Source organism: Bubalus kerabau, chromosome X (genome assembly GCF_029407905.1).
Source record: "Bubalus kerabau isolate K-KA32 ecotype Philippines breed swamp buffalo chromosome X, PCC_UOA_SB_1v2, whole genome shotgun sequence".
Taxonomy (NCBI): Eukaryota; Metazoa; Chordata; class Mammalia; order Artiodactyla; family Bovidae; genus Bubalus; species Bubalus kerabau.
Window position 1 is genome coordinate 120,096,609 of NC_073647.1, and position 70,312 is coordinate 120,166,920.

The 70,312-nt window shown below is 51.0% G+C and overlaps 1 protein-coding gene across 6 annotated transcripts; it reads left to right on the plus strand.

Annotated features, from left to right (window-relative positions):
• Window positions 1-7,294: 7,294 nt before the first annotated feature.
• BCOR (BCL6 corepressor) lies at window positions 7,295-51,966 on the plus strand. 6 transcript variants are annotated; one of them, XM_055563640.1, is made up of 15 exons: window positions 7,295-7,559; window positions 26,042-26,167; window positions 27,488-27,566; window positions 28,490-31,333; window positions 31,982-32,035; window positions 32,510-32,696; window positions 38,238-38,498; window positions 38,804-39,148; window positions 39,765-40,087; window positions 40,361-40,615; window positions 45,219-45,385; window positions 46,489-46,634; window positions 47,026-47,127; window positions 47,328-47,484; window positions 51,827-51,966. In XM_055563640.1, the coding sequence occupies exons 2-15, from the start codon at window positions 26,082-26,084 to the stop codon at window positions 51,888-51,890; spliced, it is 5,070 nt and encodes a 1,689-aa protein (XP_055419615.1). In that variant the 5' UTR covers window positions 7,295-7,559; window positions 26,042-26,081; the 3' UTR covers window positions 51,891-51,966. The 6 variants fall into 6 exon arrangements, with proteins under 6 accessions (XP_055419615.1, XP_055419610.1, XP_055419612.1 ...); XM_055563635.1 differs by lacking the exon at window positions 51,827-51,966 and adding an exon at window positions 48,689-49,864 and having other exon boundaries at window positions 7,306-7,559; XM_055563638.1 differs by lacking the exon at window positions 51,827-51,966 and adding an exon at window positions 48,689-49,864 and having other exon boundaries at window positions 7,307-7,559; window positions 38,906-39,148.
• Window positions 51,967-70,312: the final 18,346 nt, after the last annotated feature.

A 70,312-nucleotide genomic window follows, 5' to 3' on the forward strand; every position in this document is an offset into this window, starting at 1 on the left:
CGCGCCAGACGGCTCGCCCGAGGGGAACTCAGGCTGACTAATGGGACGCGTGTGGGCCTTACGTGAGGCCCGGCTGTCAGCGGATGCCCGCTCGCTCGGCGCCTACGCCGCGGCCAGGCTTTTCGGGGAAGGACGAGAGGAGGGGTTTCCCCGCCCGGCGGTTTCGACTCCCCGGGGACTATCCGGCCGCGGCTAGCCCCGGGCTTTAGGTCGCGCCCGGAGAGGGCCGACTCAGTGTGCGCCCGGCGCCGAGGTGCGAACCCGGGATGAGGGGTGAAGAGGTGGGATCTCGGGAGCTCTAAGCCGGAGGTGGGCGCAGAGGCTCATCAACTCGGCCTGGGGTGCCTGCCTGGATGTTCGCGATCTGGCCAGCGGCTGGGCTGGGGGAAATTTACAGGCCGCTCTGCAGGCCTGGAGTTCAATACCGAAACCTCGCTTAACAAAGTCTTCCGGAAACCCCTTGGTGAGATTTTTGTGCGAGAAAAGGATTTTATAAGGCTCCTCGAGAGTCCGGTTCGGCTGAGGGTTCTCAGGTTCCGGGGCTCATGACGCCTTTTCCTTCCTTTACAGGGGCCTGTAAAAATCAGCAGAGTTTCTTATTATTTCGCATTAACAACCACTTCGTGTTGACATAGTTATATGACCCTCCCAAATATAACTACCTGTTTAGTTTCAACACACGAGCGAGACGATGAAACACAAACACCGATCAGGAACTCAGAGAAGGAAAGCCCGGCTGCGAGCTTGGGGTTGGAGGCAGGATAATTCCTGATCACGCATCCCTGGTTTTATTCAGCCTAATTACACTAGTAATCCTGCCCCCCACGAGAAAGCCTGAAACCCTGTAGTCGAGGTGCGACTTTTCCTGGGGAGTCCCGCGGATGAGGAGGGGGTTGCTGGTGTAGAGGAGGTGGGTTTTAAATGTCACTTCCAAATGAAAATGCTTTCCTTCAGCCTTTTTCTTTTTTTGATGCAGTTTTCGAAAGGAGCATTTTTGCGAGATAAGAAGTGACCGATCAAAATCGCTGAGGGGAGGTTGTAAGCAGCCGCTTTGCCTCAGCTTAGCCTTATCTTATCTTTCACACTTGCATGGCGGAAAAAAAAATTGGCTTATCTTTATCCCCACCCCCTTCTCGCCTTAATTGCTAAAAAACACTGGTGTGTTAAACGGGGAGGAAGGAGGTCTCAGGATTGTCAGTGGAAAGGGAAGATTCAAAAATGTGGACACTTTGGGGGAAGCCAGGGTAGCAGGGTTTATTCTTTCCCCCAGGCCTTTCTAGTACGACGCAGAAAAGGTCCAGTCCGGGGTGGAAGGCTGGATGGCCAGATTAAAAAAAAAAAAATCTGGGTATGGCCTTGGGTCATGTGGCTTCCCTAGGCCTCGCTTTCTCCGCCCTGCGTTTACCAACCTCACCTTCCCTTCATCTCTCAAAAGCTAGCAGTGGGTCTCTGGTTGAGGCCTCTCATTCTGCCTTCGTTCCCCCCCTGCCTTTTCCTCCCCTCCACCCCGCACTCATCCCCGTTTGGGGGAGGGGGATGCAAGGCTGGGACGCATGGCCTGCTGGAAATCATTAAAATATATGCGAGTGTCTGCAAACACACACTTTTAAATCATGGCGTTTCCCCTCCACGCTGGTATATTTAAACTCCAGAGCGAGCTAGATCTCCTCCCTCTCAGTCGTTTGTCTGTGTCACCGACAGGCCGCTAATGGCCGGGCTTCCAGGCGCTGTGCATTATGCATTAGCCTCCTCCGAGCGCCGCACACAGAAGGTTCTGTCAGGCCTCGCAACACAAACCACCCAGCGCCCCCCACCCCGCACTCGCGACCGGGGGCTGTGCGATGGCCAAAGTGCTGGAGACCCTGGGATGCGGGGGTGGGGGGGCGCGCATCGAGAGCGAAGGCCGAGCCGAGTGGACCCGGAGGGGGAATCGGGGAGGGGTGGGGGAAGTGCTCCGGATTAGGCCGTTTGGAATCTCCCTCCCTGCGCTAGCCCCAAGTTTTGTTCCTGGCTGACCTTCCCTAGGCAGCTGCCCCGCTCCACTCACCTCGGTGCCCGACTTTGTGGGGGCCCAGAGGTACTTAGGGACAGGCCAGCGCCGCGTTTCCATCTGCTGGGCCGTACTCCCTTCTGGCCCCGAGCGAGGGGCTGGCGGAGCCTTCCGGATCCCTCCAGTCCCCGGGGTGCTGTCCGCGAAAGGGTTCGGGGTGGTGCGTGTCAGCGGAGTCCCGCGGCCGCCGTGGAGGGAAGCTGCCGAGAAAATGTCTCGGGCCGAAAGCCGCCTTGCAGGGTCTGCGAGCGAAGAGTTGGTGTTCTCCGCCCCTTCTCTCCGTGGTTCCCACTCACTGCCCCTGGCTGGGTAAAATATGAGCTGGAGGGACCGCGCTAAATAAGCAGCCAGGACGGGACGTGGCGTCCGAATTTATCTACAGGAGCATCTAGCCCAGCTCGACGGCTTTCAGGTCTCTTAAGCCCGAACCAGGTGGGACGCAAGAGGAGGCCTCCCCAAGCCGCCAACACCCATCTACTAAGAAAGCCCCCCTCAGTGTCAACGGTAGTTCACCCACCCATGCCTGGTCAGAGCCTGAAATCGAGCCCAGACCAGAAATTTTGAGAGGCAGTTGCTGCTACCATGTTGGGCCTGCCTTCTGGACCCTCCTCCAGAGGAGGCCCAATAACCCTTCAAAGAATAGAGCAGCCATCTTCAACCTGGAGACTCCTAAGTCTAGCAGACTCCTACCAGGGAAGGCAGCTACCTTTAGATGTTTCCAGTTAACTGAAATCCCTGGGACAAAGATGCCTTTTGCTTGAGGGATGGACCAGTGGATCTTCTAAGTGGCACCCGTGTTAAGCCCAGAGTTCTTTTACAAAGTGACCGGGAAAGACTGTTCCTGGGGGTGTTTGTGTATTTTTAAAAATACTTAAAGTAGCTCACAGTATATAAAATAAAAATACAGTCTCTGTAATCACCCCAATCCCACCCATTTCAGTACCCAGCATCATAGAAGAGAACAGCTGCTGAAGAGCCCCATTGGGGCCTATAAAGCTTTATAATTTAGTCCCCACATGCATGTTACAAACAAACCCCACACATCATGCTGGGATCCCAGGGTCCCCCAAACTCCAGGTAGGACCCTCACTATGGGATGCATGGCCTTTCCCCTAGGGCTTGGGCAGTGAATGAAGGTGTGGAAGAGGACTTGGCCTGCCTTACACAATTAATCTGTCAGGAAAAGGGCGACCAGGCTCCAGGCCTGCTCCTCGAAGCGCCAACCTGCTTGTCCATTTGCAGACGCTGGATAACATGGGCAGCAGGAGAGTGCCTGAGAGCCATAGGTTCTAACTGGGAGGCCCTTCCCAGGGAACCAGCGGCAGGTGGGAGGGGGTGGCCCCTGCAGCTCGGTTGGAAGCACCTCGCCTTTCTGTGCCTATTTCTTTATTTCTCCGCTGCCTTTGCGGCCTCCCCTCCCTTGCGCTCACTCGCTGGCTCTCTCCCGCCACCGCCTCCTCCTCTGCTTTCATTGAAATCCTCCCCTTGCTGAGTGCCGAGTGTAGCAGCCTGACCCCCAGGTCAGCTCCCAAGGGACTCCTGGGAGGGCAGAGGAGGGAGGGAGCAGGAGGAGGCCCGCACACGCTGCAGGCTCCGCAGTGTCCCCAGCTCCCAGAGCCCCTTCTTGAGTGGGGGTGCAAGATGGGACTGCTTCTCCTCCCTGGAACAATGCCAATGAATCGGGCCAATAGGTGTAAGCTCCCTACTCCTCCTCCACCTTAGAGCACCTCAGGAAAAATCTCACCTTTTAATTCCCAGTGAGTCATGAATCCCCTCTCCCTCACACATACATTCATACCTCTTAGGGCTCCCTTAATAAGATATTTTAAAAATCCCAGAGTTGGAAATGTATCCCTCAGAGATGGAAGAGAAACCCTTTAATCCCACCAACTTGCACAAAGATACCATGGAGGCAATACTCCTTAAAAAGGGTGTGTGTGTGTGTGTGTGTGTGTGTGTGTGTGTGTGTGTGTGTGAATGCTGCAAATTACGTCAAAGGCAAATTTACTGGTCTGTTTGTCTCCAGCATCAAATTTCTCCCACAGTCAGCCCTTCTCTGGCCCCTTCGCATTTACAGCACCGCCCCCCTCCCCAATTCATTTTTAACTCTAGGACTTTTAAAGGTAGACAAACAGGCCCCTTTGTCAGCAGCCCCGGGAGGCCACAGGACTCAAAGAGGCTGCAGGCTCTGGGTTTTCACTTGGTTCCTGGATTTTCCAAAAGTTCTGGATGGTTACATGCAACTTTTAACTCTGGGAAAGGCCCCTGCCTGGGGGGGAGAGTTGGGGAGGCATGGGAAGGGGAGAGAAGGTGGCCGGGCAAGGGGCCAGGGTCTCTGCGGCAGCCTAACTGAGCCGGAAGAGGCTGGCACGGCTCCGAACTCGCCCAGGCCAGCTCTCCCGCGAGGCCCACAGTGGCGCAGCAGCCTCCTTGCCTCCTTGTGGCCTCTGAACCGCATTCAGAGAGTTTCCCCACAAATACCCAACTTCAGCCTTCCTGGTTATTTTAGACTTGTTTTGAATAAAAGGAGTCGCTTCAAAAAGAAATGCTGCTACAACACACAACCAGAGGCCTTTTCTCCAGCTGTGTCTGTAACTTGCATGCGTTCAGTCTAATAACTTTTAATGTCTGGCCCTAAAATGTCTTTATAAAAAATAGCTTTACAGCATAATAGTCCAGGTGTCTTTCTGCTTGTTACCAGAGATTAAAAAAATGTGTGGGTTCGCTTTCAGAGACATCCACCTCCAGAAAGACGGGGAAGAAAAAGGCATACGTTCTATTATGCAGGCGCGAGTCCTGGAAGCGGTGGCAGCCCCGTAGGGCCGGGGACTGCTCACTGGGGCACTTGCCTGCCCGTCTTTTGCATCAGTTGTTTTAAGCAGCTCTGGAGCATGAAGATTTAATTCTGCCCGAAGTTTCAGGTTTCAAACGGTAGAGATGTTTCACTTCTGCTTTGAAAAGAGCTGTTTTTATAACTATGTACTGAGAACTAAAACAGAATAAATAAAATCGCACCTAACACCAATCCTACAGTCAGGATTAAGTCTAATTTTTTTTAAGGGATCTACTAGCTAGAGCTGATTTTGGCCTTGACCTTGACTTAGTAATCAACTTGAGATGCTTTTGATTATTTTTGGTATGGAGACACTCCAGGATATTTTAAAACTTTCCGTGTGGATTTACAAGCCACCTCCATTTCAGATTGATCTTCTCATCGAGCTTGCACCATCTTGTCCTTAGGCGGAAAGAGACTCCCCCACCTTCAGCATAAAAAGACCCTATCCATTAACCGAGTGGGGTCACCTATTGCGGTGACGTCCCGGCCCGCGGTCTGGGTGCGGTTAGGCCGGAACACCCCTCCCCCCACTCCCATCCCTTCCCGCCTGCTTCTTGAACTGGGGCTTCTCAGCTCGCCTTAGAGGCTCTGAGCTCCGGGGAGGCCGGAACCTCGCCTCTCCGCTTCCCCCTCTCGCCTGCCTGCCCCCACCCTACCCACCACCCCCGCCCGCGCGCCCAGCGCCGCTCCGGGTGCGCTGGAGAAGCTCAATACGTGTCAATTGAATTGAACTGCTGCGGGCGCAGGCTGTACGCCGCCGCCGAGCTCCGATCAGCACGACGTTACCGAGTGGAAATTTATGGAGCGAACGGTGTAAGCCAAAAGTTGCTCCCTGCCAAGGAAAATAAAACGCGGGAGATAATCTCCCGAGGCAGGGGTGAGGGGCCAGGACAGACCCTCCAATCATCTGAGATGCAGACTGTGAAATGCACGAGAACGGGGATAAATTCTAGCGAATCTCCGCTCCCCTACCGCCCCCACCCCCGCCTCCTAGTGCCCCACGGGCTGCCTCCTCCGTCCCCCGCCTCTCCAGACAATTCCCACACAATCGAAACGTCCGGGGAACTCGGGCGCAGAGTTCGGGCGGAACGGCCACCGTTGCTCAGGGTGGTGTCTAAAGGTAGTTCTTGACATCGAAATGGGGAGGGGCTCCTCCGGGAGGAAGGGGCGACCCAAGGTGGGGATGGGCACCGACGCGCACCCGCCAGGCTCCACTGGGTCTCGGAGGGGACGCGCGACCGGGAGAGCGCAGAGCTGGTGGCGAGAGGAGGCAGCGGCGGCTGCCGCTGGGGTTTGACAGCTTTGGCTGAGCGGAGTGCGAGGCGCTTTATGGTAATTGCGGTCCTCCACTGGCCTTCTGGGTAGCGAGGGGAGTCTCGGCGCGCGGCTGGGAGAGCCGCCCCCGCCGCCCCCATCCCCTCGGCTTAGGATCAGCCGGCCGCCCGCGCCGCCGCCGCCGCCGCCGCCGCCGCCCGAGTCGGTCTCTGGTTCGCCCAGGACGCGCGCCCGGGCGGGGTGTGCGCAGCCAACTCGGTCCGAGCGGCGGAGGGGAGGGCAAGGGGCGGGGGGCGGGCGCCACCCAAGTGGTCTGGGGTTCGGACCCAGGGAAGAGAAACGCTCCGAGGATCGATGACGGCTGGGGAAACTCGGGCAAACCTTTACTGGGGAATCACCCCTCCAAAACCCCACCGCCGAGGCGCCGCAGCGGAGGGTGAGCTGAGGCTGGGGGAGCTCAAACTTGCGAGAGCTGGAGGCGGCGGCGGGCGGGCGGGCGGCTGTCGCCCGAGCGCTGCGCCTGCGGGGGGAGGGGAGGCGGCTGCTGGGAGGGAGGGAGGGAGGGAGGGAGGGCGAGAGGGCGGAGGGAGGGGGAGGAGGAAGAGGAGGGAACCAGGGAGGGGGGACGCGTTGGGATCGCGGCGTGCGGCGGCAGACGGAGCCCAGGCTCCCAGCGGCAAGGTGAGCAGAGCTACGCTCCTCGCTGAACGTGGACCGAGCTCGGCGGCTGCGGGGGAGACGCGCCGGAGCCGCGACCGAGAGCGGGAACGAGGCGGCGGCAGAGGGGGAGCCCGTGAGCCGCCGGGCGGGGAGCCCAAGCCGCGCTGTCGCCGCGCAGGGACGACTTGGCCAACACACTCACACACTCACACACACCCAGCCCGAGCGGGCGCTCGCGGCGAACCGTCAACATGGCGCTGGGGCTCCTGCCCGAGCGCGGGCGGCAGCAGCGGCGGCGCGGGAGCTGCTGAGCCCGACCGAGCCCGGCCCAGCCGCCGGAGCCCAGAGGATCGCGCGGGGTTGTCGCCACCTGCCCAGAGGCTTTGAGGCCGCCCCGCCCCGCCCCGCCCCCACCCGGCCCAGAGCCCACCCCTCGGCAGGGCCGACCCCGAGGGCAGCCGGCTGGCAGCAGAAGGCGAGGGAGGCGAGCGAGCGCGGCGCCGCGAGCGGGCTGCGGGCAGCCGGGGACGGCAAACTTTGCTGCTCGCCGCGCTTGCCCGGCCCGGCTCCTTCTTCCGTCGCCAACGTCGCCACCCCACTTTCCTCCAACCCCGCACACCAGTTCCCATCCACCCCGTCGCCCCTTGCTCCTCCTCGCCGCCTCGACTCTGCTCCGGGGAAAAACTTCAAAGCGCCGGATCGCAGGCTCTCTGCTTACTCCCCGGCTGGGGATTTCAGGTCAGTGCCCGGAACACCTTTCCCCGGGGGAGGCGGCGGGCTGCAGTCGGCCCCCTCCCTCGGGGCCCCCGCTCGCGGCGGGTGGTTTCTTTTGACTCTCGCGTACCCCCTCGAAGCTTGTGCCTCGCGCTTCACTTTGGCTGTTTTGCTCGCTTTCATTTTTATTTCCTAGCTATAAGTTATTAAAAATGCAGCCAACCTAAGCGGCCCCAAGTGGGCTCCGGGGAGGGAGGGGCGCGGCGGGGGGGGGGGTGCTGCCGCCTCCCGGGGGGCTGGGAGGAGAGCGGGGAGTTCACGGAGTGGAAGTTTGCAGCTAGTGTGTGCCTGTGTGCGCGGGAGCGCGGTCGTCGCTGAGCGCCGCGAGTCGGGCGCGGGGGGGGCGGGCAGCGGGGGGGAGCTGGGCTGGAAGCTGGGAAGCTCGGCTCGGCGTTAGCTCGCTAGCAGGAAGGGGAGGGCGGCGGGTTCCCGTCTGCTTTCTTTTTCGACTCGGGAAAGAACTGTAAAAACCCCCAGTCGCCGCTGCTTCGTCTCGCCTCTCCGGGGGCCGCTCGTTCCTGCTCGTGGAACGACAGCGTGTGCGTGCGCAGGGTGTGTGTGGCGGGCGCCCCGGGCCGAGCCGAGCTCGACCTGCTGCCGCCGCCGCGGCACAACTCGGGAGGGGAGTCCCGGGTTTTTTTTTTGTTTTTTTTTTTTTGGCTTGCTCCAAAGCGCGAATCACGTGGATTAAAAAAAAAAATACTAGGAAATCGAGCAGAGCGAGGGGTTCCGACTCGGCCCGTCCACCCGCCCGCCAGGTCAGACGCTTTGTTTTGTAAATGTTCTTTTAAAATTTTAATCTGCGACCCCGGTCCACCCCCACCCTCCCCGCGAAGTCGTAGGGTTGGTTTCAAGTTGTGAGTCCCCAGGGGCGGGGGTAGATCGTGCGGGGGCGGCGGCGGGAAGGGAGGGCGAGGAGGTGGGGGCTAGACCTGGGCAGCTACGAGTCTGGTGGGAAGCCCTGTAGGGCGTGTGCAAGTCTGTGGCCGGAGGAAGTTGGTCCCGCTCGGAGGGCGTGCGGCGCGGAGGCTGAGGGCGAAGAGGAACTTGCGCACACGGCGCGATCCTCCGCCGAGGCGGGGAGGGCGAGGCGCCTCCGCGCCGCGGGGCCCGCGCTCGGAGCAGGCGGGCGGCTGCGCTGCAGAGCCTCCGCCAACTCGGGGGCTCGGGGCGGCGGCGACGTGCGCCGGCTGTTTACCAAGCAAGCCCTGGGGCGCCGTGTGCGGAGTAGGGCGGCTCGAGGCACGCGTGGTCCCGGTGGGCTTCTCGCCGCCTGCACTCTCGAGTGGGCACGTCCTCCAGTCCCTGAGACGGCTGAGCCTGGCCTCGTGTAGGCCGAGGCCGGGCGAGGCTTAATTTGCTGTTAATGAATCTTTCCCAGAAAGTCCGCGATCTTCAGCTAGTGAGTGCCCGCGCGCGAGGACGCGCGCCGCAGGCGTCTGAAGGGTGGGGGTTGGGGGAATGGAAGAGCGAAGGAGGGGGGAGGGTTATGTGTATTTAAAAACAAACCTTAAAAAGAAACCGGCGCGCTTCAAATAGGTATCCGTAGAGCCTCCTGTGTCTAGACTAGACTGCTGTGGGTTTTAGCTGTTTTTTTTTTTTTTCTTTTTCTTTTTTTGAGATTAGGCCAGAGATGGGGTAAGTGTTGTTTGGTTCTAGGGGTAGCCTCCTGGAGAAAAATCTTTTAAATGACTTGGGAATAAAAAAGCGGAGGAAATGGCCCACCCCAGAAGGTGGTGGGTGGTGAACGCAGACAGACTTGAGTATTTCTAGCCATCTGACACTTCCTGTGGCACTGGAAACGGACACCGCGGGCTGAAATCAATCCTTACGAGGTGTTGGATTCGGTTTTGCCAACAGAATTGCTTGTGTGGAAGGCATTTTAAGTGTCGGCCTCCGAGACTCCTGTACGTGGACACTTGGAGAATACGTTTGCATAGCGACCCTTCCCACTCCACCCCCGATTTGTTATCTGCTCTGGGCTTTGCAGTGGTGGTTCTCGTGTTTATCTGGGCCATGATTTCACCGCGTGGAGGAAGGGTGGAGATGGTGGTGATTAATATGCCGTCCAGGTTTAATCTGAGGCCGGCCTTAAGTATGCGGGTTGACGCCGCCACTCACCGGGATTGGCCTGAGGTAGTGAGGGGAGCGCGCGGGGTTCGGGCGCCAGGCGCTCGGCGGGCAGGTCGGGGCTGGGGCTTGGATGGCCCCAGCGCTGTCCTTTGAGGCGCTGTCACCAGTAGGTGACTGAGAGTTAATTAGGAAGTGTTCTCCGGATCAATGGGCCGCACAGCTCATTAGCGATTCTCTCCAGCTCTTTGCAGGGCCGGCCGGGCCTCTGCCTCCCACACAGGCCGGGGCCCCGCGGCCGGGGCTGCGGGGAGCGCCGCTGGGAAGTGGGGAAGGACTGGCGGCGAGGGGCGGCGGGGAGGCGAGTGTAACTTCGCCGGCGGCGTGTTGCGTGCTGAGCCCCGAGGCCCCGCGCAGCCCGCTTTTTCTTCCTGCTCTCGATCGCCTCGACTGTGTCTTTAACTCGCTCCCGCTCGCGTCGCTGCCTGGCTGCTCCTCCCCGCCTCCCTCGCCTATCTCTTGTTCTCTAAGCACGACGCCTGTGCTCCCCGCCCAGTTTGGGATTAGACAAGATAAAAATAGGACTGCCCAGCGCGCAGAGCTGTGACTGTGTCCCGGCAGCCGGGCTGGCGGGAGCGCTGGGGGCCGGGGCGGCCGCGCGGTGCGCTCGGGGCAGCCCGCGCCCGAAGGCTCCTACCCCCACCCCGCCGCCGGTGCGGTCACGCTCCAGGGTTCGGTCCGCCGGGAAGCCGTGCGGGCAGGGGGAACCCGGGCAGGGTCTCGGCGCTCTCGCGGGTGTTGTTGGTGTGCCTGTGATAGATCGGTCTAGACAGGCATGCAGGCTCCCTCCCGGCTGAAGGACGGAAGGGGGAGCGGGCCGCGGAGGCGGCGGCAGACTCCCGTGAGCCGCGAGTGAGCGAGCCACCCTGCGGGCCCAGCGACCAAGGGTGAAGGGAAGGCTTCGAGGATTTCTCTTAACCCTTTAAAGGCGAAGGGAAGAGTGGGGGTGGGGAGTCTAGTAGAAATTCCTGGAGGCAAAGTAGCCTCCAGGTTGGAGGGGGCGGGAGTCTGGACCCAGGGTTTGTCTTTTTCTGTTCTGTGTTTGCACGCTGACATCCTGGTGCATCCGGCTCGATTCTTCGACGAACCAGACGCAGCTGCTAGGTGATCTAATTTGACCCGGTACTTCTTAATGGGGGAGATGTGAACACACACAATGGGCACCCCTCACTTAAGGAAGTGAGTTTGGGAGATGCAGAGGTTAGATCTCAATGTTCCCAGCGGCCCGGTGTGGAAAGGTCTGCTCAGAGCTTTAGTGGGGTGGGGCCTCTGACGGAAACTGCTGCCGACCCAAGCCTGAAATGCTCGGCCCATGTGTGCAGGTATACATGGGAGAGAGCAAAAGGGTTCTTGAGTTGTCTGTGTAGAGACACTTTTAACCATTAACTTGTGGAGAGTTCAGATCAGATATGTTCAGGGAGACAGCGTCCAAACAGGAATTGGACAGTGATGTGTACAATGTATGTATGGACACATACAGGGGACTCAACATTGAGTTGGTCTAAAATTTTTATACAACTCTTGAAGGCATTGGTCTAGCTTTTGCAGAGGTGGACAATTGGCGGGTAGGTTACTCTATATAAAAATGAATCATTAGTCATGCTCCTCTCCTTCCCCCTTCCTCTCCCTTTTAGGGATTGTAATCTTAGGGGAATCCTCTAGCTACATTTAAACTACAAACCAACATTGGTCTGGTCTGAGAATGAACCACATTATAGGCAAAGCAAGAATGTAAGTCGTGGGGAGGTGTACTGTTAGACAGGAATGCACAGATTAAGATGTGTGCCTGAATGACATGTGCTGAGACAAATCAAGACACTTGGGCTCCGATGCCCACACGGAACAAGAGATACAGAAGAGATAAAGAACTGCCCAAGAGGAATGTAAACATGGATATGCAAATACTGAGACCTAGAGCGAGATTCTAGGAGAGAAAATCCCAGACTTGGTTGAGCTGGAAACTGGGGCAGAATTTCTGTAAGTTCGTTCCAGAGACAAAAGCCCATTTAAAGGTGTGAAGAGGGTCACTTGGAAACACAAAAAGCATTCATATGCACACATCCACGCTTAGATACACAGGCTGAATGACAAAAACTCCTCAATGCCTGATGGAGACTTTCCTGCCCAGGGAGACCGACCAGGGCACGGAAATGTGCGCCACACAACCACATTCACACACTCGTTTACCGAGAAATAACGTGTCTTTGGCTAGAGGGAAACTGAGGGCAGAGGCGCCTAGCTAAGGGTAGATGGTCCTCAGTCACTAAGATTGCTTCTTGGTTATAGTTTCTTCCAAGCTAGAGTGGGGGAGAAGGTATGTCTTGACCAGGTTGGAGGATTTCTGAAAGATTTTTGAGTTCTTGACCTTGAGAGGATGGATGGTGGAGGAAGACGAGGAGTAAGCGTTACACTCCTGGCTGGGAGGAAGGGATGCTGGGCTGCTCTAAGTCCTGTTTGCTAAGGTTGGTGCACAGGGTCTAGTGAACAGAAATAAGTGCGAAGTTCGGCCTCTGGGTAAAATCAAGGGGAGGTATGCTTTTTTTTTTCTTTTCCTCGAGGAGACCGTGCGGGGACGGCCTGCTCGGTAGGGAGGATTAGCAGGCGCCTCTGTGACCCCAGACGTGCACATAAACTAGGCTTGGGTTTGGTTTGCCCGCGGCGTCGATTTGCCGCGGTCCCTCTTTGTCTGAGCCCAGCCGGGAATTCCAGCTTTTATTGGGAAGACCGCACTCGGGTGGAGCCCGCGCTGGGTCGGGCGGGGCAGGGCTGGGCCGCGGGGCTGGGAGGGAGGCTCGCAGGCCGCCGAGCCGCCCGAACCCCTGAATGGTCCTGGGGAGTGCCCAGCGGCCTCGATCAAGCTACCTCGGTGGTTTCCTCGAGGGCGCCGGGCTCGGCTGACTCGGCACGGCGGGACAGGGGGCGTGCGGGTACACTTGGGCCGCCGCGCCGCCCCCCTCCCCGCGGGCCCCACCCCTCCCCTGCCACTCCGAGGCCGAAAGGAGCTCTGAAGGCCCTTTGTTAGGCTCCAGGGTCACACCCGTGGCCCGGGGGCCGCACCGGGGCGGGAGGGCCTTGCTCTCCGCGAGAAGGGACGTTCTCCTGGCTCGGAGGTCTCCAGCCGTCTGCTCACACGGTTCGGGCCTGGCGGTGCCTCGCCCAGTTTGGGGAGGGGAGGCCGAGGCCCGCCCCAGCCCGCCTGGGCTGCTTCACCCAAAAGTCCGGCCGGCAAGATTCCGTCTGTTGGCAAGGCTGGCTGCGCTGCCGGGGCCTAGGTGGTGGCGCCCGCTTGAGTAACAGCCGGGCTAGGAGTGGAAGGTCTCCTCACGCCGCCCCCGGGGCGGCCCAGCCTCCTGTGTCTCGAGCACTTGGCCCAGGACCGACGGCTTAGGCTGGTTTCCCCCCATGTGTTTCTCCGCAAGGGGTAGCTGACTTTTTGTTGGATGAGACTTAAAGAACGACCTTTTCCGCAACGTTTTGGTAGAAGGTCCTCTTTCCCCATTACAGGCTCATTTCCACCTGCCCCCAGTAGAGGATCTTGGAAATGGGGTGGGGGGGGAGCCCCTGCACTTAGTTATTCCTTAGAGCCATGTCTCCCCGCCAACCATTGCCCCTCAGCACCCACGGGCTCCGGCGCCCCGTGATTAGCGGGGAAGTCCGCTAGGAGAAGATCCTGACAGCATAAAATATAATTTGTGATCTAAAAGACAGTTTCCAGTATAATCTCATTATGCACCACAGACTCCCGGTGTTATTTTGTGGAAGGCGGACAATGATCAATTTACATTGACCCGGGGCTGGGCGAGCTTTTAGATGGTAATTGCCATATTGATTTGCATGCAAAAAGGAGACCTGCTAAAATTAAAGACCGGAAGCTAAATTAAACTAAATTTATTGTCTAGGTGCAAACCGGAGAAACTACTGGGGGGATGAGGGTGAGTCAGGTCAGGGTGCCAGGAGCAGACCAGGTGAGAAGCTTTGGAACCTCAGAGGGTTGGGAGCTGTCTTTGCTCTGGTGATTTAAAAATGTGAGGAGGGGGCTTGTTTAGGGTATGGGGACCCAGCGGGGAAAAAGTTATAAACTGGCACTACTGCATTGAAGGCACTAGGGTCTTTTAATGCTAATAGTAATTGCTAGTGGGGGAGAGGTTTATAGGGCTATAGAGGGATCTTCCTGAACCGTTTCCGGCACCCCTCATTTCTATTGTTCTACCTGAGCGCTCACAGCCATGCCCAAGGACACGCAAAATTCTTGGATCTGAAGAGTTAAAAATTTTTGTAAAGGCAGGCCTTTAACCTACCCCCCGCCCCCCAGCCGTCAGGTCTTTCTGAGAGAACTAGAGTAGGGGGCCGCTCTGCACCCGCGCGCCACGCCGCGAGCAGGCTCGGACCGTTGGAGGCTGCGGGACTTCCTCCCTGGACCAGCCCCAGACTCGGCCCGACGCCGTTGTCTTCCGGAAGCTCTCTCCAGGTGGCCCAAAAGGTGGGGGTCGGGGATGGTCTGCCGGGGCTGGGGGTCGTCTCCCTGGAGGCTGGAAGGGCCTGCACGGAGAAGGTGGAGGAGGGAAGGCGGGGGCTGGAAATCCTGCCCCAATTGGCAGTTATCGCCAAGGCCGGAAAGTTTAAAAAAGAAAGCCACTGGCCGGGAGCCAGGGCCGGCCGGGCCGCCGGGGCGTGTTCGGCTGGCTACAGGGGTGAGGACCCGGCGCCGCCATCGCCTCGATCCCTCCCGTGGCCGAGGCTCTGGCCCGCCCCAGGGGCTCCTGGAGTCATTTCGCACATCCGGAGCCTCGGCCTCTGGAACAGACACCCGCCCGTGGCCTCTATCCCGCCCGTGGCCGGAAAGCCACAGGGTCGGCTGAGTGTCCGGCGCTCCTGCCTGTTCACCTTCCCACCGAGCCGAGCTGGAGACGGCTCTTGGTCCTGAAGCCGACCGCATCTGTGGCAACGGGTGTGGAGAGTTCCTGGAGCATCTGAAAGCCCGGTACAGACCCAGAAATTGAGGATGGGGTGGGAAGGGGATGCTTAACGCTGACACTGCGCTTCTTGGATGAGAAGTTGGGCAAGGAAAAGATAAACCCAGCTGCCAGCTGGGACTTGGGACTTGGGACTTGGCCACTTCCCCCTCAGTTCCCTCCCCAGCTCACTTTGGTCCTCAGGTCCCTAGGAAAGGTAGGTGTAGGCACTCTTTCCAAAGGGCTTTTGCTCTACCTAGATAACTTGATTTATTGCTCCATGTGGCAAAACTAGGGTGGCAAGCCTAGTTCTAGTTCCAGGTGTCAGCACTTTAGCGCCCACTTTCTGCTACCTGTTCTGGTCTCCTGGAGGAGGAGAGTGTGGAGCCTTGTGGGGATCCCTGGCCTCACACTGGGGTGTTCCAGTTCAGGGCAATGTGTAGGATGTCAGTGGAAAGACTTCATATGGACCGAGTGATTTCTCGGTGTAGGAGAAACTAGGGTGCAGGCTCCTGGTAGACCGAGTTTCCTAGGTGCTGAGTGCTATCCTTTTACCCTGTGTTGGAGTAAAAGGGCCGAGAAAGCTTCCCGAACTTCTTGGTAATTCCAAATGGCACAGTTTGACCAATACTTGGCTCCTCTCCGCAACTCCAGGACTGAGTTTGACCGTGGCCCATTTTTACTAGCTGTGTGACCTTGGGGGCAAGTTATTTATGGCCTCTGAGCCTCAGTAAGTTTCTTCATTTGTAAGACTGGGAATAATTATCCACCTTTAGGATCAAAGAAGACTACTGGGCACATAGTAGGCCCTGAGGATTAGTAATTGCTTTGAATGACTGGTCAGGTTCCTATAGGTTGCTTCTCCATTTCCTCCTTCCCCTGAGGACACACCCCCCTCCCCCCCACCTGCTTAGGCTCAACCTTGGAGGGGACCAACCTGCAGGTTAAGCTCCCCTCCAAGGGTGTTCCCGAGGCTTTTTCTCCAGGTCTGTCTTGGTGGGTTCCTCTTTCCCTTTGTTACAGTTCTTTACATTCTGGGCTTTAAAGGATTCCATATGAAAAGGCTGGGTTTTTTTTTTCTCTCCCCCCGCCGGAGTGGGATCATTTTTATGGTTAGGAATTGATTCCAGAACCAGTATCTAGGTGCTCTTTGGCTGGTCCTCCCCTCATTCTTTTGGGGGAGGGAACAGCAGCAGCTGGATGAGAGACCTGGTGGGAAGAGGTGAGAGGGTCTGGCCCGCTGTAGAGGCCAGAGGTGCTGTGGTTTGTTTGATAGGGATTAAGTCCGGATGTTATGAGGTCTCAGTGTGGTTTTCAATAAAGTCTGCCAGGGATTGCTTCTTTTATATCGATATGTATTTAAAAAAATTACTAGCATGAGAAGAAAACCAGACCTGTATGGATCCAGGCCGGTAGTAAGCTACTGTGATCAGGTTTCTTACTCGACTCCCAGAGGGGAAGTCAGCGTTTGATTGAAGCTACACTTGGTTCTTGACTCTCTGGGGATGCCTGCTCTGAAACAGGAGCCCTCCCTTTCTCTCCCCCAACCCCCCTTCCCTTCTTCCCCTAAAAGCCTTTGTGCTGAAAGAGCTTCAGTAGGCATGAATCCCTGGTTCCTCTCTAAAGAATGCCTCCCAGCCTTTGCTGACATTGTTTTGCGAACAGTGGGTTTTACCAGGCCAGCAGTTTTCCCCCCATCTTAGCTCACTATTTTAGAGGTTAGAGTATGGCCAGGATGTGCCCAACTGCAGTGCTTTCCAGAGTGTGTAGCCAGGACCTTGCCTGTAATTCTGAAGACACCTTAACCTTTACCCTTTGGTGCGCCACCCCCCACCCTCCGTGGAGGGGGTAGGTGGTGAAGGTGGGGAGAGCGAGGCCAGGAGATTGTTGTGGAGGGTCTGTTTGTTTTCTCCAGCCTCGGGCTGAGGGGTGGAGTGGGGCGAGTCAGTCCGTTCCAGCCTTGGGTCTGATTTAAAACTTGGTTTAATTGGAGAAACTCTTAGGCATTTAACAGTTCTGTACAAAGGCAAACTTGAAATAGCTCTAGGCCTACGTCATTTAAGAAAGAATAAATGAAGTACAGAAATGTCCAAACTATGTAAATCCTAGAGTTGTCTGCCCTCCCATAAACACATGACAAGTGCCAAGGCATTTCCAGTCAAAACACCCATGGAACCAGCAGCCTCCATCCTTTGTATTTATTATTTTATTAACAGCATTTTACACAGCATTTAACAAGCACAGCCTGCCTGCTTTCCACCGCGGCTCTCAGCGGACTGAGGGGTGGAAAACAGATGAGGGTGGTGAGAAGTGGGCTCTAGACGGGCAGGGACAAGAGGAGCATTGGGGGTTCCTTTCGTCTGGCCCCAAAGAGAAGACAAAGTCCTGCTTTGGAGGAGGAAAGTTGGGCAGATGTGGTGTGTCTAGTCTGCACTTTGATTCCAGGTGTGAGGCTGGGTCTGCCCTCCCAGTACGCTGCCCATCAGTTATTGGTGCTTTTCAGAGACTAAGTATTTGTCTGCTATCCTTATTCTATATCCTGGTAGAAAGTTTATAACGAAAAGTAATGCCTTTCTTAAGTCATAAAATGAGCCTTGTATGATTATTTAATTAAAATCTATTTAAGGACCGATTAGGCGTGTAATTTGCGCTAATAATGACGATTATGGAAATGTTCGACTTAACCAAAAATCATAAAGGAGACATTCTGATCAGTGGGGCGACCAGTCAGGATTCAGGGGCTTGGACAGTTTTCCAGAAACACAAGGGGGCTGTGAGCTGCAGATGGGGCCAAGCTGCGTTTCCTCTGGGACACGGTAGAGAGGGCTGCAGGACCCCAGGCTGGCCCACGCTTTGCTGAGCAGAGTCTGGGAGTCTGAACAACCTTTATTCCCTGCGGAGGAGATGGGGGAGGGGGGGCTGCCCCGAGCCACTAGCTGGAGGAGGAAACTCGAGAGAGAGCCGGTGAACCCCACCGAACTCTGCTCGAAATGGCTGTGTTCTCTTGCTTTAACAATCAGCAGCGACACACGCAGCACTGCCTTGGCCAGCCTGGGCTGGAGCCCGGAGGGGTTGGGGGGAGGGGGGGGTCCCTTGTTCCGGAGAAACCTGCCAGCTGCTGGGCTTGGTGCGAAGGCAGCAAAGGCAGACACAATACTGCTGTTGTTGGTTTGATCTCTAACTGTGGATTGTTAGTCTGGCTTTAACTATGTGGTAAGGGGGGAATGTGAAGGCTGTTTACAGCGAGTGCAAATAATGTGACAGCTGTTGGTGCACGGGCAGCGCTGTGCCTCCCCGGCGCTCACACAAAGCGCGCACTATGCAGGCCCACGGAAAGCCGCAGAGGTGGCCGCCACTTGCTGGCCGGGGCGTCCTCGGACGCAAGGCGAGACAACCCTTGGCAGCGGCGCCCCATCCCCACCCCGTGGACACATGGCCCTCTGGCTCCCGGGACCTGGGTGGACGGGCGCGCTGGTTGGCGTTTTGTGGTTTAGGGAACTTGTTAGGCAGAGGTGGCAGGAGAAGGCCCGCAGGGTCATGAGTGTCAGCTGTCTGGAGGGGTTGCCTGCGGCCTGGGGCCTCAGCGGCTTGTGACAGGGTTGTTAAGATTTGGGAAAATAACTTTCCGCCCTAAAGCAAGCCTGTTGGAAAGAATGTATTATTAACTGAAGGCTTTCTGGAAATTGTAGAGGCTCTGAAGGCCGTTGTTCTTCCTCTGAAATGGCCCTGTTATTCAGACAAGTTCGAGGGACAGGCGGCTGCTGTATTCTATGCACTGGGCCCTGTTTCCTGGATTGGCAACACCAGTGTGTAGGTTCAGGACCTAAAGCTTTGGATTACCTACGTTCCTTTGCCTTGCTGTGTTTTTTTAAGAGTGCACTTGCCTCTAAGCTGCAGGACGCCACTGTCTTCAGGTCTGCCCACAGCGCCACCCACTCTGTGACTTAATCAACTAGATAGATGCCCACAGCCACAGGCCTTCCCTGGTCCTCTGCCAGGCAATGCAGGGAGGCGCCAGGGTGGGAGGCAGAACAGTTGGTGGGTGGCAGCCATATCCCCGCCCCCCCCCCCCGCACCAACCCCCCACCCCCCCTCCAGGGGCCGGTCCTGGAGCCCAAGCTGGCAAGGGGCATGGATGGTCAGGAGGCTGGGCCTGCCCCTGGGCTGTCCTGGGGCCAGCTCCCCCCCACCCCAGCCTCAAGTTTGAAGCCTTTGGGGCTCTGGAGGATCATTCAGAGCTGACTTAAATCTATATCCTGCCCTTCTGTGTGACTTGGCCCCCTGGGTGTACAGCTTTCGGGATATCTGCAAATGATGATTTCATCCCCACTCCCACCTCAAACCTTACCCCCCCACCCCCCCCCGCCTGGAGTTATAATGTGGACTTCTACATCTAGTTGGGTTCCCTAGTGGGGAGCTGGGAGATACTTCTGGAATGATACATGAACTTCGGTGCCAGTTCTATAAATTGGTCTCTTTTTATGACGTGTGCCATTTTCTGTAGGAATGTTGCTTGCAAAACGAGTTTCGCCTTGGAGGAAAGGCGGAAAGATAAACAAGCCTGCAACGCCAAAACACTGGCAGTCTTTCCCTCCTTCCAGCTCTCTTAAAGCAGCCGGGCTGTATTTCCAGGATTAGACTCGTGCTTGTGAGGAGGGACTCTGGTTGGCTTTTTTTTTTCCCCCAAGCAAATGCAAATTAGAGAAAAATAATTTTCTTTCAACGATATGCAATGTATTAGTCACTTGTTATCGTGCTCCGAGGCAGGCCTCATTTGCGCGTCTGCCAGCTCGCTCACATCTGCTCGGCGCTGTTCGGGGCATTTTAACCTTGGCGGTGTCGTGTCTAGTCCCACGGATCAAGGAGGAGTAATTAAGCTCTGAACAGCTACAAAAATTCACGGGCCCCCACGTCTACTGCAGTTTTCCCACAGCTTTGTTTGGGGTGTTCTGGTTCCAAGATTGAGTAGCAGACATGGGGTTCCTATTGTTCCTTGTTAAGAAAGTGGGAGCCCCTGTCCTCCCCTGGCCCTCATCCCCAGTCTTCCCAGGACTCTCAGGCGGCACACAATCAGCAGGGAATCAGGGTGCAGACTGCGGGACCCTGTGTTTTCTGCATCTTTTATTTGTAAAAAGTTCCTTTGTGCTTTCTGTGTGTACTAATGATAGCTGCTGTTAATAGCCTTATGGCTCGGTTCTTCTGCATTTGCCTCCAGGTTGGGGGAGACTCCAGCTGGGAACCCAGCCCTGTAGGGACCCCACTGGAGGGGGTGTGGGGCGGGGGAGGGGTGTGGGTTGGCAGAAGGAGAGGAATAAGGATGATTGATTGTGTTCAACCTAGGTTTCCTGTCCTGGGCTGCTGCCTCCTGTGGGGGGACACCCGCTTCCAGGTGGGGCCCCCTCTTGCATACACACATGGTGGTTGTGTGTGGCACCACCGTGAAAGAAAGTGAAAGGGACAAAAAGCCAAGGCATGGCGTCAGGGCAGAAGGGGAAGTTCCGCAAGCCGACCGGGGTGGGGGGGGGGGTGCCCCATGGCTCTGCTGTGTGGGAAAAAGAGTGTGGCGGGCAGCACTCCTGGTTTGGCAGCAGCTCTCCAGGTTGATCCTTGCTGGTGCCCTCCCCCCTCCTCAAGCCCCCAGCCCCCTTTTACAGTTGGCTACACTTGGCTTGCGTCTTTCAATCAGGGGAGATGGGGGGAAGCATCCATGGAGAGCAACACTCCAGACTGGCCAAAGGGAGCCCAGGACGATGGCCGCTGGGGTCTCCAGTGCCCAGTCCCCTGGTGAGTTCCACCGCACATTCTGGGTTCTCCGTGTGCCCACCCAAAGTTGCTTTTTGTCGAGATTCAGTGGCAGGCGCCTGGGAAAGGGAGAGCCCAGAGATGCGCACAGGCGAGGTGTGAAGCGGGGTCTTGGAGGGCTAGTGGAGAGAGCTGGAGTTCCTGGAAGGTTGGGCGGGGGCCGTGGGCGGGGATGTGTGCTGGCCACTGCCCGACGCAGGGACCTGGCAGAGGAGCTGAGAGGAGCCCGCAGCCGCACGGGGTGTGTGCGCGGTGGGAGAGAAAATCCCTTTGTTGCCGACCGATCCGGCCAAGACGTGGGAGGGGGCGCCCCTCCCCCACTACCCGCCGCCACCGCCGCCGCTGCTGCTGCAGGCCAAGTTCACTCCTCACTGCCCGGAGTGGCTCTATCCCCGGCACCCTGGGGGAAGGCGGGGAAGGTGCTGGGTGCTGCAGGTCAGGGCCTGCCGCGAGTTTCTCGTTCTCCCCGCCCCCCACTCTCCCTTGCTAGCCCTCAGCAGTGCTGTCTGTTACTAATGCAAAACCTGGGGCAGGAGTGGGGATGCCCCGGAGGCTTGCAGGGTGCATGGAGAGATAACACCTTGGCAGGCAGGATCACTCCTCCCATTCCCCCCACCCCAACTTCAGCACCCCTGTACAGGCTGGAGGACCCAGCCTGCGACCTCCTTCCACGATACCCCTGGAAACCTGCAACCTTCCCCTGACCTGGGAGGCATCCTTGGGGTTCCCCTCTCCCCACTGTTACACACACTGGGGAAGATAACCCAGGAGGACTCACCCCAACGCCTCACACCCTGGACCACTTTTTCTCAGCTCCCACATCCAAGCAGCCCCCCATCCTAAAATAGGAACTTCTTCACCCCTCCCTTCCTTGACACCCATAGAGAAGTGCCTGTGGGTGACTCAGTCTGGGCTTGGAGCAGCCCCAGGAAGGGCTCCTGTGCTGCGAGCTTCCATGAAAGCCCCTTGCCCTGCTGAAGGTCACCCCTCCTTGGCCCCTCTGTGTCCCTTCCTCAGTCTCCCCACTGCCACAAAGGAACCACGCAGCCATCCTAGGGGTTTGTTTGTTGCATAGTATGTTTAGTGGAATTAGATGCTGTTTAATGGCATTAGACCGGGCCGGCACCAGCTATTGCCAGGCAGAACTCAAGTCCTGAGTGCAGTTTAATCCTCTGGAAAACGGTGCCAAATATTTACAGATGAGGGCACCGAGGCTGAAGAGGTTCAGCCACCTGCCCAGAGACAGGCTGTGAATGAGAGAGCGGTAAGGCAGTGGTGATTGTGCTTTCAGCACATCCTCCATGGAGAACTGGCCATGCAGTGAGAGAGTCCCTTTCCCCACAAAGGTCCCCAGCCCACAGACAGCCCTGGCACACGGCATGCTGCCTGGGGTCCCTGATGTCCACTCAGTCTTCTGGACCAGGTGCTTTCGCAGACCTCCTTGGCTGCTGACTGTTAAAGTGCCTGATGGATTAAGGGGTGCCTAGTGAGCGAGGCCCTGGGAAGGGGCAGTGGTGGTGGCATAGAGTGGGGCAATGTGGTGGTGCTGCTTCGCATTTTGTCGGTGCCACTTGACAAGCTTGATGTGCAGACTTGAACCAATCCATCCGTCGCCTGGAGGGCGGAGGCAGTGGAAAGTGGCCCGGTGCCAGGAGGAGTGTGGTGGAGAGAAAGGAGAGGTGCCAAGAGCGGCCCAGTGCTGCCCCCCTCCCTGCACTCAGGCTGGCCTCTCAACAACCACGGCTCCTTCCTTTGCACCCTGTCTGTTGTCTGCCAGGGGAACTCGGCCTTAAAGGAAAAAAAAAAGTTCTCTCCTTTTCTTCGGTGCATAATGGTATCTTCATGGCAGGACTTGGCAGACCACTGGTGGTGGGGTGCAGCTAGGGCCCGTGTTCCCCCACGTGTCTTTTCACAGAGTGCCAAGGTGCCCCCAACTCAAGGATGCCAAGGTGGGATGACAGCTCCTAATCGTAGTCCCTCTGACCTCTTTCTGTCAATTAGGCTCTTCTCCCCAGTGTCCCGGCCATGCTGGGGGTAATCATAACTTGACTCCTGGAGTAGATGAGGGGGCCCAAGTCTGTCGAGGGAGACTCGAGCTCTCCTGTGCTTGCACTCAGACGCAAAGCCAGAGACCTCCACGCGGGGTGGCTGTTTTGTCTCTCCCAGAGCTGGGTGTTCAGCGGGCAGCCACCACAATTCCTGTCTGTTCTTCCAGAAACCAGACACTCTTGTCTTCTGGGCTGACCCCTTCTCTGGGCCACCTTCCCTCTTTATCCCTCTCCGGCATCCTTGCCCCTTCTCTCCTCTACTGGAAAAAAGGGTTAAAACCCAGAGCCAAGGTATAGCTTAGCAGCTTGCACTGGAAACAGGTTGGTGCTTGTCAAGTGCTTTTCATGACTGACTTCACACATCTTGGCACTGCCAGAAGCATAGCCTGCCTGTGGAAGACCAGGCCGGGGTGGGGTGGGGTGGTCATTGAGAAATAAGGGTGAATGCACATCTTATATATAGCAGCACAGCCTCTGCTCTGTCATCCAAATCACATCGTTTGCCCTCTTCACCGTGACCCACAGCTAAGGGTCAGGGAAGTCACTTTTGAAGAACTTTTCCTCAGTTAAAAAGAAAGACCTCATCTCTCCAACAATTTCAGTAGCTCTTTCTAAAAGTAGAATGGGGTGAGCATGACTGCCTATCTGCCCCATCTATGTGTCCCTTACCCCCAAGATCCCCTTCATCGGTTCTCCACCCCAGAGAGATGGGGGGAGGCGTCCTTCAGTGATGGGGGGTGTAAGCAGTCCGGCCTTTGCCCAGGATGTGGGCTGTCACTCTGGAGAAGGGCCTCACGCCAGGCAGGGCCCTGGCTCGATGGCCCTTTCCGCGCAGCTCCATCTTTGGCCAGGAAACTGAAGAGTTAAAAGTCTTTAGCTCGTTGCAATGAAATTATGGCTGGCAGTGGCGCCGCTGTTTGTTCAACAGACCTCCACTTTTAAACAGTTCACAAAAAGTTCATGGGGCAGCTAAAGATTATGAGAGAGAGAGAGAGAGAGAGAGAGAGTGTGTGTGTGTGTGTGTGTGTGTGTGTGTAGGTGTAGTCAGCAGGATCCAATACTGTGCCTCACCCCTCTTCCTCTCACCCCCACCCCTGTGACACTGGACCATGCTCTGGGCCTCAGCCCTCCATCTGATCCTGTGCTGTTCAGAACACTTCATTCTGATGCAGGGTGTCATTTATCTGTGCAGTATTAATACTGAAAACCAGACGAGACCCTGAGCAGGGGAGAAGCTTTGAAAGCACTCTGTGATCCCAGGTTGTCTCTTCTAAACTCTGTCCACCTCACCCGCTAAATTCAGGCTGCCCTTTCCAAAGAAAAACCCTTTCAAGGGAGGGGGCTGCAGGCCCTGGGGGTGGGGGAAGGGCTCAGTAGGGTGACTGTGGCAACTGCCTTCCTATTTCCTCAGTCTGGTGCTCAGAGGCCCTTGTCCCCAGGTGACAACTAACAGAAGCTCTTAGGAGGCAGCTGGTGTAACTTTTGAAGACTGGAACACCAGACGATCGGGGCTTCAAGGGCACACACGCTTCTTCCCCTCATCCTTTTCTTAAGGGTTTGATAGAGGGACCCTTTGGTGTAAGGTCCGAATTTCATCATGACACGCAGCCAGGGAATGGCATGGCATGGCCCTCCCGTGGCAGCCATATGCCCAGGACACTTGCACTGAGGAATGTTGCTCCACCTTCTAGATGGAGACTGTCTTCCTTTTGTTAGAAGGGGTGGCAAGGGTTAGAGAGGGCACACTGTTGAGTGAGCCTTCTCTTGTGGTGGCCTACCCCCAGTTTGATGTGCATGTTCGGAACACAGAAGAATGGCCTGTGGACCCCCTCAGAACCTTCCTCAATGCCTGCATCCGACTGAGTCTGTCTTTGGGGTGCTGTAGCCAGCCTCCTGGAAATGTCCCAGCCTGCCTGAAGAAAGGGACACTTTCTAGACAAATAACCTCTCCAGGATCCCACCAGGCTGGACACACAGGGAGATTGCTGTCTCTCTCCCAGCTTTATTGTTGAGCTCTAACTATGCGTGGTGTGTGTCTGCGCGCGTGGCTCTTGATTAACAGACGGTGTTCTATGTATAGGGGCCGATGAGGGATGCTGGTGGACAAAAGCCCGAGTTAGGACAAAGAAACCCAGAGGGATAGCCTGGCTTTGGGATTGGGGTCTCCCAGGTGCTCCCCAGTCCTAGTGGCTCTTACCCAAGCGACCTGGCAGTTAGCTCCCTGTGCGAAAGTGTAAAAGCAATCATTTGCATATTTTTCCCTGCTAACAAAGGAAATGTGTCGACTTAGGGAACATTTGGGCTTTCGGAAACTGTGGGTGGGTGTGTGAGGGAGGAGAAAGAAAAGTTCCCCCATGAGCTGCACACCAGGGATTTCACACTCAGGTTTGGGTCCCGGTGTACAGAGGCTGTGGCTGGGGGGTGCCTGGACAAGGCAGTGTGCGAGCTGGGGGAATTGCCGAGGGCCATCGGTCCCAGGCATTAAAGGCTCCCCTACTTATTAACCCAGCATTTAACAGCAGGATATGGGCTGAAGCGCAGTCAAAAGAAACGGCTCAACCTCCAAAGAGCAATTAAAATCCTGCACGAGGATAAATCACGCGCCGTGATAATCCTGTTAATAAAATGCAGCTTGTCCTGACCCTTCACTCATGCAGCAAACTAGAATGTGATGTGGGTGGGGGTGGTGGGCAGAGAAGGTAAGGAGGGGGGAAGGTGCCGCCTCCCCCTCCCTCCTTTCCAGTGGATGGGAAATGGGTGGCTTTTGCCCGCTCCCCCAGTGCCAGCGGCTCTCTGCCGAAGCCCAACAGCCCGGGCTGCTAAGACTTCTGCGCTCGCTAATGATTTTTGTCCCCAGCGAGCAGGCGTCATTGAATTACTCAGCCGCCTCCCTCTGTAGCTCCCAGGCCAAACCACCTAGGCAAAACCACCCGGGTTTGGGGCTTAATCTAATCTAGGGCTCGGGTGGGGTGGCTTGCCAGCCCACTGACACTTTTTAACCCTCCACCTGTAAGTCGTGCACACCGCAGCCCTGGAAATGAGTCGTAGTTTGGGCTGCTGCACTGGACTGCCGTGCCTTTTATTCCGCCCCCACCACCTCCGACCCCCTCTCCCCTATCCTTTCAGCCCCAAGAAGAATCAGGGTGGGGCTCCACGGGATCCCCCACCAGCCGCTTTTTATGCAAGTGTGTTCTCCAAAGGCTGGGAAAAGGGAAGGGAGAATGCCAGGTGCAGGGTGCCATGTGCTGTACCTTGACTGATGGGGCCCCAAGGTGCTGGGCCGTCCACATCCCCGGCGCCTCCTGCTAGGGAAGTTACATCCCCTTCCTTGAACCCCTGGGTCAGGCGTACTCCTTCACTCCCAGCCGTCTGTAGAACGTCCAAGCAGGCTCTACCTTCCCGAGTGTGCATTCCACACTCCGTATGAATTTGCCTAGAAAGAGGGTTTCTCTCATTCCCTGTTTGGCTCTTTTTTATTCAACCTCCTGGGATTTTTTTTGTTGTTGTTAAACAGACTAGACGCTTGAAGAAAAGCTGCCATCCAAGAAGACGACATGCTTTCAGCAACCCCCCTGTATGGGAACGTTCACAGCTGGATGAACAGCGAGAGGGTCCGCATGTGTGGGATCAGTGACGACAGGTGAATGCGTGGGTCTGGCTGAGGCCTGGGGAGCATGCGGGTCCTTCCCTGGGGCTCCTAAGCAGAGCCCCCCTTCACCTCCTCACAGCCAGAGTGGGCCCAAAGGGGGGTGGTGGGGGGAGATCTCCTGCCTAGCTGGCAGCCCTTGATTTACAGTTTTAACAGGCAACCCGGCTCAGCGAAGCATTGCCGCCCTTTAAGAGATTAGCCCCTAAAGCGGCCTTTCAGTGCTCTTTCGTCCTTAATTTATTATTTCATATTTATGAAGGAGAATTAATCCCAGTCTATATGCTGCTTTAACTCTAAATGTCAGGAGTGTGGGCCCAGGTGGATCGGCATTCGATGTGCTTTTAAAACAAATAGTTTGCTCAGTAATAAATGGGGCAAAAGCCACCCTTCATTTCATGGAAGCCCAGGGTTTCTCCAGATCCTCTGCCGCCTATTTGGTGAGGCCACCGGCTCCTGGTTTCAGTCACCCAACAGTTCTGTTATGCTTCCTAATCAGTAATTTGGGAGTGTGGGGTAGGGGCAGCTAAGCAGTAGATAATTGAAGCTGCTCTTCGGGGTAATGATGAAACTTTGCTCTGGTGTTTGTCAGCGATTTTATCCTGGGGATTTGGAAGTTGGCACCAAGCACTTTCTTTATCGATGCTCTCTGATAACAAGTCTCAGGGCAGCCGCAACAGCCTGGCACAGATGTGTGGCCTCTTCCTCTGGAGCGGCTAACATTTGTATATTTGTGTGTATCCCCCATCATTTTGATAAAGGCCGTCAAATATGGCTTCATTATCACCATGGAAACCAGTTTCATAGGACGTGGTGCCTAACTTTGGGAAAAAGTTTTGAGAACCTGTCCTCCTGGGTAACACAGAAATGGTTGACATGGCTGGCCCATAGACTTTAGCCTCCAGATCTGCCCTTTTGGCTTTGGCCATTGTACCCACACGCCTGTCCTCCGGTGGAGCTTATAAGGGTCTGCTCGGACTGCAGGGCCCAGACAGCCCTGCCCAGCCTGTGTGGAGAAACAATCGTGAAGGAGACATAGTTGTGCAGAATTTCTACCTTACCCAACTCAGGGACGTATTTGTGATTTCGCATCCCCGTTCCCTTGCCTTGCTTTGGTTTTTTGCCAGTTCGATTGAATCACCATTTGGGGATAACTTTCAATATGGGCCATGGGGGAGGAATTTTTGTTTGTTTGTTTTTTTAAGGCCAGTTGGGAAAATAGAGTTTTTAGAAACTGGCCTGTTCCGGGGTAATCTATGAAAGATAGATTAAATGAGGAATGTTTTCATGAAGTTGGTATGTCCTTTTAAATAGGAAAATTCCCGTAAATGATGGTGACGCTTCAAAGGCCAGACTGGAACTAAGGGAAGAAAATCCCTTGAACCACAACGTGGTAAGAAATTAATGGCTTCTGTTGATGTGCTATCTGAGTATCAGTGATCTGTAATCAATCGTGCATTCATTTGCATACCATTAAAGGGCCTTTGGGGGGGCTGCTGGAGAAAGCCTAGGCAGTGGGACAAGGCTTCACCCAGTTTCTTCCTGGCTTGCTTTCTTGGCTGTGCTTGCTACTTATGCCCTAATATCCTGGTGACTGGTGGGTCCGTACCACCTTTTCCTTGATAAGCTATGTGCCCCACCGGCGCTCCCAGCTGGATAAATTTCTAGCCTCCAAGTAGACCCTGAAGATTTACCTTCCCAGTAAAATATGAAACAGAGCCATCTTCAGACACCAGGGAGAAGAAGTCGAAAGACACAACTGCAGTTTGACCCATGGCCTCTTTATTGATTTCGAAATGAGACAGCTCAAGTCTTCTGTTCCTTGCTGTCCCCCTGAAAGATTGGGTTTTTTTTGTTATGTTAAATAATGCCTCCCCACATCTGGGAAAGCCCCAGTGAACATCACCCCACCCCATCCTGACTGGACCCAGGGAGGGTGAGTCTGAGATCTGTACCCACAAGGTCGGTGCTGAGAGCAGTGGAGTTGGTACCACCTCAGTTGCAGCGAAGAATTTTTGCTGAGAAGGTGGATTTTCCAGAGTTAATAGATGACTGAATTAATGCAAGGGCCTCAAGTCTAAAGGGATCATTTTATGTGCTTCCAGGATACTAGTCGGACAAAGGTGAGAAGGCAGGCAGAGGAGGGTGCTGGATAAGGGGGGAGGGGGCCATGGACCTTGTGAAGCCTTGCTTTTTTAACCCTTTCCGCTCAGATCTTGAGGCTGATATCCTACTGAGCTAGTCTGTGGTTTCTCTTTGGGATGGGCTGCTTTGGAGGCACATCCTTGGTAACACCCATGTTCTTCTTGTATGAAGGTGGATGCAACCACAGCCCATCGGATCGATGGCCTGGCAGCGCTGAGCATGGACCGCACTGGCCTGATCCGGGAAGGACTGCGTGTCCCCGGAAACATCGTCTATTCTAGCTTGTGTGGACTGGGCTCAGAGAAAGGGCGGGAGGCTGCCACAACCACTCTAGGTGGTCTGGGGTTTTCTTCCGAAAGAACCCCAGAGATGCAGTTCAAACCGAATACACCCGAGACGGTGGAGGCCTCCGCTGTCTCTGGAAAGCCTCCGAATGGCTTCAGTGCTATATACAAAACACCACCAGGAATACAAAAAAGTGCTGTCCCCACGGCAGAAACTCTGGGCTTAGACAGGCCTGCCAGTGACAAACAGAGCCCGCTCAACATCAATGGTGCTAGTTACCTGCGGCTGCCCTGGGTCAATCCCTACATGGAGGGGGCCACGCCAGCCATCTACCCTTTCCTTGACTCGCCAAATAAGTATTCCCTGAACATGTACAAGGCCTTGCTACCTCAGCAGTCGTATGGCCTGGCCCAGCCGCTATATTCGCCAGTCTGCACCAACGGGGAGCGATTTCTCTACCTGCCGCCTCCTCACTACGTCAGTCCCCACATCCCATCGTCCCTGGCTTCCCCCATGAGGCTCTCGACGCCTTCCGCTTCTCCAGCCATCCCGCCTCTGGTCCACTGCACAGACAAAAGCCTGCCCTGGAAGATGGGTGTTAGTCCTGGGAACCCAGTCGATTCTCACTCATACCCCCACATCCAGAACAGTAAACAGCCTAGGGTGCCCTCCGCCAAGGCGGTCACCAGCGGCCTGCCAGGGGACACAGCTCTCCTGTTGCCCCCCTCGCCTCGGCCTTCACCCCGAGTCCACCTTCCCTCCCAGCCTACTGCGGACACCTACTCTGAATTCCACAAGCACTATGCCCGGATCTCCACCTCACCCTCTGTCACCCTGTCAAAGCCATACATGACGGTCAGCAGCGAGTTTCCCGCGGCCAGGCTCTGCAGCAGCAAGTATCCAAAGGCTCCAGAAGGAGCCGAAAGTGCCCAGCCAGTTCCTGGGCACACTCGGAAAACAGCGGGTCAGGACAGAAAGGATGGCAGCTCACCTCCTCTGCTGGAGAAGCAGACGGTTACCAAAGACGTCACCGATAAGCCACTAGACTTGTCTTCTAAAGTGGTGGATGTAGACACTTCCAAAGCTGACCACATGAAGAAGATGGCACCCACCGTCCTGGTTCACAGCAGAGCTGGAAGTGGCCTAGTGCTCTCCGGAAGTGAGATTCCGAAAGAAACACTATCTCCTCCAGGAAACGGCTGTGCTATCTATAGATCTGAGATCATTAGCACGGCTCCCTCGTCCTGGGTGGTGCCTGGGCCAAGTCCTAACGAAGAGAACAATGGCAAAGGCCTGCCGCTGAAGAACAAGGCCTTGGACTGGGCCCTCCCACAGCAGCGCAGTTCTTCGTGTCCCCGCATGGGCGCCACCGACACCGTGGTCACTAATGTGTCTGGCTCAGTGTCCAGCGCCGGCCGCCCAGCCTCTGCATCTCCAGCCCCAAACGCCACTGCTGATGGCAGCAAGACCAGCAGGGGCTCCGTGGACACCACACCGTCTGTCATCCAGCATGTGGGCCAGCCCCCGACCACGCCTGCCAAGCACAGCGGCAGCACCGGCAGCAAGGGCGCCAAAGCCAGCAACCCAGAGCCAAGCTTCAAAGCAAATGAGAACGGGCTCCCACCAAGCTCGATATTTCTCTCTCCAAATGAGGCGTTCAGGTCCCCACCAATTCCCTACCCCAGGAGTTACCTCCCTTACCCAGCACCCGAAGGCATTGCCATAAGTCCCCTCTCCTTGCATGGCAAAGGCCCTGTCTACCCTCACCCGGTGTTGTTGCCCAGTGGCAGTCTCTTTCCTGGGCACCTCGCCCCAAAGCCTGGACTGCCCTACGGGCTGCCCACAGGCCGGCCGGAGTTCGTGACCTACCAGGACGCGCTGGGGTTGGGCATGGTGCATCCCATGTTAATACCTCACACACCCATTGAGATCACTAAAGAGGAGAAACCGGAGAGGAGGTCCCGGTCCCATGAGAGGGCCCGCTACGAGGACCCAAGCCTCCGAAACAGGTTTTCCGAGATACTCGAAGCTAGTGGCACCAAGTTACATCCAGAAGTCACCACGGACAAGAACCTCAAGCCCAGCCCTAGCTGGAATCAAGGGAAGACCGTCGTTAAGAGTGACAAGCTTGTCTATGTAGACCTCCTCCGGGAAGAGCCCGACGCAAAAACTGAAGCCAACACGTCCAAACCCGGCTTCACAGCTGAGAGTGTCGGCCAGAGCACGGAGCCCAGCAAACCCCCAGCTGAGCCGGCCCTGCAGCCCCACCGGGATTTCGTCACCCTCAGAGACGAGCTGGGGCGCATCAATGACTTCCACGACGCCTATGCTTTCAAACAGGCTCCGGGCCAGTCCGTTTTCAACTTAAGCAAGGAGAATGTTCCAGCGGGAACCAACAAGGAGAACCTGGCAATGCCGGTCTCCACTCCGTTCCTGGAGCCGACCCCGGGGAGCGATGGCCCTGCGGTCACTTTCGGGAAAACCCAAGAGGAACCCAAACCATTTTGCGTGGGCGGTGCCCCACCGAGCGTGGACGCCACCCCCACCTATACCAAAGATGGAGCCGATGAGGCAGAATCAACTGATGGCAAAGTTCTGAAACCAAAGCCATCTAAGCTGGCAAAGAGAATCGCCAACTCTGCTGGTTACGTGGGTGACCGGTTCAAGTGTGTCACTACCGAACTGTATGCCGATTCCAGTCAGCTCAGCCGGGAGCAGCGGGCATTGCAGGTGAGCCCCCCACCCAAATTGCAGGAGCCTGACCAGTTGTCAGTTTTTTTTTGTTTTGTTTATTTTTTTTAATGTTCAAAGAGGAAGGGGGCGGGGGTACTAGAGCAGGACACTGGGCAGATTTGATTAATGAAGTTTATGATAATATAATTTTTTGAAATGTATCCAGTAAGGGAACATAAGTGGATTCTTGTGGATTTTAAGCAAACTCCACTTGAATGCTGATAACGGAAGTTTTAAAGGATGTCTAAAATACTGCATGACATTGACGTATCAATTGCTTTGATTTCTCTGCCGTTACTTTACTGTACGTTAACAAATAAACCTAACAGCACTGCTTAGAATGCCTTACGTGATACTTGGTGGAGGTGTGTAGCCGCCGCATGTCTGTGAGATTTGTGCAGTTTTTCTTTCACCAAAAAAAGAGAAAACAACAAAAAAAACCTCGATTAAAGGGATAGAGTATGTATTTAACTTGCTAGTGAATGATAGATGTTGTCTAGGAATTTCCTTAAGATATTTTACTTTTAATTAAAAGCTAAATAAAGCCAAATTGTTTTGCAATGTTAAGAAAAAAATTGGTTTATGCTTATAAAAATGGATGAAGTTATCTAAATGATCCATTGAGTGCCCATTTTAATTACATAGATGGAAGGATTACAAGAGGACAGTATTTTATGTCTACCCGCTGCTTACTGTGAGGTCAGTTCTTCAAATTTTTATTACTAGAATCTTACATAAACTTTTTGAGTTAAATTTCATTTCCAAATATACAAAGGGAAGTTTGTGGGCCATGGTCGTCTTTATTCATTGTGCATTTGTTTTCTTTTCTGTTGTGTTTTTTGTTTTGCTTTCTTTGCGTTGTGTTTGTTTTGTTTTATTTACCTTCGAAAGAGAATGTCTGTCTCTATGCCACAGTGTATGTATGGCTATACATACACACCGCATATATCTCTACACACATATGGCTTTATGAATAAAGAGTGTGTGACTGCTTAACATATAGACACTCTTATATTTGTATCATTAACTTTTAAAATATCTCAGTTGTATCATAAAGTGTGGTTGGTTTTGGGCAAACTTCTCTTGGAAAATACTTTCCTTTAAGGTAAGGCCAATGAAGTAGCTTTGATGGTAAGGTGTTTGTTTTTTTTTTCATCTCCATTCTCTTCCTAGCGTGCAATGATGCGCTTCTCAGAGTTGGAGATGAAAGAGCGAGAAGGTGGCCACCCCCCAACCAAGGACTCCGAGGTGTGCAAATTCAGCCCCACTGACTGGGAAAGGTTGAAAGGAAGTCAGGACAAAAAGCCAAAGTCGGTCGCCCTGGAGGAGGCCATTGCCGACCAGAACGACAGTGAGAGATGTAAGTGAACCCCGGTGGCTTGTGTGTTGTACCATGTTGGTGAGAACAGGGCAATTTGGCTGTTCTATACATGAGGCATGTGTGAGACATTGTTTCCTGGGATGTGTCTCCTTTTCCAGAGAAACACTGGTCCCGTAGTTAGTAACAATGTAATACAATAGAGCAGAGGAATGGCTATGCAAGACCTCAAGCGCAGCAAATATGTTATAGCAGGTAGGGGTATGGGTTTTTAGTAGCAGTGGAATGAATGACACTTGCAGCCAGAGCCAGACCTTCCATAGCAATGGTCTCCTCTAGTAGGAAATGGAGCGTCCTCGTCTTCTCCCTCCAAAAGCAGAAGTTTTGCTAAAATGGGATGAGGGCTGATGAAGGCACCAGCAAGATGAGCATAGTTATTTTCTGTGGCAGGTTTGTTTGCAGCCATTAGGAGTTGACAGCACACTCCAAGGGCATGGGATAAACAAGGGGGGTGTTTATCACACCCCACTAGACAGGGGGTGTCTTATTTTTTGGAGGCAGAATTGGAGAGAAAGCTAGGGCTTGCCTTGAGTCACTCTGCTGTCCCAACCACTGCTCCTCCACTGGGGCTGACTTTGGGATGTGTTGTCAACTTCCTGAGCTCAGGAGGCGTGTTGGCGGCCAGTGGCGGTCTTTCCCTGTTTTCTTCAGTGTGCGTGCTTGGGGCCTGCAGCCCGCTCCGGACCCCACAGACCTCACCAGTGATGGTGAATGAGGGCATGAGGTGAACATCGAGGACAGGGTGGGTGCAGAATCCTCCTGAGACAGGACGGTTGGGGATGGTGGGCACATTTGGGAGGTCTGGGTCCTTGGTGGGAACAGGGTGATTCAGCTCCCAGCACTGAGGGAGTTGAGAGGAAGCAATACGCTTCCAGTGGCTTGATATTTGGGTGGCAGCTGCTCAGAGAACGGGTCCGTCTAGCCATCCTTGCCAGCCATGGATCTCCGGGCCAGGATTCGGGGTGAGCCACGCCAGGACCGGCTGATTCTGCATGGTCTCAAAGGGTGCTTCTCTAGGAAGGGGAAGCGGGGTCTGCCTGTTCTAGGGGGATGGTGAGGGAAGCTGGAGGAAGGGAGCTGGAAGTTAGCTGGCTTGAGTCTTCTTGCCCTTTTTTCCAGCAACATGGCCAGACCCAGGGTGGCCACTACCCCTCACATCTCCGTGGCTTTACTCCAGCCTTCTTCCCAGAGAAGTTAATGTGTCTTTCCCCATCTTGCCTGCTGAGCCTCAAGACAAGGCTGGTGGGGAGCAGGGCCTGAGCCCCAGTTGATTTGGAAAGCCGCCTCACCAACCCCCCGCCCCCGACTACCCCTTCCGAGCTCAGGGCATGGGTTTCTTCCTGGAGCACCCAGGACATGGTCCAGTGAGTCATTGAATCACTGCCACCGTGGGAGGGCAGGAGGAGGGTTGGGGAAGGTGAGGAGCTCCGTTTGCCTTCTGGAGACTTGTGGTTTGTAGTCGGTTGAGAAGGTTCACCTAATTAAAGGAGCCATTGTCCTTACTGCCGCCTCCGAATCCACAGCACAGCAGGTGTTCAGTCCATTCAACTGGAAATTAATGGGCCTTCCTGTCCTTGAACCGTCATATCTTGAGCCCATGCTGGCTTAGAGGGTCCTTCTAATGGGTGTCAGTGTGGTTGAGAGCCACAGAGTGAGCATGTGGGAGCTGGGGTGGGCTGGGGTCATGAGAGGTCCAGACGTCTCTGTCTGCCTTCCTCCTCCTGAGGTAGCCTCCTCCGCGAGTGACCAGGTGCTTCTAAGATGGTGGGGCTTGCCAAGTGGCTTGTTCAAAAAAAAAAGTGAATTAACTTGAAAATACAATGGCCAGGATTTTCATTTATTATGATCACTGTTCTTTATGATCGCAGGGGTGGCTGAGTTCAATTTTATTTTGGAAGTTCACCAAATGAGTTTGGAGGTTCCTCAAACTGGGAAGTTCATTATTGCTAGGAACCCTCAGTGACGTTTGAAAATGGGGTGGGACAAGGAGGTATTGGCCCCTTCGTTCTCGAACTTGAAATGACCGCCTGCAGTACCCGGCCAGAAACTGGAGGAAACCTCAGTCAAGGGGCTTCATGAAACTTCTTAGCTCAGGGAACTTCTCTTCCATATGAGCATCTGCACATTTGTAAACTAATTTGAAACAGAGATCCCCTAGGCTCCCTCTGTAGAGGGTGTAGGTTTTAACAAGGTTAGCCTTTACTGGCAGTGCTGTACTTAAGCTGTAGAGAAGGGGATTTCAATTGTGGGGAGCCCTCCAACATCTCAGAACCCTCCCACCTTGTTTAGGCCTCACTGGGCATGGCTCCTCAATGGTGAGGGTGGTTTGTTGCCACGGTGACTTGTAAATGTTGCTATGGTGATGCTTCTCTGAGGTGATGCTATGGCACAACCATGATAAATTATGGGATATATGTGTTGTGAGTCATATGACCACACTGCAGGGAGCAAGTGTTAAACCTCAAACAACACAGCCATGTTCACACCTGCTTAGACTGGGTGACCAAGGGCCCATGGCTCCCACTTTTAGGAGGACCAAAAGTAGCAGTGATGGCAAAGCCCGATGGTTGGGATCCCCATGTATCTCTCTCTCCATCTCCTTTACCCTCAAGGGTAGTCCTCTGGGTCCTGTGTAGTCCTGTGCTTAGAACAGTGATTGAGAAGCTCCAGGTGACGCAAGAGTCTCTCCCCCCATAGGTGGTGGCCATGGGTATCTTGGCCAGTCAGGGTGGATGTCCTTCAGGGTTATTATTGGCCTGGGTAAGGTCACACTAGCATAAGGTCTTGCGGGGCCTTAACTGAGAATTGAGATCTTTGCCCTGAAAGACTCGGGCACTGGGAGGGGGAGACTGGATGGACCTGTTTGGGGAAAGATCCTCTCACCTAATGGGGAAGAAAGCAACTAAGCGATGTGCGTGGGGGGATGATTTCAGTGAGCCCTGATTTGAGCAGTGGAAATTTCCTGAGTAATAGTCCAGGATGAGGAACCACGGACATTATACCATGGGGTCCCTGGGGACAAGGACCATTGGGAAGGTCAGGTGCAGGAGCGCCCTCCCTAACTGAGTGGGTATAGTTGGCATGTGTGTGGCGCACTCTTGGTCCTGATGAGTGAAGGGGTGCCCTCTGCACCCAGGCAGCTTTTACCAGATGGGAAGCCTAGGGGAGCCCCCAGGAAGGGTCTGACTCATTGGGGTACACTTACTCTTCCAGGAACAGAAGAAAGAGCTTCCACGGTCACTGCCTGCCCACACCTGAGAAACTGTCATCATAGATCCCCCAAGTGGTTTTCTATGGGCAAGAAATACTGGCCTTTTGTAGCCAAAGATACAAAGTAATTTCACTGTTAATGAAGGTAGCTGGCCTTGAGGGTGAAAACTTAGATGCAAAACCTTCTCCCTGAGCCAGATGCCTCCCTAGATGGATTGAGACTGTTACAGATACAGGGTTAAAATGTAATAGGTGAAAGTGGAATCAGAAACACTGAGGGTAGACAGCTTCTTCATGTGATTGGGGACATCTCAGATGGGCAGGGCCCCACACTGAGGGCATTCACTGACATCACCCAGTTACCTCTCCTTCCAAACCACCGAGTTGGAACCATCTTTCCTAGCTAAAGTAGGTGGGGGGGAACTCACTTTGAATGAACTTTAAAATTGGACATGGGGGTTCGTAAAGTAGCCATTACACTTCTCCGTGGGTCTTCTTCCATGTGGCTTTTAGGAAAGGCTGATTGGACCAGAGAAGTCCAGTGGTGTAACCAGGAGGGCTCACCTCTTAAGATAGCATACATTTCAGGCCTGAAATTCAGGCTGCTCTGAAAATCTTGGCATCTTTTGGTTAAAGGAATTTTTCCAGCCTTTCCCTGTGTTTCTGAAGCCCACCCACAGGAGGAGGCTTGCAGTAACACTCCCACTTTACAACTGAAGGGGGCCGAGTTGTAAAGAGGCGCTGTTCCTGCCAGAGTGGTTCAGAGGGTCACAAAGCAGCCAAAGTGAGAGTTGCAGCGCACCCTCTTCCCAGGCCCTCAGTGATCTGGACTATATCCCCCATGAGCACAGGCCAGGAGTCTGGGATTTTTCCTGCTGCCATGACAGGAGACCCAAGCAGTTGAGGTGATTCCACCATTCCTTGGCAAGGGTAGACGGGGAGCTGTCCCACCTTGGGATGCCCTTGGAGAAAAGATCAATGGGTTCCAGCATTGAGAACACAGGCCAGGCTAGCCAAGGCCAGGGTGAAATTTGTCCCCGCAACTGACTGCCATTAAATGCTGAGAATGCCCCTGCAAGAGAGGTTGATTAGCGGGCTAGCCAGCTGGGCAGAAGTGTTATATATGGGAACATGAAGAGTGTGTCTATGATTTCATCTAAAAGATGTGCTCAAGGAGCTTAGCTTGGGTGTTAACGTAAATACCAAAGTCATACCACCCCACCCCCCACCCCGGGGTGATGGTCAGGGTCATCTTAGGGGAACACAATCATTATGGAATTATTTGCATGCTAGGAAAAAATATGATCAGCAATGCAATCAAACTGTTCTTTGGCTGGAGCAAAAGTGAGGAATGATGTGAGGCTGGGATGATTGAAAGAAAAGCCCCAAGTGGTGATAGATTGAGTGGAAGGAGCCGAAGCAGGCAGGGCTGGGGTGTGAGCGGTTCAGCCCCCAGTGAAGGGGGTGGAGTCTAGTCTTTGGAACATGGAGGAGTGCCCCGCGTGCGGGCCCCCCCCCCCCCCCCCGTTGGTGGCAGTGAAATGCTTTTCCCCCCAATGGTTGTGGAAAGAGGACACAGGGACTTGTAGTGATCTGGTTGAGTTCTTTGAAACTGCCCTTCACTCTTGTACATACAACAGGAAGCCTTGCCTTTGGCTTTGCCAGGCTTCCTCCTCCCTTGGTCTCCCAGCCTCCCACCATTCTTGCCCTGTTCTCTTCACCCTTGCCCCTGCTGACCCAAGTGAACATTGGTTGTGTCCCTGTGGGTGTGGCATTTGGGGGACATTTGGTCTTTTTATTACGTCATCCTTTTATTTCGAAATAATGACCCCAGCAGCTGTTTCCATAGAGACGGGTAGCTCAGCCCTGGCCTAAGCTTGCTGCGGGCTCACCTGCCCGCAGTTGGTAAAAGGTCCAGGAGGGGACCTGAGTCACATCAAAGTTGACCAGCTGGGAGGTGGCAGGCAGGCAGTTCTCTCATGTGCTTATAGAAGAGTGATATTGATGCCTCATCTTGACTTTCTCCGACCTCAACTATGGACACGGAGGGCAGTAGTGAGTGTCCCACACCCTTTCTTTTCTGGGCCGAGTATCTTCAGGTGCCCTTCCTTTGGGACATGGTCTTTCCGAGGGTCTTGTGCTTCCAGCACGGGAGGCCCCCAGTCTCCAAAGGAGGGTCTGTTGGTGGCAGATTACCTCGGGCGTAGGGATCCGACGCGTAGGGATCCCGCCTGCTTCCCAACTCTGCCTGCCTCGTGACCTCTGTTCCTTCCTTCCCTGTTGTTCTCCCCGCCCCCCCCACCCCACCCCCAGGCGATTATAGTACCGGAAGCAAACACGACCCCTTTGGAGCTCCAGAGGACAAAGATGTATCCGTGGAGAAATACTTCCTGGACCGGCAGCCGGTGAGCGATCCCTCCGCCGACCAGGTCACCCCAGACATGCCGAACAGCCCCACCCTCCGCGTGGACAGAAAGCGCAAGGTCTCAGGGGACAGCAGCCACACTGAGACCACTGTGGAAGAGCTCCCTGAGGACCCGCTGCTGAAAGCCAAGCGAAGACGGGTCTCCAAAGGTGAGCTTGGCCCGGCTGCCGGCCCCACAGGGCACCCAGGGGAAGTAAAGTCCGGGGGTGGAGCAGTGGAAGGTTCCAGTCCCACCTTGGAGCCCTGGCGCAACCCACTCACACCTCCCCCGTCCCAAGCCAGGTACAGGAGCCCAAAGATGACCAAAGGCAAATAGGCCCCCCTCCCGAGACTTGGTGACAAGTTCCACAGTGACCACACCCCTCCCCTCCCCCACCCCGTCAGTGATGTATAAGACAGTTTGTACCCGGCCCCAGGGGGCTTTTTGATTAATTTATAGTTATTTCTCCATTAGATGACTGGCCTGAGAGGGAAATGACAAACAGTTCCTCTAACCACTTAGAAGAGCCACATTATAGTGAGCTGACCAACCTGAAGGTGTGCATTGAATTAACAGGGCTCCATCCCAAAAAGCAACGCCACTTGCTGCACCTTAGAGAACGGTGGGAGCAGCAGGTGTCGGCAGCAGAGAGCAAACCTGGCCGGCAGGGCAGGAAGGAAGTGACCCAGGCAGCTCAGCCTGAGGTTGCCGCCCAGGGCAATAACATCTCCGAAGAGAAACCTGGCAGGAAAAGGGCAGAAGCCAAAGGCAACAGAACCTGGTCGGAAGAGTCCCTCAAATCCAGTGACAGTGAACAAGGTATGCACGGGTTTTTTTGGGGGGGGGGGAGCGCTCCTGGAGGATGGGTCACCTGCCCTCTGTGGGAAAGGGCCCTGGAGGGGGACCTGAGCTCCATCCAAGTTGACAGAGTAGCATGTGGCAGGTGGGGAGTTCTCTCCATGAGGTCCTTTCAGCCTCCACACTTCCTTCTCGAATATACCGTGAGGAGGGAGCTCCATTTCCTGGGCTGCACCTCACCCGGCTCGTGGCTGGGCAAGGAAGGGAGGCCCTGGGTGACCCCTCACTCCAGGCTCAGGCAGTCCCCAGTCTCCACGTCCCAAGCACCCAAGGCCCCCTATGGGTGGGGGCTGGAGAGCGGGAAGGGCTGGCTTCTGCACCCCTCGTCCAGGCCCTTTGAAACAACTTGCCATTTGGCGTTTGAATGTGGGATAATTAAAATATTAATGCTTTGAAAACATAATTGGTATATCTTTAAAAACTGAAGCCGCTCCAGTGATCAGTGATAACAATGGGCTTTTCTTTCCGCACCGGCTACAACTGTGTAACGCCTGCTTTTTCCTCTCCCCACCCCCTGCCTCCCACCCGCCTGCTTCCCCCCTCTAACCCCCCCCCCCCCCGCCCCCTCCGGATTTAGGTTTGCCTGTGTTCTCCGGCTCTCCGCCCATGAGCTTTTCATCCACCAATTTAACCGGCAGAAAGCAGAGTCAGCCAAGCTGTACGGCAGGCTCGAGGCTGCCTGCCAAACAGCAGAAAATTAAAGAAAGCCAGAAGACAGATGTGCTGTGCACGGACGAAGAGGAGGATTGCCAGGCTGCCTCCCTGCTGCAGAGATACCCCGACAACAGCGAGAAACCATCCGGGAAGCGACTGTGCAAAACCAAGCATTTGATCCCGCAGGAGCCCAGGCGGAGCTTGCCGCTGCCAGGGGACTACTACGTGGAGAATGCCGATGGCAAGGTACCTCTTGCCCCCGGCACTCCCCCCTGGGTCGTGCCAGCGCATCCTGCCTGTCCACTTCTCCGCTTCTGGGGACAAAGGTTTCCTTTTCCTGAACACCCTCCCCCAAAATGTCACTGCCCTGTCCTAGGGGGCCTGTATCCTGGGTGGTGCTAAAGTTTCCGGCTAGTAGAAACGCAACCCCTTCTCCCCACCCCCACACAAAAGAGGAGGGGAAAAGCGCTATGGCGGAAGGACATCCCACAATGTGTGCACTGCCCGCTTTCTTGGTAGGTGACCGTCCGGAGATTCCGAAAGCGGCCCGAGCCCAGTTCTGACTATGATCTGTCACCGGCCAAGCAAGACCAGAAGCCCCTGGACCGTTTGCAACCACTGCCACCAGTTTCGCAGACGTCACAGCTGCCCTGCTCAAGCTCTCCGCCGGAGGCCACCCAGTCCCGCCCAATGCCACCAGAAGCGCGGAGGCTTATTGTCAATAAGAATGCAGGCGAGACGCTCCTGCAGCGGGCTGCCCGGCTGGGCTACGAGGTGAGCATCCTCGTGGGTGTGCTGGATACCGGCTGCCGCTCCGGGGGTGGGGGCCGCATTGGCGGGGGCGGAGGGTGGAACCTCAGAGCCCAACTCTCCTCCACGTGGGGGGCTGGGCTGGGTGTTCCAATGGGATGTTTGCGTTAGCCCCCGCTCATGCTGCTGGCTCTTTGGTGGCTTGTTCAGTCGCGGTGTGAAAAGAAAGGCCTCTCTGATGTTTGCTTCGTGTTCAGGCAGGTAGGCTGCTTCGGCATCTTCCAGTCTGGCTCACTTATCTCTGATATAAAATCTGACCTAACCCAGGGCTTGGCGACTAGGGGAATTTTAATGAGCCCTTTTGGATTCTGATTAGCAAGGGGTAGAGAAGTTATTAACTCTACTTTTGGCTGCTGCGCTGTTTGGAGGCAGAGTGATGCCGCCGCCACCCTCCCCCCCCACCCCCGGGGGGGGGGGGGTAACAGCGGGAAATGTCTGTGCAGAGTAGGGGTGGTGATGGGGCAGACCTGAGGGGTCTCTTTGAGAAGAGGGTACTGGAGCCCAGGGCTGATGGTAGAGGGGGTTTGGTCCTTAACCAGGACTCCTGGTCCACACCACCGTATACCAACCCAAACCTGGCACAGCTGATGACAACCATAGCCTCTACTGCCAGAGCAATATAGATAGAAAGATAACTGATATCTTTCTAAGCTTGTGTGATCCACAGTAACTCCCTTCACCCTTGTAAGGGAGGCATCTTCACATGGCAGTAGCTAGGACTAGCCCACTTGCAGATGAGGAGACTGAGCCTCAGAGGGGTTAACTGATACTGGCAATCTACAGTCTGGCTCCACAGCCCACCCTCCCCCACCACGCTTCTCACCAAGACTGGCTCACATTGGAATTGCCCTTTTTACAGTTTAGAATCTCTGTGAGATAGATGACTCCTCCTGTCCTGTGCACCTCCCCCACCGCACTTGTCAGCTGCAATTGTGATGTAATAGCCCACAGGGCTGAGGCATTTTTTCAAGCTGGCATCAGCTCTCTGGGAGTTGAGTGGTCACAGTAAAATGCGGCTCAGCAGGCTGAGCACGTGGAGGTGTGGACTAGCATTGGGGTGGCAGGACCCATGCGGGCCAGGAACCCTGGTTCCCCCACCTCCAGCTCCTACACCCCCAGCCAGCTCTGTGGAACCCCTGTCCCCTTGTCCATAATGCCCTAAGCCCTTTGAGATGTGCCCACTCAGCCCCCCAAGGCATGACTGTGGGTGGGAAGTTGGAAACACCTATACTTAGTGCAAGGCTTGAATGTGCTGCTGTTACATCTACATGTCTTTTGGAGACCTCTCCATTAGCTAGAGAGAACTTTCTGGTGGTTCACGCAGTTACTTTAAGATGAAGTCCAAGGAGCACCCAAGTGGTTTTCCCAAGAGCAGAGAACAGCACCTAGGAGGACAGAGTGGCTGTTGCACATAGTGCTAAGCTGGGCCCCATGTGCCAAGTGTTTGCTCAGTACTAGTTGTGGTTGAGAGCATATACTCCTGGTATGGGGGGTAGGGTAGGGAGCCTACTTGGCATCATTTCCACCAGTCTCCTGTTGGGACCAGAGACTTCAGGAGACCCTTGTTGGTCCTTTAAGAAAGTTTCCATTTTGGTTTGGTGACTGAGGTCTGGACCATGGGGCACTTGATCCATGTGCTTTTTAGCCTACCTGGCCTTCGATTGTACACAGGAGGTCATGGGAATGTTTGTGGTCAGACTTGGTTTTCTTCAAATGTACATTTCAACATGTAGGTTATACACTGACTATCACCAGTTTTGATACTGATCATTGTGACTTGTAGATGAATGCTTTCAACTTTTTTATCCAACTTTCTGGGATTTCTCTAGGCAGAATTTTAAATGTTGGGATGATGGCCCAGTTGGGAGATTTGACAATTTAAACCTTTTAACATTGGAAGATAGTTTACTTAACCAAATAAAGGTGTGCTTTGAACGCACTTGGGGAGGGTTTTCCTGAAGTTCTGTCTTTGCCATTCATTGTTGGTGATTTTCTGCTTATACCATGTGCAGTAAAGGCAATCTGAGCTTTATGTCATAACGATCTGGTTCTGGAAGTTTAGAAACATGCTCTGGCTTCAGATCTGCTTTCGACAGATTACTTGCGTGGCCAGAGACCTCAAACCTTTCCCTCTCCAGAAAAAGGCTTCTGCTCCTTAGGCTAAAATGCCAACGTGCAACCCCATGCGTGTGCGCTTAGTGGTAATGGTTAAATTTTCTATGAATTGAATAAATCATGTTTTTAAAAAAGTTAATGATGCATTTAATTAATTAACAATGTCGGGTTTATGGCCTTTATGGTTACATTTTGCGGTTAATGGCGTTCAGCTTATAGCCGCTTAACAGAGAGTTGTCCAACAAAAACAGTTGGATTTTGTTTGGAAATGGGTGGGCTGCCCTTCAAACACTCCCATTTCTAGCAGAGAAAATAAACCAAGAGATATGTTGGGCAGACAGACTTGCCTGACCTCGTCACCTTTCTCTCTATTGGTAACGGTGGTTGCCATCCGTTTAGAGACCAACTCCCTCCCAGCTAGGAGAGTGTGGTTAGCCCACTGACCCCAATAGAGATGGCCTGTGGGATGCTTATCATGGATAGATTGCATCCCTTGGGTCTTTTGAACCTTGCCAGCCAACCAGATACTAAAGACTTGAATTATAGGTCTAGTACTTCATGTTAATTGAACTTGGGGTTTAATTTCTCTGGGCCTCAATTTCTCTTAAGTGTTCAATGAGGATAGTATTATCTTCCTTTCCTGACATCTCCTGGGTTCCCGTGGGATGACGGAAGACGTCCTTATCTGGGGCAACGAGAAGCACTGTGTAAATAGCAGCATCAACACGGTTGAGTTAGGTCAGACTGGGCCGTGGGGCTCCTGCTGCCTTTGCTGATGTCCTCCAGGAACAGAGATTTGACTTACCCGTCAGCTTTGATGGCCTTTCATTTCTAGGTCCCCTTGAATTGGCCCTGGTAGCAATGAAGGTTTCCAGGTGAAGGCCATGATTGTCAGAGTAAATAAACCCCGGGTTGGTAGGACCCAGGCAGGCCGCCAGGACCTGGGGTAAACTGATCTGTACACAACAGTTGGTGGCGTTCAGACCTGATCTGGAGCCACGTGACGGGGCCTCTCCCTGACTGGGGCACGCAGCTCCATTAGCTTGCGGCCGTCCACTTGAGTCTGGCTACTGAGGGCCTGCTAAGGGAGCAGCAGCTTCATGCAGTATCCTGGATACCAGGGCTCAGGATAGGTGGCCTGGGAGCCCAGAGGATTGTGGGCTTTCTGGCAGGTTGGGATCTGAACGAAGAAACAGCTTCATGGGCGTGCCTTTTCCCTTCCTCCCCTTGTTTTGGAAGGGAGCCGCCACATTGACCTCACCGATGGCCAGGTTTACCAGCATGGCCCATTAGGTTCATGGACTAAGCAAATGGAACTTGCAAGTTCACTCACAAGTGAGTGGTCACCTTTGATTGGCATGTCCTCTGAAGGTCCTAACAATGGACCCTGTTATAGGTTACACAGAGGAGTTAGTTAAGAGTTGTCACAAGGTCTGCTCTGACCCCGTCCCGTCCCCCTTTACCAAGTGGACTGAGCATTGGGCTGCCTGCACCCTCTGCCTACCCCTGGCTCTCAGAACCTGACAGCTCTCTGCTGGGCATGACTTGGAAGAAAACAAGTATAACATGTTTTCTGGTGGCAAGTGCTTTCAATGTGTTTGAAAACTTTCTTAATCAAGGTAATAAAACATTGAATAAATTACCACTCTGCTAACTGGGAGCAGTTCATATTAATATTTTAACACACTGAAGAAGTAAGATTAATAACAGTGATTCTAACGCATACTCTTGACACAGAACACCTTCGGGGAAGGGGGAAGGGTAGACTCGTTTTATTTGCTTCTTGAAATGTGTAGGTTGTGGGTGGAATGAGGCATAATAGAGGGCGGGGTTATTTGGAGCATTTTGTGTCATTCCTTGAGGATGGATAGAGAAAGCTTCTGTTTGATTCTGTTGAACATACAAATAGCATTTGAGGCCCAGGTTCTGATTCGGGGTCTTCACCAGGGGCGTGAGGATGTGGCTGACCTGGGTGTCTGTCCCTCCTTCTCTAACCTGAGGGATGTTCTTCAGCGGATTTCCGCTCTCTTTAAGCATCAGTCATCAATGCTTAAACATGTGTTGTCAACTGTTGCCACCGACAGAACAGACCTGTCAAGGGAGAATGGTCTATACTTGGCCTTGTGTCATCTAAGATGTTAGCAGCCATGGCATCTCTGTATAGGCCATACCAGATCCTCTCAGCAGCCCTGTGGAAGCTTGGGAGAAGTTCAAGGGCAGCTTGCCCTGGGCCAGGCCGCTGGAGCAGCAGGGCCCTAGGCAACACTATGTGCATCTCCAAGCCCTTCGCACAAGTTTTGCCCCCTCACCAGGGCGCCCTCCGCACTTCAGTGAGCTGTTAGATCCAAGAATGTATGCTTTTGAAAGTGGGCACTGCCAAGCTATGGAAAGGCCACCCTTGGAAGCTTCACTGTGTGGTGGTCTGATGGCATCCCCTACCTTCTTCCCACAGGAAGTGGTCTTGTACTGCCTGGAGAATAAGATTTGTGATGTGAACCATCGAGACAACGCGGGTTACTGTGCCCTGCATGAAGCTTGTGCAAGGGGATGGCTCAATATTGTACGACACCTCCTTGAATATGGCGCTGATGTCAACTGCAGTGCCCAGGATGGGACCAGGTAAGTGGTGGGGAATCCTGGGAGGGAAGATGGAGTGTGAGCACCATGTAAGCACACTGATGGAATCGGACATCTTTCTGGCAAATCTACATAGAACTTTAAAACTTAGTGATGCTCTCATGGACAGAAATCCCTGGAAATGTTGCACCCGCATGGATAATCAGGGGTGTTGCCTTTTACGACCCCAGACTCTTTACCAGCATCTGTTCAGTCACCATATTTAAAGTACATGTGCGTTGTAAGTCCCTGGAGTACAGACAGGGCCAGGGGCCAGTGGCTTCAGAGGATCTGCCGTGGTCACCCACACCCCCGGCCCCCACTCTGTCCTTGACCTTGGTTTATTGGCCAGAGGCCCAGGTCTGAGTCAGCCCAAGCATCTTCTGGGTTGTGCCTGGGATGCTACCAGGAGGCTGGGCACTAGGGCTTTCCTGACAGTCATAAAATGAGCAAAACTGAAATGTATTTGGTGGTTCATGGTTTCCAAAAAGCATTCTTTCCAGATGGGACTGTTGGCTGTGTTCCCAATCCCAATAGACACAGAAAGGACTCTGGACTCTACGGAGAACTCACCCTGCCTGCTGACTGCTTCTGAGCCAGAGGGTTGATCATTGATCTCCAAGTTGGTTTCAGGAGAGGTTCTACTTTACCCCTAGTTTCTTTTAGAAATGGCAATCTTTTTTTTTTTAATGGTATAAATAATTGCTTGTCATGTTGGCTTCCATGATGTTGGGATTTTTTCCCCCCCATAAGTTATCTTCTTACAGTCTGTCACTATTTAAGTTCATTGGGAAAGTTTTCATCATGGCCTGAGTTCCTCCTTAGGCTAAGTGGATTAAGAGAGATTTGCATTCGAGAATTAGGCCTGAGATAGTCTCTTCATCTGTCCTATAAAGGGTTAAGTGTAGAAATAATAATAGAGCGATTCATCATTTGACAGTGGGCCAGTCACAGTGCCTCACTTTCCCCATGTGGAATGGCAGTGACTGTACACTCTCCTCCTTGGTGAAACAGCGGCTTGACCACACATCGTCCATTTTGCCTTTGTGTCGTTAGAGGCAAACGTCATGTCCACAGGTATAATCAATCCCCCATGCCTCTCTTAGGCCTCTCCACGATGCCGTCGAGAACGATCACTTGGAAATTGTCCGCTTGCTCCTCTCCTATGGTGCTGACCCCACCCTGGCGACGTACTCAGGTAGAACCATCATGAAAATGACCCACAGCGAACTTATGGAAAAGTTCTTAACAGGTATGACAGAGATCACGAAATGGTCTGGGTCAGGCATCTAGATGGGCCAGGCTCCCCCCACCCCCACCCCACCTCGTTTTATACTTACTGGGAAAGTTGGCGTAACATTAGTCTGTCAAACAGATACATACTTGAATGTTGCATGGGATGGCTGGGGAATTCTGAGCTGGCCAGGCCTAGCTTTTGTTTGGCAGGCAGGGGCGGTGAGGCAGACTGTCACTCGGGAAGGCAGGTAGATGCATATGCAGCTTACAATTAGATACCTGGAGGCGTGCGCAGAGGGACTTGTCTGGAGATAAACGTGCCAGCCCCAGTGTGAGATTCTCCCGACCTCCATCAGCATTTGCCTCTAGCCAGCAGGTGTTAACCTTGTTTCCCTCTCTCTCTCCAGATTATTTAAACGACCTGCAGGGTCGCGATGATGATGACAGCAGCCCCAATAGCAATAGCAACAGCAATGTCTCTTGGGATTTCTATGGCAGCTCTGTGTGTGGTGAGCAGCCTTATTCGTTTCAGTTGGGTGGGGAGGACGTGCAGGAGTTAAGAGAACTTTTCTCTCTAGTGTGGATGAAGGCTTGGGGCGGGTGCCATGAGCAGGGCTGGCTTGGGAAAGACTTTCTGTTTGGAGAACAGCTGGAATCTTGCTCTGGCTTAACTGATCCCCACTGCTCTCTCTCGTTTGCCCTCCCTTAGAACCAGATGATGAAAGTGGTTATGACGTTTTAGCAAACCCCCCTGGACCAGAGGACGAGGACGATGATAATGACACCTGCAGCGACATGTTTGAATTCGAGTTCTCAGAAAGCCCCCTCTTGCCGTGTTACAATGTCCAAGTGTCCGTCGCTCAAGGGTGAGCATGCCCGGCGTGAGATTGAGAAGCAGCAGATGAGGGTCAGGGGGTGGGGGGTGGTGAGTGAATTCCTCACCAAGTGTCCACCAACTTCACATACTGCAGTCGAATTTTGCCAGGAAAGGGGTGGGTTGGGGTGGGGGATCCCAGCAAACCGCCCTCATCGTAAAACATCCCACAGCCCAAAGGACACAAGAGCCAGTGGCTGGAATTGCTCACAGTTTCAGTCACTACAGTCTTGGGGAAAGGATCCTCCTTGGGAGCCCCCCACAAAGGACCACTGTAGGGGCCTTCAAGGCACACAAGGTCCACTGGACGACACTGATGTAGCCTCTCCTTGTGTAAGAATAGGTAAAGCCGTATGTGGCACCTGGGATCTTCTGTATCCTCGGACTGGGTCAGATGGAGTTTTGCCCCCATTAGTCAGGCCGCTGTGCCCCTGTACCCAATCCTCCAGAGTGAACACGTCAGGAGACATTGCTCTGCTGTGTGTTGACCCCTTGCTTAAGGAGTAGCATCCTCCTTGGACTGTGAGCCTGGGAACGTGTCTGTCCATCTGTCCTTGTGCTGACGGTCTCTTAGGAATAGAGCTCATGAAGCGTGGCAAGGGACAGCAGGGAAAGGTTGTATCCCCTTCCTTCAAGAAAGCCTCACTCCCAGCAACACTGAGGGGCAGGTTGGAGGTATGGGGAAAAGGAAAGGAAAGACAGGCAACCTTGCCTGTTTCTCATGCTCTCTCCATGAGGGTCGGAAGAGAGGAAAGATCACAGAGGTGTTTGCCATTTGCCTTGGGTTCACTAACACACTAGTTTTCCCTTGTGACTAGAACCAGGGGGGATGGATGGGCAGAGACTCACTTGGACAGGGTGACCTGAGTTGTGGCTGGAGCTGAGGGACCAAGCCTTTGCCTGGGATGTGTCCATCAGTTCTAGAGGTGCCGGGGCGGCCTGTGACGAGGCTCATTCATGGGTGCTGCTCCCACTTAGGTCTAAATTGGCTGATCCGTCCTAGACGGTCTCTTAATACATGCAGATGGGTCCAGAGTTCCCCGCTAGAAGTAGATCTTAGTGAAAAGTGGAGTGAGCGAAGTAATCAAAGCAGAAGTAACTGGTCCTTGTTATACCACTGGGAGACTGGTAGTTCATAGTTGGGAGAGCTTTTAATTTTGCCAGAAACTCAAACCACTGTCCTTTCTCTGGTGCAGGCCTCGGAACTGGCTATTGCTTTCAGACGTGCTCAAGAAATTGAAAATGTCCTCCCGCATATTTCGCTGCAATTTCCCAAATGTGGAAATTGTCACCATTGCGGAGGCTGAGTTCTACCGGCAAGTGTCAGCTAGCCTCTTATTCTCATGCTCCAAAGACCTAGAAGCCTTTAATCCTGAAAGCAAGGAGCTCTTAGATCTGGTGGAGTTCACCAACGAGCTTCAGACTCTGCTGGGCTCATCCATGGAGTGGCTGCACCCCAGCGACGCGGGCTTAGACGAGCACTGGTGAGCTCGCCAGGGCCCGCCGTGTACAGTGCGCCATAGTGCTTATCCTTGTGCATATGTGTCCTAACACGACGACTTCTGTAAGAAGGGACACTATTACATATGAAAATCTCTCTTCTTTATATAAGAGACATGACTCCAGTCAGAAGGACTCAGAAATAAGGTTTTTTCTTTTTCAACTTTTAAGTCAGTTTTTATGAAGTTGTTAAAAATGTTTCTTTACTTTTCAGTGCACACATGCTTTGGGATATGTTTGTTTTTACTCAGAACATTTGTTTCTTTTCTTTTTTAAGGAGAAAAAAAAAAAAAAACAAGGAAAAGGAGCTCCACACTTGGACATAATTTCATGTAAAGCTCCCATGACAAAGGCTGTAACTGTTGAGAGTGTGGTCAGAACGGTGTGGCTGGTTTGGGGGGTTGTATTCGGGGAAGGCACTTGGCGATGTTGTAACTTGATGTTTTGTTTACAGTGTACCTGCTCGGGCCAGGTCAATGCTATTGGATGCGATCCAGTAGTATGTAATATACATTCAAACCATATCCACACACAACAACTAATTGTATGAAACTTTTATATCCTAATTTAAAAGCTGTGAAATTAGTTTTCACGCATCAAACCGGATTGTTTATATGTTTAAACATTTTATGCTCTTATTTAAAGAAGACTTTGAGCTATTTTTTTCTGTACCCTGTAAAATATTGAAAACTAACATAATATGTTGAGGTTGCTTGAAATTGTACATAAAACTAAAATTTTCTGAAGTGTGTGTTTATGTATGAAACCTGTGTTTTAACTTTGTAAGTAAATTCTCTGCCTTTGTATTTATATTTTACAAAAATTTTCTTAAAAGGCAATAAACCTGTTGAGGAAAGGAGAAAATTGAAGTACCTTGTGTCCTATGTATTTTCCTAAAGCATTACTGTTGGCAGTTTTTTTTTTAAGTGTTGTTGATGGTCTGTTCCCTATAGATAACTTTAGGACAGTTTATAGTCTCTATGAACTGAAACAGACTAGAAGATTTCAGGGAAGTGAGACTCAGAAGACAATTTGAAGTTCTATCCCGATTGCTCAATTCATAGACATATATTTTGATGGTTCTCAGATCCTACCTGATCTCTGATGGCCTAGAAAACTTTTACGTTGCCTTTGACCTTGATGGACCACAGAAGCTTCATCGTGGCTAACCCTTAATCTTTAGGAGTATTTTTTCAGAAACAGGACTTTTATTATGTCACTTTTCCCTCCAGACCTCATGTTTTTCTGTTACGTTTTAGCATCAAGTCCAAACCTGCTTGGCCCAATAGTCAAGGCTTCTGTTATGTTTTAGCATCAAGTCCAAACCTGCTTGGCCCAATAGTCAAGGCTTGTAGTTATGACCACTCGGCTATTCTCCTGCTCGCTCTTCTTACAGCAGTATTCCTGTTGGGTACTATTAGTTGGCACTCAGTTTCCATCCTGCATCTTTTAATTCCTTTCTTCATTGCAGAGGCTAGAAACCTGAATATTACTAGACTCCCTTGCAGCTAGAATTCTGAATCGTGGTTAGGTTTGGAAGGCAGAGTGAGGGAGAGGTGTCTTCCTGCTCGACAGGCTGCTGGTAAGGTTAAGGAGACATGTTGGACAGTTGGAGTGATTGCAGCCTTTGAACAGTGGGTCTTGAGCTTTGTGAGCAGTGGGATGCAGTAGTGCTTGTGGTAATGCCTGGATGACAACCTCAGTAGACTGTTCTGAAATCCAGTGGTTCTGGTGTCATCCTTGACACATTCCTCCAGCCCTCCCAAAGATTCCTTGTATCAAATCCGTTTGTGATCAGAATGCTCTTAGTGGTTTTCAGTCTTAAGTGAACTCTGAGAACACCTAGGCAGAGAAGATAGAAAGGGCCATGGAGATGATATACTTGAGTGGGGTCTTAATGTATGGAGAGGAAGGGTCCTGTAAGCTTTGTGACCCGGCAGGTGGGGAAAGAGCCGTTTGTGGGAACAGGGAAATGCAGTACTGTCAGATGTGAGATGAGAGCCCATTGTTCAGTCGCTCCGTCGTGTCCGACTCGTCGACCCCATGGACTGCAGCACACCAGGCTTCCCTGTCCATCACCAACTCCTGGAGCTTACTCAAAGTCATGTCCATTGTGTCGGTGATGCCATCCAACCTTCTCATCCTCTGTTGCCCCCTTCTCCTCCTCCTCCCACCTTCAGTCTTTCCCAGCATCAGGGTCTTTTTCAATGAGTTGGTTCTTCACATCAGGAGCCCATTGTTGGTGAGTACCAAATGAAGTTTGGGATGTATCTTGAAGACAAGGAAATCAGAACAGTATTCTCAATTTATCCACTTTATTTATTAGTTTTAAAAATACATATTTTAAAATTTATTTTTGGCTGTGCTGGGTCTTGCTGCATGGGCTTTCTCTAGTTGCAACGAGCAGGGGCTACTCTTTATTGCAGTGTGTGGGCTTCTTCGGTGCCTCTCGTTGTAGAGCATGGGCTCTACAGAATGCTGGCTTCAGTAGTTGTGGTGTGTGAGCTCAGTATTCTCCGCTCCTGAGCTCTAGAGCACAGGCTCAATAGTTGCAGCACACAGACTTACTTAGTTGCGTGTGGCATCTACCCGACCCAGGGATCAAACCCATGTCTTCTGCATTGGCCAGTGGATTCTTTTCCACTGAGCCACCAAGGGAGCGCTATTATTTATTTTTTTGATCATAAAAAATACACTTTGATTGTTTTTAAAAAAAGAATCTCAACGTTTCAGAAATAGAGGTTCTTGTCATCCCCAATCAAACCCTTTCTCCCATTCCCCACCCGAAAAATTAAAACCAGTGTTAACAGTTTTGCTGAACTTTTGTTTTTTAGGAAGTTGTCTCAGACAGCAGGTGGAAGTGGTCACACACAAAGCAGAACAGACCTGCGGAAATGATTGAAATGAAAGAGCACTGGTGAGCCTGAATTACAGGCAACAAGGGGCCCCCAGGAGCCCAAATTAAAGCAAAGAATAACAACTCCAAGGTATTTGGCTCTTTGTATTTGTGTTTGGGCTGGAGTTAAAGGGTGGGCTGGCGACCAACTGAGGCTCTCTCCTGGATGAAGGTCATTCTATTAACTAAGAAAATAGGTGGGAGCCATAGGTTTAAGGGGTGTGGGGGAGGTTATGGGCTTGGTTTAGGAGATATTTAAGGTTATGGTTCATGCAGTTGGAGGAGCCATTGGTAAGTTAGAACACTTACTGTAAGAAACATCAGGTGTTTGAAAATGTGGATGAAGAACAGCTAAAGAACTGATTGATTCTAGGTAGAAATGAGCTGTCCGTGGCCTAGAAAAGTTTGGATGTCAGGGAGCTCCCCAGCGGTTAAGAGGAGGTGCCATAGGTATGGATGTGCCCTGCCCCTCTCCATGGGAGCAGAGGGAACACCAGTAGAGACGACATCCCACTGGGTGTACAGTAGCTTTCCGTAGGGAAGAGAACAGTGCAAGTGAGATCATACTAGCCGTAGCAGGCTCCCAGGCACAGAATCCCTCATAGCACAGGTGGAGAAGAGAAGTATTCTATTCTCTGAATAGAATAGAATTCTGAAGGTTCTTCTGAAGGTGTAAAGATTGAGGGCGTGCTCTTCGTCCTGTCCTATCTCCTGGCTGCAATGTGGTGGTAACAGCTCCTGCCACAGCAGCCGCCCTGGACCATGAGGCACGGAAGCCGAGCCTTCAGTGTGCTTCAGGAGCCTGGGGCCCCTTAGGACCCAATGTCCCGGAACCATCACATCAGCCCTGCCCCGTGCTGCCCTGCTCTGCCTACCTTTTATGTTTGAGAAAAATAAACAATTTTGTTGAAACCACTGTTCTTGTGAGTTTTTCTCCTCAGTTCAGTTCAGTTGCTCATTCGTGTTCGACTCTTTGCGACCCCATGAATCGCAGCACGCCAGGCCTCCGTGTCCATCACCATCTCCCGGAGTTCACTCAGACTCACGTCCATCGAGTCGGTGATGCCATCCAGCCATCTCATCCTCTGTCGTCCCCTTCTCCTCCTGCCCCCAATCCCTCCCAGCATCAGAGTCCTTTCCAATGAGTCAACTCTTCGTATGAGATGGCCAAAGTACTGGAGTTTCAGCTTTAGCATCGTTCCTTCCAAGGAACACCCAGGGCTGATCTCCTTTAGAATGGACTGGTTGGATCTCCTCGCAGTCCAAGGGACTCTCAAGAGTCTTCTCCAACACCACAGTTCAAAAGCATCAATTCTTTGGCGCTCAGCTTTCTTCACAGTCCAACTCTTGCATCCATACATGACCACTGGAAAAACCATAGCCTTGACTAGATGGACCTTTGTTGGCAAAGTAATGTCTCTGCTTTTCAATATGCTATCTAGGTTGGTCATAACTTTTCTTCCAAGGAGTAAGCGTCTTTTAATTTCATGGCTGCAGTCCCCATCTGCAGTGATTTTGGAGCCCAAAAAGATAAAGTCTGACACTGTTTCCACTGTTTCCCCATCTATTTCCTATGAAGTGATGGGAAATTACTTTTTTGTCCTACTCCCACCAAATCTCATTCTAATATGCTTACCATAGGTGTGCCCTTGGACATCTTCCTTGTCAAGTTGGCCCAATAGTATAACAGCAATAGGCTGAAAACACCCAAATGCCCATCAGCCGGTCCGTGTTTGAAGTTATAGTGATGCATCCGCACTGTAATACTAAGCCAACTGTACGAGGAATCGAGAGCCTGCCTTCTAATTTGCTTTAGAAATGGTAAAAGAACAAGCTGCCAGGGAAAGGGGTGGAAGCTTCACTCTGAATATTCTTGCAATATCAATTCAACTTGAGAGTTTACATATTTATAAACCAAAAGCAATGTCAAAAAACAAATAAACCCTAACCATCCAGTTGGAAGTTAACCATACAGGAACTATTTCAAATGACTTTAAAACAGAATAAAGTGCCTATATAATCCCTTGCCCTAAGGACAGAAGAGTGCAGAAACTCTTAAATAATTAATAAATTAGTTTATTTTCACTAATCCTATCCTTGGTGATAGTGTCTGCATTGTGATGCTGAGACTATCCTGTTTGTGTTGTGAGATGAAGCAAAAAAGTTATTTGACATGGTTGAGAAATGCGGTTTTCTGCATGGGAGAAAAGAGATGCAAATACAGGATTGGTAAGGTTAGAGAAAAAGTTAAGAAAAATTCCCTGACAATCCAGTGGTTAGTGCTTTCACTGCTGAAGGCGTTCGTTCAATCCCTGGTCGAGGTACTAAGATCTTGCAAGCCGTGTGGCACAGCCAAAAACTAAACAAAAGAAATCGGGTAGTCCTGATCTTGAATTGGGCTTCCCATCGGCTCAGTGGTAAAGAATCCACCTGCTAATGCAGGAGTCACAGATTTGATCCCTGGGTCGGGAAGATCCCCTAGAGAAGGAAATGGCAACACACTCCAGTATTCTTACCTGGAAAATCCCATGAACTGAGGGGCCCAGTCCATGGGGTTGCAAAAGAATCAGACACAATTTAGTGACTAAACAACTTCCAGCTGCTGCTGCTGCTGCTAAGTCACTTCAGTCGTGTCCGACTCTGTGCGACCCCATAGATGGCAGCCCACCAGGCTCCACCGTCCCTGGGATTCCCCAGGCAAGGACACTGGAGTGGGGACTTCTCTGGTAGTCAGCTGGTTAAAACTCGGTGCTCCTAACACCTAGGGCACAGGTTCAATCCCCAGTCAGGGAACTAAGATCTCACATGCCAAAACAATAAAAATTAAAAAAAAAAAAAAGAACACTGGAGTGGGTTGCCATTTCCTTCAATGCATGAAAGTGAAAAGTCAAAGTGAAGTCGCTCAGTCGTGTCCGACTCTTAGTGACCTCATGGACTGCAGCCTACCAGGCTCCTCCGTCCATGGGATTTTCCAGGCAAGAGTACTGGAGTGGGGTGCCATTGCCTTCTCCGAACAACTCTCAGACTGGATGCTAAATACCTTTTCCTACTAAAGAGAATTGAGGTTCCTTTGAGAAATGGTTGATTACAATGAGTTGGCAGGGAGTATGGACATACACACAATATAAGCTGGTGGGGCTATGTCAGAGATTCAGTAGCCAACTTGAAGAAGCCCCTATAAATACAGGCCACTTTCAGCATCAATGAGGGTAACTGCAACAAATACAGAGTAGTTCCCCCTCCATCCTATCCCCAGTCTGCAGTTTTCACTTTCTGAGGTTTCAGTCACCCATGGTCAACCTTGGTCCAAAAATATTCAATGGAAAATCCCAGAAACAATTCATACGTTATAAATTGTACACTGTCCTGAGTAGCATGATAAAATTTTGCTCAGTCCTGCCCAGGACATATCCCTTTGTCCAGCTTTTCCACGCTCTATATGCTACCTGCCCTTTTGTCCAACTGGGTCATTAAATCTAATTTTAGGCCATCCACTGAGGGGTCCTTGAATGTATACCTCATTGATTAGGGGAGAGTACTGTACACATTAAATATGTTCAAATCCATGAGTTCATAATGGTATATAAAACAACAAACTCATTGATCTCTTTGGAGGAATGTTAGGGAAAACATTATTTCAAAACTGGCAAATAAAAGGGAAAAAATGAAGCATTTCTCTGCCTTTCCTCCATGAAATATTTTGCTTTATCATAGTATTACAGCCAATATAAGGTATTACCATTTTACAACCCTTAATGAAATGGCACCCCACTCCAGTACTCCTGCCTGGAAAATCCCATGGACGGAGGAGCCTGGTAGGCTGCAATCCATGGGGTCACTGAGGGTCGGACACGACTGAGCGACTTCACTTTCACTTTTCACTTTCATGCATTGGAGAAGGAAATGGCAACCCACTCCAGTGTTCTTGCCTGGAGAATCCCAGGGACAGGGGGGCCTGGTGGGCTGCCGTCTATGGGGTCACACAGAGTAGGACACGACTGAAGTGACTTAATGAAATAGATCTAGGCAATGACCAGTCATAAATGCCAACATTACCAAAAATAGAAAACACAAAAAGGAACAACACAAAACACGAAAACACAAAAAGGAATTCTGAGCCTCCTGATAGAAAACACTTCACCTCCTGTGAAGTAGTCGTACCAAAAAATTGAACCTGAAATGGATGAGCCTCCAAAGCAGCATTGCCCAGTAGAAATACAATGTGAGTCAAATGTGTAATTTAAAATATTCTAGTAGCTACATTTTTTTAGAGGTGTTTTGGGTTATTTCTTTTTTTTCAGTTCAGTTCAGTCAGTCAGTCATGTCCAACTCTTTGCGACCCCATGAACCGCAGCACGCCAGGCCTCCCTGTCCATCACCAACTCCCAGAGTTCACCCAAACTCATGTCCATTGAGTCAGTGATGCCATCTAACCATCTCATCCTCTGTCGGCCCCTTCTCCTCCCACCTGCAATCTTTCCAAGCATCAGGGTCTTTTCAAATGAGTCAGATCTTCGCATCAGGTGGCCAAAGTATTGGAGTTTCAGCTTCAACATCAGTCCTTCCAATGAACACCCAGGACTGATCTCCTTTAGGATGGACTGGTTGGATCTCCTTGCAGTCCAAAGGACTCTCAAGAGTCTTTTCCAACACCACAGTTGAAAAGCATCAGTTCTTTGGTGCTCAGCTTTCTTTATAGTCCAACTCTCACATCCATACATGACCACTGGAAAAACCGTAGCCTTGACTAGATGGACCTTTGTTGGCAAAGTAATGTCTGCTTTTTAATATGCTGTCTAGGTTGATCATAACTTTCCTTCGAAAGAGTAAGTGTCTTTTAATTTCATGGCTGCAATCACCATCTGCAGTGATTTTGGAGCCCCCAAAAGTAAAGTCTACCACTGTTTCCACTGTTTCCCCATCTATTTGCCATGAAGCGATGGGACCGGATGCCATGATCTTAGTTTTCTGAATGTTGAGCTTTAAGCCAACTTTTTCACTCTCCACTTTCACTTTCATCAAAAGGCTTTTTAGTTCCTCTTCACTTTCTGCCATAAGGGTGGTGTCATCTGCATATCTGAGGTTATTGATATTTCTCCTGGCAATCTTGATTCCAGCTTATGTTTCTTCCAGTCCAGCGTTTCTCATGATGTACTCTGCATATAAGTTAAATAAACAGGGTGACAATATACAGCCTTGATGAACTCCTTTTCCTATTTGGAACCAGTCTGTTGTTCCATGTCCAGTTCTAACTGTTGCTTCCTGACCTGCATACAGGTTTCTCAAGAGGCAGGTCAGGTGGTCTGGTATTCCCATCTCTTTCAGAATTTTCCACAGTTTATTGTGATCCACACAGTCAAAGGCTTTGGCATAGTCAATAAAGCAGAAATAGATGCTTTTCTGGAACTCTCTTGCTTTTTCCATGATCCAGCGGATGTTGGCAATTTGATCTCTGGTTCCTCTGCCTTTTCTAAAACCAGCTTGAACATCAGGAAGTTCACGGTTCACATGTTGCTGAAGCCTGGCTTGGAGAATTTTGAGCATTACTTTACTAGCGTGTGAGATGAGTGCAATTGTGCAGTAGTTTGAGCATTCTTTGGCGTTCCCTTTCTTTGGGATTGGAATGAAAACTGACCTTTTCCAGTCCTGTGGCCACTGCTGAGTTTTCCAAATTTGCTGGCATATTGAGTGCAGCACTTTCACAGTATCATCTTTCAGTATTTGGAATAGCTCAACTGGAATTCCATCACCTCCACTAGCTTTGTTCGTAGTGATGCTTTCTAAGGCCCACTTGACTTCACATTCCAGGATGTCTGGCTCTAGGTCAGTGATCACACCATTGTGATTATCTGGGTTGTGAAGATCTTTTTTGTACAGTTCTGTGTATTCTTGCCATCTCTTCTTAATATCTTCTGCTTCTGTTAGGTCCATACCATTTCTGTCCTTTATCGAGCCCATCTTTGCATGAAATGTTCCTTTGGTATCTCCGATTTTCTTGAAGAGATCCCTAGTCTTTCCCATTCTGTTGTTTGCCTCTATTTCTTTGCATTGATCGCTGAAGAAAGCTTTCTTATCTCTTCTTGCTATTCTTTGGAACTCTGCATTCAGATGTTTGTATCTTTCCTTTTCTCCTTTGCTTTTGGCTTCTCCTTTTCACAGCTATTTGTAAGGCCTCCCCTGACAGCCATTTTGCTTTTTTGCATTTCTTTTCCATGGGAATGGTCTTGATCCCTGTCTCCTGTACATTGTCACGAACCTCATTCCATAGTTCATCAGGCACTCTATCTATCAGATCTAGGCCCTTAAATCTATTTCTCACTTCCACTGTATAATCATAAGGGATTTGATTTAGGTCATACCTGAATGGTCTAGTGGTTTTCCCTACTTTCTTCAATTTAAGTCTGAATTTGGCAATAAGGAGTTCATGGTCTGAGCCACAGTCAGCTCCTGGTCTTGTTTTTGCTGACTGTATAGAGCTCTATAAGGCACATGATTTGGTTTCTTCAAGTTGTAAGTGGAAAAAAAAAAACAGGTGGGGGAGAACCACAGACTAACAAGAGACTTAAGAGAAATACCAGAATTGTATAATAAGGATCTTAGACTCTGATTTGAACAAACTAAAACTAGGAAATATTTGTGAAAACCAGGTAAATAGGAACACCAAGCTTTATTATTATTATTTTTTTTTTTGGTAAAGACCTTATCTTTTAACAATATATGCTTAAATATTTATGGATGAAATGACAGGATATTTTGCATCAAAATCATCCAGGAGATGGGGAAAGGAGGAGGTAAGTATAGACAAAACAAGCCTGATCATCAGTTGGTAATTAAAGTGGATGATGGGTACATGGAGGTTTATTTGCACTACTCTCTCTACTTTGGGGTATAGTTGAAATTTTCCACAATAAGTTTTTGTTGTTGTTGTTTCTAATGAACATCAATACTTGTCTTTCTGAGTTGTGAGGATTAAATGAGAACACCAAGCACAGTGCCCAACAGGTAGTAGGCAGTAGATAAATGCTTAGATTCCCCTTTCTCAAAAGTTGTATACTTAAAAAAAGACCCTGAAATGACCCTGTCTCATCGCATACAGTTTGTAAATTCTTGCAGATAGATTTGTTTTCCTTCCTTATCTCTACCATCTGGTGATGACCTCTTCACTGGAAAACTGTCTGAAAGAGAAATTATGGCAAACGCTAGTCCTCAGTGACAAAAGCTCAGTCAGGAATGGGCCAAGACACTGTGTACGCCTATTATATAGTTTTTAACGTTTCAAAAAACAAAAATAGATGAATAAGGATACATGCTGAATTTGAATATAAACAGGAACAAATGAAACTTTGTATCCCATTGACAATATTACCACACAGAGAAAAGAATTAGCTCAAGTCAGTTTTAAACAGTACACAGAGTGTACATCTGTAGTGAAATATATTCTAAGGACAAAAATAACTGCAAGATATCATGAAATTTACTTAGCAGATCTCTTATAGTGATACTTTTATTGATATTGTATTTTATTGAAAGTATTTAATAATTTTATACACATTATAAGATAGAGCAAATGATAAATACGTTGGTAATGTCATGACCTCTGTATGAGAAGAGAGATATGAATATGGAATGTGCAGAAGGGAGGAAGAACCTTGTGGTGTTGGATTTGAATTGTCAACTCTATATTTAAACAAATACAACTTGGATTTCCAAGCTCTGTCTGCCCACTAAAAGGGCCGCCAAAACATTGATACCCCAGCAGCAATGAACACATCCAGTACCAAGTTCTTGGTTTCTAAATACCATTCTCCACTATCAAGAACCAGGGGTTGCTTAAAGAAATGGCTGACCCTGAGTCTTTAGCTGACAATGTAAGCGTCACCTGGAGAGGAAGAGACTGGTACCATATGCCTCCCAACATGATGAATAAGAATAAAAAGGACACAGCATCACCTCTACAGTGTTCTTGTCAAAAATGCAGAACCGGATCCCATCATGAGGAAATGGATAAACCCAGAATGTGGGACATTCTGCAAAACAAGTGGTCTGGCTTTATGTCTATTTATTAATCACTGCCATAAAAAAACAAAAGCAGGAGGGAATATTCTAGATTAGAGAAGTTTGAAGAGACAAGACAATGAAATGCAATGCATGAACCTTGATAGTTCTCTAGATCAGGGAAAAAATAGTTAATAAACACTTTTGTGACTACTGGGAAAATTTTTTAAATTCAATCTCATTGAGGTATGATTTAGATAAAATAAAAGACACCCATTTAAAATGTACAGTTCTATGAGTTTTGACAATTTTACACCCATGTAACCACCACTCCCAATCAAGAATCTAATATTTCCATCACCCCCCAAAGTTCCCTTGTGCCTTTTTGCTTTCAACATTCTCCTCACCCCAGGCAACCAATGATGTGGTTTCTATCACTATAGAGTCAATGAGGAAATTGAAATAAAGACTATAAATTAGAAGGTATTATTGAATAAATGTAAATTTCCTTAGGAGTGATAACAGCATTGTAGTTTTGTAAGAAAATGTTCTTATTCTTGGAAGATGTATGCTAGGGTGTTTAAGGGAGAATTATCATGATGTCTGTAATTTAGTTTCAAATGGTTCAGTGAAAAAGGCTATACACACACACAGATAACAAAAGCAAAATAATAATTGGTGAATCTAGACAAAGGGTGTATTAAACTGTTCTTCCAACTTTTCATAGGTTTGAAAAATTTCAAAATAATAAGTTGGGGAGGGGAAAGAAAGGAAAATGTAAGACTTTTTTCAGTGTCTCTCATAACTGCTGCCACAGAGAAAGATGAAACAAAGACAGGTTAAAACATTTATTACCTTGTCACTCTTCTTCCGTTTCTAAAAGGTCTTAGGATTCTGTCAAAAACAAGGCCCCAAAAGTTGTGCAGCCCCTCCCCACTAAGACCCCTCCCAAAGCCCAGGTTCAGAAGTTGCAGTTTGGATTTGGGTCTGGTTCAGGGAAGGGGGTGTCTCTCCTGTTTGACGCTGAAGTAACTCCTTGTCTTAGTCTACTCAAGCTGCTGTAACAAAATACCATAGACTGGAGACGTTATAAACAGGAGAAATTTCTTTCTCACAGTCCTGGAGGCTAGAAGTTCAAGATGAGGGTGACTGCATGGTTGGGTTCTGGGGAGGGCCCTCTTTGGGGGTGCAGATTGCCAACCTCTCCTTGTATCCTCACATGGCAGAAAGGAGTTAATTAGCACTCTGGCCTCCTAAAGGGCACTAATCCCGTTCATGAGGGTTCTACACTTTTAGGACCTGCTGCTGCTGCTAAGTCGCTTCAGTCGTGTCCGACTCTGTGCGACCCCATAGACGGCAGCCCACCAGGCTCCTCTGTCCATGGGATTTTCCAGGCAAGAGTACTGGAGTGGGGTGCCATTGCCTCCTCCACTTTTAGGACCTAATTACCTCCTAAAGGCCCCATCACCAAATACCAGCACATTGAGGGTTAAGCTTTCAACACATGAAATTTGAGGGGGACACCAACATTCAGTCCACAACACCCTCCTTCCCAGAGCCCTTTGGTTTGGACAAATGGGAGGATTGATCAGCCAGGTGGGCAGGCAGAACCAAGCTGCTGGGGAGGGGTGTGCCAGGCACGAGAGCCCACTGTTCAGACCTGCCGCACGAGGAGTATGTTTCATGGAAGGTCCCGGCTGTCTTTCTCCTCAGGAACCACTACTGCATTGAGGCCAAGGTCACGCTTCCCTGGGGCTGTTCCCAGCCAGTGACAGCACAGCAGCGATACTGAGGCCCCTCATTCTGGCGAGATGCAGGGCTCCTCCAATGGTTGACTTTAGCTCGAGACTCTCTACAGCCTGGCTGGAGCTTGCTGGGAACTATGCTGCAGCCTGAGAATATTCCTTCACCTCTCCTTCCACGTGTCTGACCTGATAGAGGTCTGAACAATATCCTTACCTTTTCCTCCTTCCTCCCCAGCGACTGACTTTCCTGTCTGATCCCATCTTGGCATTTACTTTTTTTTTTTTTCGGCTGTGCTTGGTCTTCTTTGCTGCCCACAGGCTCTCTCTAGTTGTGGCAAGCAGGGGCCACTCTCTAGTTGTGGTGTGCAGGGTACTCACCGTGGTGGCTTCTCTTGTTGCAGATCACAGGCTCTAGAGCACAGGCTCAGTACTTAAGGTGCACGGGCTTAGTTGCCCTGTGGCATGTGGGATCTTCCCAGACCAGGGATCGAACCTGTGTCCCTTGCATTGGCAGATGGATTCTTAATCACTGGACCACCAGGGAAGTCCTGGCATCTACTGCTTGGTGGACCCAAAAGTAGACAACTTTCCTTCAGCCACAAGTGCTATAAAAGAGGACTAGGATCAGAATTAGCAAAGGACCAATTTGATTTTTGGAAACTGCTTTTTTTCCCTCAATTGGTTTATATTACAGGAGGCAGAGGAGGAAGAAGAAAGAAAAACTCAGCTTTAGATGAATAATCAGGACACAGAGGGCCTCTCTGGGAAGGGGATGTTTTGAGCAGGCAAGTGAATAAATAAATTGGTTTATAGTCAACCAAAGAGATATTAGACACCAACCAAGACAGATGCATGTCACAAACATAATATTGACCAAAATAGAAGGCAAGTTACAGAAGAATGGGTAAAGCATGACATATTTCTCTAACATTTCCAAATAGGCCAAGTTATGCTCTTAAATGAGTTTCTGACCAGTTAGTAAAGATACAAAAACAAGAAGAGTGATACATACTTAATTCAGGGTAGTTCCTGCCTTTGGGTTGTAGAGGGGCAGTGGAGGAGGAGAAATGGTTACTAGAAGGAGGAAGGAATGGGAGGAGGAGGAAGAAGAAGGAAGGAAATGCTAAGGATGTGAACTTTGGAAGCAGAAATTCCTTTTGACTCAAGCCTGCGTGATGCTTAAAATAACAAATAGTTTCTGGTCTTCAGGCACATCCTATGCTCACAGTTCTAGAAGGAAAATTGTAAGAGTTTGCAATTGTTGCTTATCTGCCTGGCCTTCCCCTACAGATTAATCTTGCTAGCTGGTTGGTGCATGACCTTGAATATGTTTTGGAGGTTAACTCTGAGTCTGGCTGATTGGGCCAAGGCTGAACTTTTGCCTCTGTCACTCCCATCCCCAGGTCTGCTAGATTTGCAAGGTCTACATGAGTCCTAACAATGCCCCCAACTAATGACTTCAAGCTAAAAGGGTGGGACTGAGAGGCCAAGCCTGATCCTTTCTAAATTGGCCTACTCGTTTCTTTACGCCACGAGATTTCAGTTCCCCAGAAATGAGCAGCCCTCATGACCCAGTGCCTGGGTTGGAAGAAACCACTTGTGCATGTGTAAGGGTGGCTTTTTTTTTAAGACTGGCATTTTTAGGGTCAGCAAATTTAAGCAGAGGATAGGCTTAAGGAGTCTCAAAAAGGAGCAAGGAAGATTCCTGTCTCTTCTTCCTTCAGCCACCTTCTCCTTCTCCATCTTACACTTGATGTCTTCTAGCCATTTCCCTCCCTGCTGCCTCCCTCTTCCAGTTACCATGGTTGCATAAAAGTCACTCTCAAGCTTGATGGTTTACACTGGCATAAGGACAGACATATAGACCAGTGGGATAAACTAGAAAAGAGTCCAGAAAGAAACTATCACAGAGATGGTCAACTGACTTTCAACAAGGGTGCCAGGACTATTCAATGACAGAAAGGACAGCTTTTTTAAAAAAAAAAATTTATTTATTTGACTGTAGTAGGTCTTTAGTTGCAGCATGTGGAATCTAGTTCCTTGACCAGGGATGGAACCTGGGCCCTCTACATTGGGAATGTGGAGTCTCAGCTGCTGGACTACCAGAGAAGCTCCCCAAACAGCCTTATTAACATGGGAAAGTGGGATCCACCTGCAAAGAATGAAGTTGGACCCTGACTGCATACCATACCGAAAAATAAACTAAAAATGGAGCAATGACCTACATATAGGAGCTAAGACTATCAAACTCTTAGGAGAAAACATAGGAGCAAATCTTGGTTAGGCAATTTTTTTTAGACATGACACCAAAAGCATGAACAACCAAAGCAAAAAACTAAGTTGATATATGTATACATGAATCACTTTGCTGTACACCTGAAACAAGGTAAATCAATTATACCTCAATTAAAAAATAATTAAATGATGGTTTTAAAAAAAATTGGGTCTTTTGAGGATTAAAAACTTGTGCTGCAAATAATATGATCAAGAAAGTAAAAAGATCAGGGCTTCCCTGGTGACTCAGCGGTGAAGAATCTGCCTGCCACTGCAGGAGACAGGGGTTTGATCCCTGGTCCGGGAAGATCCCACATGCCATGGAGTAACTAAGCCCATATGCCACAACTATTGAGCCTGTGCTCTAGAGCCCGGGAACCGCAACCAATGAGCCCGGGAACCGCAACCAATGAACCTGGGAACCGCAACCAATGAACCCATGTGCCACAGCTACTGAAGCCCGTGCACTCTAGAGCCCATGCTCCACAAGAAGAAAAGCCACTGCAGTGAGAAGTGCAGAGTAGCAGCAACTAGGGGAAAAAACCCATGCAGCAATGAAGACCTGGCACAGCCAACTGTCCATGGGATTTTTCAGGCAAGAATACTGGAGTGGTAGCCGTTCCTTTCTCCAGGGGATCTTCCTCACTGAGGGATCAAACCCCTGTCTCCTGCAGTGGCAGGCAGATTCTTTACTGTCTGAGCCACCAGGGAAGCCCCAAGTAAATAAATACATAATAAATAAAAAAAAATTTTTTTTTTAAAGTGAAAAGATAACCCATGGACTGGGAGAAAATATTTGCAAATCTTATATCTGATAAGGGACTCATATTCAAACTATAGAAAGAACTCTTACAACTCAATAACAAAAATAAATTAAATTACCCGATTAACAAAATAAGTAAAGGATTTGAGTAGATTTTTCTCCAAAGAAGATATATAAATGGGCAAAAAGTACTTAAAAATATATGTTCAAGATCATTAGACTTCAGAGAAATGCAAATCAAAACCACAATGAGATACCACTTCACACCTATAAGACAGATAATAAAAAATGTTAGTAAGAATGTGGAGAAATTGGAACCTGTGTACATTGCTGGTAGGGATGTAAAATGATGCAGCCACTTTGAACACAGTTTGGCATACTGTAAAATGTTAACTAGAGAATCTTCCATATGCCCCAGCAATTCCACTCCTAGACATATACCCAAGAGATAGGAAAACGCTGCAACAGAAAATCTTGTACATGAATATTCATAGCAGTGTTATTCATGAGTGGAAAAGAAACTGAGTATAAATCTAATGTCCATCAATGGATGAATGAATAAATGTGAAAATGTTGTCTATCTATACAGTGGAATATTACTTAGCCATAGAAAGGAATGAAGTACTGACATCTGCTACAACGTGGATGAACCTTGAAAACATTATGCTGAATGAAGAAAGCCGGACACACAAGGCCAGCAACATTCATTTTGTTCATGAATCCATAACTTGAGCAGGTCTCCTTCGAGACAGCTCACCTACACTCCGCTTGGGATCCCCTGGGGTGGCTCATAGGCTGGGGCTGGAATCTTCTTGAGGTTCCTTCTGTCACACAGCTGGTGGTTGAAGCTGGGTGTTGGCTGGGGCTCCAGTGAAGGGAGTGGGCTGCCAGCTGGCACACCTACACTCTGCCTGTGGCCTGGGACATTTCCCTCCCACAGGGGCCAGGCTCCCAGAGCAAGCAGCCCTTAAAAGCAGGGATGGTTCTGAAGCTTTCCTTTTATGACCCGCCTCTGAAAGTCACCCACTGTCACTCTCCCCACATCTATTTGTGAGAAGTGAATAACCAAGTCCAGCCTGTATTCAAAAAGAGATGGATTCGATTCCATCTGTTTTTTTCTTTTTATTGTACTTTTTTTTTGCCCACTCTGTACAGTTTATGGGATCTTAGTTCCCCTACCAGGGATTGAACCTGGGGCCCTGGCAGTGAGAGCAAAGAGTTCTAACCACTGGACAGCCAGGGAATTCCCTAGACTCCATCTTTCGAGGGAAGAGGATCAGAGAATTCGGAGGCATGATTTTAAGCCATCACACTCCCTTTGCTCCAAATATTTATGGAACGGAAACCATTCAGTGAGTGTAAACCAAGGAACCCTGCTGAAATACCCACAGAGGAATTTACATTTCACAAAACAACATAAAGGAGAAAGTTTGGGCTGAATGCTCACATGCGCCCGACACTGGGTTACTTACAGCAGATGGTGACAGGGCCTGTGAGAACCATCCATGCCCTGTCGGAAGGGGCAGTGTGCCTCTGGGACTAGCTGTGGCTGCGATTGGACCCTGGATTGCCAGGTCTTCCGACCTTTCAGAAGAGAAGCTAGTAATCTGGATTTTTACTGTGAACACTCACAAGCATTCATGACATTGATAAAACAATGGATAGGCCAAGCAAAACTATCTCAGGGAGGCCCAGGCCTACCAGTTTGCAAACTCTGATGTAAATCCCTGGAGGGTTTCTTTTTCTTTCACACAAAAATATGAAATACAAATTTTATCATATTGCGCATGGTCTGGATGAGTCACCCCCTGGTGGGGGGGTTGGACCATCAAAGAGACAATTTCAAGAGCTTCTGCCTTAAACGCCCCCCCAGATAAACAGTGCAGTGAGGCTGTTGAGCCTGGGGTCCCAGTTAATTTCCTGGTGAATAAGTAAGTGAATCCAGTATAAAGCATGAACTTAAAAAATTCTTTTAATTTAAACATTTTGAATTTTTTATTACTGCAAGCGCATGGGTAGGGGGAGACAAGGTTTTGGTGAATAGCCTTTCAACTTTCTTTTTCTATTCATATATCTGTTTTGTTTTGTTTTCATATTATACAAGTGTTTAAAAAAATTTTTTTTATTCTTTCTGGCTGTACCACACACAGACACACACACATATGTGTGCGCACATCTTAGTTCCCCAACCAGGAATTGAACCCGTGCCTCCTGCAATGAAAGCATGGAGTCGCAACCACTGGACCACCAGGGAAGTCCCATATGGGTGTTTTATAAGTAGCTTTCTTCTTGAACTCCCTTTCTCACTTTTTTTTTATGAGAATATTAGTCCCTTGAGTCCTGGATTCTGTTCCCCTGGTCACCCACTACCACCACCCTGACACTTCCCATAGCTTAAGAGCAACATTTCCTAGACCTGGCAGGTGGGATTAGGACCAGACACAGCCACAGACTGGAATGGAGGCCAAGGACATGTCGTGAGGCCTCACAAGTCCCCCAGAGTCCCCTCTTAAAAAGTAGCTTCTGGGACCTCCCTGGTGGACCAGTGGCTAAGACTCCATGCTCCCAACGCAGGGGGCCCAAGTTCCATCCCTGGTCAGGGAACTAAGTCCCACATGCTGCACTAAGAGTTTGCATGCTGTAATGAGGACTGAAGATCCTGCGAGCTGCAACTAAGACCTGCTCAGCCAAATAAAAAAATTATAATAATAATTATAAATAAATATTGTTTAAAAGTAGCCTCTTAGATTCCACATATAAGTGATAACATACAATATTTGTCTTTTTCTGACTAATTTCATTAAGCATCATACCCTCCAGGTCCACTCATGTTGTTGCAAATGGCACTATTTCATTCTGTTTCATAGCTGAATAGTATTCCATTGTATGGGCTTCCCTGGTGGCTCAGCTGGTAAAGAATCCGCCTGCAGTGCAGGAGACCTGGATTCGATCCCTGGGTTGGGAAGATGCCCTGGAGGAGGGCATGGCAACCCACTCCAGTATGCTTGCCTGGAGAATCCCACGGACAGAGGAGCCTGGTGGGCTACAGTGCATGGTGTTGCAAAGAGTCAGAGACAACTGAGCAACTAAGCACAGCACAGCACAGTATTCCATTGTATATATTATATCACATCTTCTTTATGCATTCATCCTTTGTTGGACACTTAGGTTATTCCATGTCCTGGCTATTGTAAATGCTGCTGCTGCTGCTAAGTCGCTTCAGTAGTGTCCGACTCTGTGCGACCCCATAGGAGTCCACCCCATGGGAGCCCACCAGGCTCCCCCATCCCTGGGATTCTCCAGGCAAGAACACTGGAGTGGGTTGCCATTTCCTTCTCCAATGCATGAAAGTGAAAAGTTAAAGTGAAGTTGCTCAGTCTTGTCCGACTCTTAGCGACCCCATGGACTGCAGCCCACCAGGCTCCTCCGTCCATGGGATTTTCCAGGCAAGAGTACTGGAGTGGGGTGCCATTGCCTTCTCCAGCTATTGTAAATAGTGCTGCTATGAACATTGAAGTGCATGTATGATTTCAAATTAATGTTTTCATTTTCTTCAGATATATACCCAAGAGTGGGATTTTTTTAGTTCTTTGGTTTTTTTAAAAAAGATTCTTATCTTGGAAGAATTAGAAATGTAATCAACAAAATAAATTTTAAAACAGGCTAAAAAGAAAAAAAAAATAGCCTTAGGCCTGACGGATCTGTTGACGTCACCCATGTCTTCATCTCGAAACTTCTGCGTTCCCTTAAATTTCTCCCTTCCTCTGAATTCCCCTCTCCTCGGTCCCTGAACTGTCCAAGCCCCTGACTTTTCCCCAGAAGCTCCAACAAGTGACCTTGTCCTCTTGACTCACCGTGCTTGGGGGAAAGAGAGGGCAGAAGCAGATGTTCTGAGCAGACTGGAAGCCCAGGAGCCTTAGGTGAGACACTCAATCTCACCTCAAGGAACTCTGTGAGACTGATAAAGTGCCATTTTCCACACATTAGGTTCAGTCTCAGCCCACTCTCCCACTTCTAGCTCCAGCCTCTCCCTCGCTGATGAGATCCCTCCCCCTTCTCAGCTTCCCCCATCTCACTTCTCAGCTTCCCTTCACAGCACTTGCTTCCTGAGGACCTCCAGGTCAACCCCCAGATCAACTCATGTTTGGCTACCATGTCCCTCAGAACCACTCTCCTCTTATTCCTCCAGGCCCGAGGCTAGAATCCAGGCTAGCCAGGGCCCAGCAGCATGGCTGGATGGCCTCAAATACCACCCTGTCTTGACCCCCACCACCCACCCTGCCCTTCCGCACCAACCATTTCAAATCTTTCCTTCTCCCTGAGCTGTGGCTTCGGCCTCACAGCTGCGCCATTCCTCAGAAACCCTTCCCTAAACTGCAGTTATAAAAGGAAATAAAGGGACTTCTGTGGAGGTCCAGTGGTAAGGACTCTTGAGCTTCCACTGGCCGGGGGGAGGGGGGTCCAGGTCCCATCCCCAAACAAACAAAATAGATAAAAGGAAATAAAACAAATGAAGTAAAATGTAAGCCACCAGCAAAAATTCGTGATTGGAATGAAGCTTCTGGAAACCCAGAAGGAACTTTTCTGGTCCTTGGAACAGAACAGGCACACTGTATCTCTGCCCTGGGGTGTCATAAGTTCCTTGAGGACAGTGGCCAACTTTTTTGAGACCGCCTGAGTCTTGAATGTCTTCAGAAGTCCGCCCACCATGGCCGCTCAGTCAACGCTTAATCTGTATACACAGGCCACTTTGGATCCAGGCAATCTACCTGTAGGAATTTGCATTGTGTGTCACTAAATTGCCAGACCTTTGAAGCTAGAGAGGGCTTTCTTTGTATTCCCTCAGCGTGAGCACCAGGCCTGAGTCCGGGCAGGCTCCCGCCTGAATATGAAATGACCCAACCCAGGAGTCAGTGTTCCCTCAGGAAAGTCTAAGACAGAGAGGCCTAAGCTTTTGATGATTTATTTGCTTATTTATTTTCTAGGTAATTAAACTATCCAGCATCTTTCTGGACCCAAGAGGTCCAGTGATTTCAAAATTGAGGCCACCCCCACGTCGGGGCCTTTAACATTGGAAGCTTCATGCTACTTTATCCTCAGGTAACTGTTCACTTCCTGCCCATCCCTGTGCCCCTCCAAGTTTTTCTTGTTCCCTGTCTGTTATCATTTGAATCAGGCAACCTACAAACCAGACAGGTCTTTTCTTGAAAGGTGCAGTACTGCTAAAATAAACAAAGAATCAAACACTCTCCCCCTCAAGTTTTCCTGGATTTTATTGTTTTAAAATATATATTTATTTTATTTAAAAAAATGTATTTATTTGGTTGCTCCAAGTCTTAGTTATGGTATGTAGGATCTTGGATCTTTGCTGTGACATGCAAACTGTTAGCTGTGGCATGTGGGATCTAGTTCCCTGACCAGGGATTGAACCCAGCCCTCCTGCGTTGAGAGCCTGGAGTCTTAGCCACCGGACCACTAGGGGAGTTCTAATAGCTTGGCTTTAAAACAGCAAAAAAGGTCCTACTCCTCTTGCACTGGAGAATGTTCATAATATTTTTTAAGAACAAGAAGGAAAAATATGACCGTATAACACTGTTATATCCAACATAGCCTAACTCTTGGGGTTCTGGGAAATTTGTGGCCCGGC

Bases quoted from the DNA above. Each gene is read 5' to 3' on its own strand.
- BCOR (XM_055563635.1), top strand. From the start codon at position 26,082: ATGCTTTCAGCAACCCCCCTGTATGGGAACGTTCACAGCTGGATGAAC. The intron at 40,616-45,218 runs GTGAGCATCCTC...TTCTTCCCACAG, and splicing joins CTGCCCGGCTGGGCTACGAG to GAAGTGGTCTTGTACTGCCT. The intron at 46,635-47,025 runs GTATGACAGAGA...CTCTCTCTCCAG, and splicing joins TATGGAAAAGTTCTTAACAG to ATTATTTAAACGACCTGCAG.